Below are 72089 nucleotides of genomic sequence, written 5' to 3'. Positions count from 1 at the left end.
CTAATTGATATTAAGTTTTCGCTGGAGACATCACTAAATTTGTACGGACATGTTCACTTTTTCTTCTCTCGAAATTACAACACGCATTTTTTTTTCTTGTTATTTAGCGCATTTATCAAAGCATTTGTACACTCAGTTCTAATTGTGTCATCCTGCTAAGGCAGCTAGAGTTTTCTAGTTAGCTTCGTATACACCTTTGCATGTGGGATCCCGGCTTAAGCTCGAACCGCGCACCAAAGTGAGGCGGACCTATTCAAAAACCAGGACGTTCGCTGCTTGTCGTACAATGTTGCCAAGGGTTTCTTGCTGAATCATACGTCACTGAGTGTCGAGAAACACTCAAAAATTAATATTAAAACATACACGTGTTGTCTTTAACCGCGAAAGAGGAAACACACACACAATTAAATAAAACACCTAAACCGGTAACAAACAAAATTACAATAGAAAAAAAATCTAAAGGATCAAATCGGATATTAGAACGCATCAGAACCTTCTTCACACCCTCATTGCCGCCTGCCAGCATTTCTCCGAAACTGCATATATACCGCTACCAAGGTGAACGTCGCGCTGACGTCTTTGGGGAATATTGCATAAGGCTTAGTCCCAAGGAGCACAAGACACTTCCCACACAAAGAACACACATTTATCCCAGCAAGCCAAGGAATTCATTGCCGGGCGTCCTTGGCCGCGTCATCGTCTTTGTCTTCCACATGCCCACACGTCACAGAACTCGTCATGGCTACTCCCTTTCCTGGTTGGTCTACATATGCTCACACCAATGACGTGGCCCATAGCCATACCTTGGCAAACCTCATTTATGAGGGCCCTCACTCACATGATCTTCACAGGTGAGGTGAGTGTGAGTGAGTTTCTAATCCAAGAAAATGCATGAGTGTGCAGGTAAGTGAGGACCATGAGGTCATGAGGGGTGTGAAGGCAGTGAGGGCTGTGAGGGCTGTGAGGACCATGAGTGCATGAGGGGTACTGTGAGGGCGGTGAGTGCGTGAGGGGCGTGAGGGCTGTGAGGACCGTGAGTGCGTGAGGGCCGTGAGGGTGGTGAGCGCGTGAGGGCTGTGAAGGCCGTGAGGGCTGTAAGGGCTGTGAGGATCGTGATTGCGTGAGGGCCGTGAGGGAGGTGAGTGCGGGAGGGTGTGAGGATCGTGAGTGCGTAAGGGGTGTGAGGGCCGTGAGGGCTGTGAGCAATAATCTCTATTTTTTTTTTTTTTTTGGGGGGGGGGGAGGGGGGGGCTGGATGGCGCATCCAGCAAACAGGTATGAAGCCACCGGAAGTAAGGGGCTTGTCCCGGAAGTGAGCGCTTAGGCTTTGTAACCCTTCCGAGTGCTAGTTCGAAAAGCGTCGAGGGCGCTGGATTTTCGCTTGTCACCTTAAGAGAGCCAGCTTGTTGCGCAGTAAGAGCGCATGCAGACCCGAGACGTATCAGGAGAAGCCATTCAATGAAAACATTTTGAGGTTCTAGTTGATCAAGTGTTTATATGTCCCAAGTTCAAATGCCTCCTTCTCTTGATTTAGTTCGGAGCATGATCATTAAAATTCACTCAAAGACAGCGGAAAGTTCGGAACAAATCATTGACTAAATGCTCGAGGAAGTCCAGCGGACGCCCGACTTCCTGGACATGCATCAAACTTCCGGTGGCTGCACTTGCGCCCCGCTCGGAGAGCGGCTATGCGCAATCCAACCCCCTATAATAGAAATCAGTGGCCGTGAGGGTCCTGACTGCGTGAGGGGTCTGAGAGCCTGAGGGCCATGAGGGCGGTGAGTGCGTGAGGGGCGTGAGGGTTGTGAGGGCTGTGTTACATGCACCTGCTGACGTTAAAAACCGACAAACAGCGAGCACTGCCGAGCAGCTTTCGGTTTTTTCCCTATTAATGACCCTGGAAATGCAAATCGGTGCTGTATACTAATTCTACAAACTTGAAACGAGTCAGCTCATCTTCCTGTGCATTCTAGCACCAGCAAGGAGGACTGCCTAGGGCCACTAAATAAGCTACGCTTCAGACTAACGACACTTGCCCATATTGTGGCTTAAAATCATGGTTGCCAGTTATCTGAAGCTTTATCTAAAATCACAGGAAACTTTTTTCTGCCCTCCAGAAATACTTAAACGGCTCGCGACGGAGCAAAGTAATATTACACGAGCTTCCTAACACCAAATCTAATGCTGAGGAAGTCGCACTTTGGAATCATGACGATCGGCAATTCCGTCTGCCCCGCACGAGCACCAAAATGGCGGCGCCTACAAGAATGTCGGGGAACAGAATGTCGATACTCTAAGCGCAACTCATTTAGTGGCTCTAGACTACCCTATTGTAGGTAGGCTACATATAAAACACGGTGTAAGATAATAAAGGTGAGGACAGCGCGCTCCTCGCGCAGTGCAGATAAAGTTCGCTTTTCAATCTCTCTTTCTCTCTCTCACTATGGTTTCAAGCGGCGCTGGCAGATGACTCGTCGACCCGTGGACACGGCCACGGTGGAAGAAATACATTTAGGTGATGACTCTCTGTCTCGCGCGGCGGCCACATTATGTTCGGCGCACCGAGCGCGCTTCGCTCGCACGGGGATAGATGGCGCCCCCGTATAAAGGGGCTTGTGAAGGCTTGTTTATAGGGCTTGTGAAGGAAATTATGCATTCTTTACTCGGTCCCTGTGTACTGTGTAGTGAAATGATGGATTTATGTTGGCGCACTGGCACTGATTGTCTTTTTCCCCGTGCGGTTCCTGCTTTTTTTTTAAACGAGAACATTCCGATGATGACTCAACGTGACAGAAATACTCGTATAAATATATAACTTCTCCGCATAATCTACTGGGCCTTCAATATTTTGATCAGTGGTTCTCAACCGCTGATATTTCGCGGACTCCTTGTAGATCGGCGGAGATGATGGAAGACCCCGTTCGTGGTGAGAGGAGAGGAAAGTTATAGGTAAAATACAAGAATGATTTAATAAATGGATATAACTAAGGGCTAGTGTGAAGTAGACATCTCTTATTGACATATACACGAGGAAACTCACCCCAAAATTAAAACGTCTATTCTCATTCTTTAAAAAAGACAACTTTTATTGCCGGGAGGCAGGTTTTCGCGGACCCTTCGCGGACCCCAAAAGGTCCGCGGACCTCAATTTGAAAACCACTGATTCAGCCGGGTCGTGCTCGCATGTTTTGTCAAACATCATGTTTGGTAACAGTTCCGTAAATTGTTTGCACACATTGCGTGACTTTATATGAGGTAGGGTGATTTTTCCACCCTGCTCCCGCCTTAGTGAAAAAAATAAATTCTAATAATGTTACATAGTGGGGCCTAAATAATTCTTTACATGCGCATAACGGTGTTAGCATTACAAATGGTTTATACATACAATGTCAACTTGTACTGTGGAGAATACAAAACTTGTGAGCAGAAAAAATTCCTATTTATAATGACTTAACGACTGAAACGATCACACAGTATGATGCCATACTGACTGACATGATGACGCAGTGACTGAAAGTAAAAAAATAGTAGCGGTTATAAGACATAAATCACTTTTCATTTATGCTCGCACAATATGGTGTCACCCCGTCTTACATGTAAAAAGAATACCTGACAAATAATTTTGCTTTAAAATGTACATAAAAGCTGAATTCACTGCATACTACCAAAGAACGCCATCTCCTACATCCTGTGTTTCTCGCTCAAGCCCTTAAACTAAGACGAGCGCTACTTTGCTGATTTCTTTATCTCTTGAGCTTGTTTGTTCCTACTCATCGTAATATGCTTACAGTGTTGTCGCATTCGCATGCTGAAGTAGTAGTGGAGCAACTGGGCGATTGTTTCTTTTTTGTGTTCAGCGCATGGAAACGTTATTGTGCATGTGTCAAGAACACTGTCGATTGTGTCCCAGTAGAGTCTTGTGGCTTTTATTTTGCAGAAAGAACTGTTCCGCTTTCTTCAGTAGCTGGAAAAGGTTCTTGTTGAGGTGTATAGAGCCTCCTCTGTTCTTAACGTTTGTCAGTGCTGCTTCAGTAGAAGTGTTCTTGTCGATGCTGAAAGCGGATCGGCATGCAGGGCAGCGTGTAGCTTTTTTTTTTTTTTTTTTTCACGCCCAAAAACTCAGTTACATAATATAGCATGCAGTCCACAGCCTTGGTTTCATGAGCCTTTTTTGTCCAGACATCTTCGCATTCCCAGTCTTCGACAGAAATTAGACTGTCAAGCTCGGTCTTCACTTGGTCAACGAGATGAGGAGACTAGGTAGTAACTTGCGATCGGCCCTCGGGATTGCACGACGCCACTGCTCCAGGCGAGCGTCATTCGACGGAGCTTTAAACAAGGACACTCGCTCTGCGCAGTTCCAGTACCCCGAATTGCAGTTGGGAACGAAGCACGACTTTCCCATCTTTATAGCATAACTTCTTCTTCGGGTTAATGCTCATCTTCGTGCACGATGGTAACACCGGTGATTGACACAGCACCAAAGCAAAACATGAGGCCATGGCCATTGACCGCTCACCACCACCACACAGCGAAAAAGGCGAGCAAGCTACGCCCCCGACTCCGTGGCCGCCGAGGGGAGACCTCATACTCACGATGGATGGATGGATGAATACGGCTGAGCCCTTTGGATCGGGCGGTAGCTTACGCCACCTAGCCATTTTGTTTTACCATTTAAGCTTAGAATATTTAAATGTGAAATCTATATTCACTCCGCAGTGCAAAGAAAGTGAGGCTATGAAACCCCCTTGCCATCAGTGAATAAGAAAATACCTGGTCATCTCTCGATTTCTGCCACCATTCACTTAATCTTTGCTTGGTAATCTCTACAATCTTGAAATCCACTCTCCCTTCGCTGTCTCTAAAACCCAATGACTTTATTAAATCTATGTTGTCTTCGGTAGGCATAGGGTGAAGCCCTTTACAGTGCTCACACCTCAGCGCCCTCTGCGGCGGCACGGAACAACTACACTTCGTTTCACCCTATGTTGTACCGCAGCGAATGCTAGAAGCGCGAGCTCATAGCGTTGGCAGCTGCTCTTAAGTCACGAGAGCTTGTGCCGCCGGGATGTGCCCCAGAGCAAGCAGCTCGCGCTTGTAGCCTTTCCTGCGGTACATCATAAGGTGAAACAGAGTATACTCCTTGTTCAAGGCTAGCTCCGAACACGATCTGGTCGCTCGCTCCACGCGGGAAGAGCGGCCAGAGTCACCACCTAAATGTATTTCTTCCACCGTGGACACGGCAAAGACGGCTCGTGCCGGCTCGTGCTCCACACGCGCAGAGCTCCAGTGAGGTTGTGGCTCGTGCAGAAAGCATACTTGGGTAGTAATTCAATTACAGTAATTGAAATACTCTAATTTAATTACTTTTTGTGGTAATTTGTAATTGTAATTCCGGCTAAAAGAAATTGTACTTGTAATTAAATTACTTTCTAGCGTCAGTAATTGCAAAATTTCAGACATATTACAATTACCTTTGCAAGACTCGGTGCTCGCACAAATTGTCTAGCGCTCGGTGACACACTCGCACACATAGACACGCACGGATACGCATGCATAACAAAAATAGCTTTGCGTTGTTTGTTTTTCGTTGCTGCGGGCTAATAGACAATCATCTTTGGAGCCTACCTCAACGGCACCGTGTAGCGCCGTCTGTAATGCGAGCAGAAAACAAACAAAAAAAGTAAACATGCCAAAATATTGAAAGAAAAAAAAATTGAGTTTCAGCTTTCAGCCGAGGTTGGAATGTTTAATTGTCTATGAAGTTATTCTTCTATTTTTGCCAGTTTTGTACGTCCCTCTTCAAGCGCTATCGCATATTTGTATCTTAGTATTATTTTCAAGTTTATTACCTCTTCGAATATTATTTTCATAGCCTTTTGGAGACTGACCTCGCACCTGTGAATATTGCCACCAATAATTCGGGAGCCCCGATTTGGTTCTTATATATTTCTGAGTCATTATAATTTCAACCCAATGTAAATAATTTACAATGATGTGATATCTGTATGTGAAGGTGGTCGTATTAGAGCGCGTGGACTTTAGTTCTATATTAACACTTGTAAAATATTCATTTATGACTAATTGCCGCATTTTTTATTCGCATGGCTGACAAAGGTCTGCCAACTCAATTTTCTCGTTAGCGATCTGGCGTCTTCCAGCAAATAAACAAATGTATTATTATTTATTAAAAATATAAGAACGTAGTACTTCATAAATGTAACGAAATTCACAAAAGGTAAGTATAATACGTGACATTTATGCAGCAATGCTTAAGCTTCCTCAAATATTGGAGCAAGGAATGAACAAATGTGTTACATTCTATTGAACTCATTTAAGGTTCTATGGCCCAAATCGGGGGGTCGCTCTCAGAAATAAGTAATTGTAAAGTAATTGCGTTACTTTTAAAAAGTAATTTGTAATTGTAATTAATCACTTTTTTGCGGAGTTGTAATTGTAATTGTAGTTGAACTACATTTGAAACGAAGCAATGGTATTTGTAATTAAATTACATTTTGGAAGTAATTTACCCATGTATGGCAGAAAGACCACGGTGTACCGGGGTGTCATGGCAACGAGATAATTTTTTTCGCTCTCACACAGTTTCGCCGTTTTGCCGCCGGCGACACTGTCAGCCGCGGGCACACTGGCCGCAGAATAATGCAGCCTTTCGAATGCCCGTCGAACGAACACGATCTGATTCCTCGCGCCGCGCGTTCAGCCCCGCCGTGTCCTCACCTAAAGAGTGTATCTTACACCGTGATATAAAATAACAATTTCCCACGGGAGTATTCGTCTCACGTGCGAAGCGCATGTACCCTCTTTGTGATCGTAACAGTTTTTGCTGTGGGCGGTGATGATGATGGCTTGCGGCTACTCTAACTGGATTGGAATGGATTGATTTGTAACGAGCTTGAATTGATCAAACCTTTTTTTTTTATTTTAGTCGTAAATGGAAGTACGAGAAAGCGCGACTCTCAAGCGTGGAGCGGCTGCGTCCGACGGACCGGTGGCCATTCACCGGCTTCGTCCGACGTTTCTTTAGACTTTGGGGACTCAGATACGTCCGACGTATCTTTAGACACGGCGTAATCTAATTGTAACGTGCCATAAAAAGGGTACATAAAATAGAACCTTTTCGAACGTCCACCGAGCAGCATTGGCAGTCGCCCTATTGGGCAGGAGATCGAACTATAGGGGGCGCTTTATCGAGGCTGTTGTTAGGGTGCCTAGATGTCTGTCTGTCTCAGGGTGAAGACATCCATTGTTGTCCGGAATGTGCCAGCGCGTGACGCTCTCGCGCACTCGGTGCGTGACTTGGGCGGTAAGATGGCGTCTATGCATCAGCCAGAGCTACGCGCTCGAGCTGAGTGACACCGGATTGCGCGCACTTCAAAATGAATAAAAAAACGATTGGGCGGAAAAATGGCTGAGATGTCACCACTCAAGCAAAAGCGCGCGTGTGTATGAAGGCACTCTAGCTGTTGTCCCCACAGCCCGGTGTTTACTAACACAGCATAACAAAGAAATTGAACCTCGCCATGCACGGCCTGGACACGAGCGCTTCGCTCTGACCAATGCTTTGGTCGCACGAGGAGCGGCCTTCGAATCGTCATTATCGCTGATCAAAAACAAACAAGAAAATTCGGTTTGTTGCCCCCACAGCTGAAGCGTGCCGCTAGAGGCGTGACTGTTCGATCTCCTCCCCAAATAGCTTGGGCACGAGGCGCGTGATTGGATCCGAGTCCTCGCCGAATGCTGACGTGACACTCGTTTTTAATACGAGCTGAGCCGAGTTCAGGCCTAACGCTGACGCAGGCTTCGTGTCCAATACATCCTTGGAGAATGTGAGCAAGCAAAGGCGGACAGGCGTTGGCGCGGACTTTTGAAAAGGGTCTATTCTACATAAATTACCTCGTGCGAGAAATATTGTATGGAGGAAAAACGTTCTAGAAGCTTGATTATCCTTACGTTGCCTCAGATGTACAATATGTTACAACATGAGAACTGCGAAAGAGGCTCCAGCCGGGAATTCCCAAATAAACAGCGTGTCCCCGAAATATGTTTACATTGTTCATTCGTTTTCTTTATTGCAAAAATAAGTTACGCATTACCGAACGCTCAGTCTCCCTCCCAAATGCAGCACTAGTGGTCCTTTGGCGGGCCTCGCCGGGAGCTATTTTTTAGAGCGCAGCTTAGGCGCCCATTTCCAGCTTGAGCGGCGTCGCCGTCGGCATAACCGCGCGTTGCATTATGGGACGCTTCCCATAATGACGTCACACGTTACATCACGTGTGACGTCACGAGGGTTTCGAGTGACGTCACGAGGGTCAAGAGGGTCACTAGTGACGTCACAAGGATCACAATGGTCAGGCGTGACGTCACGCGACGTCACACGTGACGCCACTCAACCCGAGAAACTTTTTCCGCTAAATTTTACCCTCGTGACGTCACACTTGACATTACGTGTGACGTTACGTGTGCCGCTAAATTCCCGCTAGATTTACGTCAGCGTCGGAGTCGGCGTAAATTTAGCGGGGGAATTTAGCGGGAACATTGTCCCATAATGCAACGCGCGGCCACGCCCGGTTGCATTATCATAATGCACCGCCCGCGGTTACGCCGACGCCGACGGCGTATGCTTCCGAAGACGCGCGTTGCAGGAGGGGAGGAGGAGGAAAGGAGGAGAAGGGGAGGAGTGAGGAGGAAGGGAGGAAGGGACTATTCCTAAATCACAGGGAGCTACGTAGGAAAACGTGGTGTACTGGTCAGTCAAGTGGCCATCTACATAGGTACGGGTCTGTGCTGTACCGATCGATCTCTGTGGCACGTGAGACGAAGTTGGTTAGTTGTGTACCGCCAAGGTCGACAACGGCTTGCTCGTGGTAGCTCTGCATCTCTCGCCTACCGCACTCACCAAATATTCCGTGCAGGACAAAGAAGAACTTCATAGCAGTCATGCAGGAAAACATCCCATTGACGCCGAGGGGCGTGCACTCGCTGTTCTGCTGTGCCATCTCGGGGGAGCACGCTTAAGTCTAATGCTGAGGAAATCAAAAGCGCCGAGCAGTCTTCGACAGAGCCGAGAGCAAGTAGGATGAGATCGAGAGAATTACGTGCTTCGTCATAGTGTCGACTCTAACGCTGTCTCGTTCTCCCCCCTTGCTTCTGCTATCCTGTTTCCTGGCACCGGCAGAACTTAGACAGAGTGGAGCTTCCATATCTGAGACCTATATTTCCTTAGCAGTACTTAATCCAATGAATCAAATGATCAAAGTTTTACGAACCCTCCGAAAGCCAAAATAAACGGCGGATTCAGAATTTGAATTGTGACGAGGCAAACAGTGGGAGGATTTCTGGAGCACAACGAGCACGTACCACGTGACAGCCAGCAACACCTCTAATTGGATACATTTCGTTTCTTGTGCATTAGTAAGACAGATAAGAAGCGTCAGAAAGCCAAGGTGGAGTGGTGGACTGGGATTCCATTTTGAAACGCACAAGCGAGCGGACATGAGCACCCGTGGAGCGGTTTCAACCAGTGGCTCTAGTTTGAACGGCCCAGCAGGGCCGCGGTAACCGGAACTCGGTACCGATTACCCTGGAATATCAAGTCGTTCTGCCACTGCTGCCAACAAGTACAACTGTTTTGCATATGATTTTTTTTTTTTTTTTTTTTTTTTTTTGCATAGAGAGGCACGGGCTAGGCCGTATCGTCTCGAGCATTTTCGTGACGCGCTGGTACGCCTCGCACCTTTCTCCGATCTGGTCGCCTTCGCGGCGTATCAGTACGACCATGTGTGGGCCTTGACCTTTCAGAGTTAAGATGGCAGGAAGAAGATCCTCGCTGCCGGTGACCTCACATTCAAGGACAGCCGTTATGTAGTGATCGACCCGTGCAACCACGTCTTAAGCTGCACTGGGTGCTCCACTTCGTCCACGACGACGAAGTACGCGCAGCTTTAGCGCCTTACGGCAAGGTGATGGAAATCACCCGAGACAAGTGGCGTGTCCAAGGATGCCAGGAAAAGATGTCGACCACGCATATGGTGACACTCAGGCTGAGGGCGGGTGGCACGGCAAGCGACTTGCCACATCAGCTGCTCGCCGGAAACCTTGCTCTCGTCGTGGTTCCAGGGACGGCGCCGCTCTGCTTTCGGTGCAGCCGCACGAGGGATATAATTCGAGAATGTAGAGTGCGTCATGCGGTCGCTTCGGCCATGACGAAGGCCATTGGGTTAAGACATACTCGAGTGTCGCTGAGACTGTGAGAGGTGACGACCGTCGGAACATCTCATGGACGCGGCTGACGCCGAGGAAGCCGCCGGAGGTGGGGCGGACGAACCACCAAGTGAGGTGACGCCCACCTTGACCGACCTTGCTGATGGCGATGGACGCAGCAACAGCAGTGAAGAGCAGAACCCTGCACTCAAGGTGTCACCAGCTAGCAGTGCCAACGTGTCCCAAGCCGTTGACACGGCAGACGATGCGCCGGCAAGGACAGAGCCCGGAGAAGGGATGGACGCCACAGGCGCAGTCACCAAGCGACCCCGCGAGGACAAAGCGGAAGGGGAGCAGAACACCGGTGAGACCAGTTCCGAGGAGCCGCCACCAAAAGCGGTTCAAATATCCGACGGATGATCTTAAAGCCAAAGTCCAACGTACTGGAAAACAGGAGCCCACATGCAGCACCGCCCTCGTAAGGATAAGGGACCGAGCTCAGAACGGCGCTTCCAGAGAGGAGGACGGCGCGAATTCAAGGGATCAAGGCAGAGCAACCAACCGACGAAGCCGTCCAAAGTGTCCGGGGACGGTGGGTGTGCAGTCTTCAATCTGAGCACGCTAGGGGCTAAGCCTGATTTAGATGGTTTGGCAGTCACTCTCGTGCTGTTCGCATAGCCACGCTAAACGTGGGTGGCCTCGCAGCCCGGAGGAGACAGTATTTACTTAGCCGACTCCTACTAGAAAATGATATTGATCTCATTACTGTACAGGAAACAAAAGTCGAGAGCGTTGAGCAGACGAACCGAATGGTACAGCCGTTTAGAGCCAGGTTCAACGTTTGTGTTTGTCATTGTATTGGTTACTCTGGGGGCTGCGCTCTTTTGCTTCATAATACTACTGGAATTGTGGAGGAAACAGTAATTGTAGACGAAATGGGTCGCCTGGTGATTTGTGATTTTTCTTTCTCCGGTAGACAGTGGCGTGTGATATGCGTATACGCGCCAAACAAAGAAAGCGATCGCAGAGTGTTTTTTGAGCGGGTCGTTTGTTTTTCTAATTGCCAACGTTTAGTTTTTTTGCTAGGCGACTTCAACTGTGTGTGTGTGCAGCCGTGGACAGAGATCAGAATGTGTCGGTCAGAGATCAAAGCGCTTTGTTTCTAAATAATATGGTGCAAGAACTAAATTTTCCCCGGCTTACGCACTTCCATTGCCAAAGCGATTCGAGACTAGATAAAGCATATGTTTCAGCGAGGCGTGTGCCACTCTGTAGAGACTACGACGTCGGGCATGTGTCTTTTAGTGACCATAGTATAGTTATGTTAACAAATGGGGTAAAACAAGCAAAGTCGCGCTTTATCGAGAAACTTTGGACATCTGACGATAAACCTATTAAAAACAAAACTTTCAGGAGCGACGTAAGAGATGGTTTAGAAAAATTGCTAAAAGCTGAAGCAAACTATGTGGGAATGTGGGAACAGTTTAAAAACAAAGTTAAAGTTAACGCGATTGAAAGATCTTGCATAACACGTTATAACGAAAAGCAAAAGGAGAAAGCGATGCAAAATCGACTCGATTCTTTGTTAAGTGTTGAGAGCGCACAACCTGGCAGCATTACCATAGAAATAAGCGAAGTGAAAAGCCAGTTAGAGTTCATCGACACTGAAAAATATAAAGGAGCCCTGATAAGGGCGCGCGCGGAACGACTGTAGCGGGTGAGACGCAAACCAAGCCTTCACTCGGGGACGAAAAAACAATAGGCAGCAAAAAATGAAATACATGAACATTACGGAAGCAAGATCACCCGCGATAAAGCCTTGATTGAGAACGCCTTTGTTTAGCATTATCAAAACCTTTTAGAAGTTGAAAGAGATATTGCAGGCAGATTCAAAACAAGATTTTTGCCACTCATGCCAAAGTTGGACGAGGAAGTTAAAGCAGGCCTGGGAGTACCGAGATTAGTGCGCGTGAAATAGACAAAGCAGTCGACGAACTGCAGCTCGATAAGTCACCCCGGACCTGACGGTTTGAGCGCTTCTTTTTATAAGGCTTTCAAGGGCGAAGTGTCAGAAGTGCTGTATCGCGTGTTAACCGTATCGTACAAGAAAAAACAGTTCCCTTTTTTTTTCAAATAACGCATATTGTTTTGATTTTAAGAGGCGATGATCCAGTTAAATTGTTGTTTGTGGGGTCCAATGATTCATATCCTCCCATCAGCTTAGCGAACGTCGACTATAAGATTTCTATGAAGGTCTTAGCAAGTAGACTGCAAAACGTAATAAACGTAATTCTAGGGCCGCACCAAACTTGCGGCATTAGGGGCCAAACCCTCACCACCAATATTCAAGTGGCAAGCAGCATTTTAGAATGTTGTGACGCAACAGGGGACCGAGTTGCAATGTTGTACCTTGATATAAAAATAGCTTTTGATCGCGTTGTGCATAAAGTTCTCTTCAGCATTTTAGAACATATCGACGTTGGCGCTGTAATATTTTATGGGGTTAAAATGGCGCATAAAAAGTGTTTTGCGAACATAATTGCTAATAAGAACCTTTGTGAATGCTTCCAGGTACATCCTCCGTAAGGCAAGTGTGTCCGTTGTCGCCCTTGTTCGCCATTTATTTAGCGCCTTTTTGTTTAAAGCTTCTTAATTATATGAAAATTAATGGATTTAGGCTATTGGCAAACTAAGTCAAAGTTCTCTCGTACGCGGGCGACGTAGCAGTTTTTTGTCACGACGCGGAGAGTGTCAGTGAAGTTGCCGAGGAGGTTTTCTCGTACTGTAAGTTATCGGGCAGTGCTGTAAACTGGGGCAGATGTCTGGGTTTCTGGCACGGAAGTTGGGAAAACGTACTACCTGCTATTTTTGAAAATATCCAGTGGACTCGCTCTCTAGTTAAGTACCTCGGGTTGTCACTAGAGCACTACCGAGAAACCACGGATTACTGAAAGGAAAATATCGAACAGGCCGGAGCAAAAACATTAAAGTGAGGGGTTTTTTTTTTGGCCGTTCAACAGTTTGTATGCTTATTGCCGCAAACATTTGGTACGTCCTCCAGGTGATGTCGATGTCGAGGGCCAGCATCCAGCATAGAGTGTTTGCGATCTTTATATGGGGCTTGGGTTGGGAACGCATGAGCCGTACAAACTTGTTTCGTGCCGTCCAAAGTGGTGGACTTGGTTTACCCCACTTGTTTCTCCGCCAGGTGGTATCCAGATTGGTTTTTCTTGGGGATCAGAAGGAACCTTTTGTGCGAACTGCACTTCCAGTTGGACTGCAAAACGCACTGCCTGATTTTTTTTTTTTTTTTTTGTATCTTTTGTTGAATTAAAGTTTTCGAGAGTTCGTGGTTTTCTGTATGAAGTGGTGCAAGCCTTCCGGTTTTTGAAAGTGCGATTCTCGATGGAATACTTAAGTGAGGTTCCAAGAAGGCGTTTGTATAAAGATTTAACAGATGTAGTGTTTCCGATACCCTTGTATCGCTCTCTGCTTGCTGTAGACACGGGAAAAGACTTTTTAAAAAGAGTCAAGAAGATAACGGTGCGACCTTCTATCAAATCATTCTTTTTTCAACTCCACAGTGATGCACTCCCTGTGAAAATCTGGATGCAAGAAAGAGACATTTTTTGTGTCCTGGTCAATTGATTGCCTATCATGTAAAAAGCCAGAAACTATTGATCATATATTTCTAGACTGCTGGGACGCAGTATTTCGTTGGGATAATCTACAGTGTACTTAAAAAAAAAAAAAAAAAAACGTTTGCCAACAACAGCTCTCGGCATACGTTTCCTCACAACAGTTAACGAGGAGGGCGTGCCCTACGATATGCTTATGGTGCTGAGTGTCCACAGTGGTGGAAGTCCAGGATGGCTGTTCGACATGCCGATGTGGACGCGCGACCGATCAGCGTGTGTTATTTACGAGAAGGTATAAAGTCGCAGAGTGAACTGCCAAGATGGCTGTCTGTGCTAGACAAACTTGTTGATTTGAAACTATTTTAGGGCCTGATGTACTGGCAAATGGTGAATGCTCTGGGTAAGAGAGAAGTGCAGTGTCTGAGTGCATCTGTGTCGTGTACCCAACAGGAAATTCAAAAAAAAAAAAGTGGAGTGGTGTAGTAGTCAGCCATGGGAAAGCACACCCCACCGGACTTTAGGAAGCCCAGAATTTAAATCCTGGCTCTACCGTTTATTTTGGCTTTTGGCGGTTTCGTAAAACTTTGATTATTGGATTTATTGGATTAAGTACGGTTCATTCATCTGCATATGTTCGTTTGTTCCCTCTTTGAATACCACGTACGATGAAGAAAAGTGCCCACGATGGCATGATGTGTGAATATATATATATGTATATATATATATATATATGTAGAGAGAGAGAGAAGTTCTTTATAATGGAGTATATATATATATTGTTAGGAAGAAGACGAAGCGCCCCCGGCTGGAGAGTTCGTGCTGGGTGCTCGAGGAAAGGCAGTTGACGGAGACAGGTGACCTAACGCATGAGCGAATTTCGTGTTGCACAACCTTTTATATTGATTGCACATACGTATCTTGGGGGGCAACGTCGACACAGGGTTGTAAGTGAGCCAGGTAAGGCCGCAGTTCATCACGGATAATGTTCCGAATCATTGTTTTAATGTCCGTGTTCAATGCAGATGCGAGGCATATTTCAGGGAGCCGCTCAAATGGTTGCTTGTTGACGCGGGCACTTTGGAGTTCCTCGTATTTCTTGCATTCGTCGATGAGGTGTTGGGCCGTTGGAGGAAATCTGAGAGCGACGATGGTAAAAAGTTTCTGCGAAAGGCCCTTAAATACATAGGTTGCACTGACGTCACGTCGCATATTTTTGGCCTCCATGTAAGAGGAGGAGAGGGAAGCTGCTTTTGTAAGAATTTTGAGTGACGGGCTAATCTTCTATAATCTTCTGGGGGGAGAATAGCGACGACTGGGCAAATCCGGGAGGCACAAAAGGGGGCCCTGATAAGAGCGGAGCTTCTTCTCGCCCTTCTCTCTGGTGGTCATCGGAGCGCACTTTGAATGACGTCACGTGCAAGCCATGTATAGGTATCGGATGCAGTCCTCCTCTGGTATGTGAGCATCAACGCGGCGACACAGCCGGAGAACATCTTCAATGTACGCAAGGGACGATTTGGTGTTAACCTGGTAGCGGCAAGCCAATGTTTCCTTCGCCTACTGTCGGCGCTGTTCCGGCTTAAAAAAGGCGTTGGCAAAGTGTGCCATGCATGTCGACGATCACCACACCAACTGGGACGCCATCATTCCATGCATCACTTACGCGTACAACACTGCGCATCAAGCAACTACAGGATTCTTGCCTTACTATCCCATTATACGCTCGTGAGCCTCTTACGCCTCTGGACACGATCCTTCCCTCCCTAAATGACCAGCCGTTGAGCCCCTCTGCCACCGACATCGTTGGCCGAGCGTAGGACGCCCGTCGCCTTGCCCGTCTGCACACCCTACGGTCACAACAAGAGCAGCAACTTCGCTATTCGGAAACCCATGGTCTTGCCTCCTAGGTAGGGTGACCACCTTCCTGCTAGCGAAATGCGGGACACGCGACGCAGGGGGAGGGGGGGGGTAAAGGAAATTTATTAGCACGGACACAGCGACCAGAGGCTCTGTTCACACATTTATTATCCTGTACTGTTTATACACCTGATAATTTTATTGAAGCAATTAAGCTAAAATAATTTCCATTCCCCATGACCCCGTGAAAATAATTTCCATTCCCAGTGGGCTTGGCGACAGCACAACCGGCAGCATACTCAGCAACCCATTTTGTTTGCTGGTACAGGTCGTTTACGTCAGTTCTACTCGGACAACAAACGACATCGTATGGCTGCTTTCAAGCGACAAGTCCCGATAGGAACGACGGGCTTGGCTCCGAATCTTCTTTGGCCTTTAAATTTGACTTACTGCAAGACGTCGAGGATTTCACGAGAATCCAAGGAAACTCTGCATCTATACTTGACCTTGTTTTAGTAAGCGGTACAATATCGTCTAAATCTAGATGTAAATAATCTCTGGTATTTCTGATCACAAAGCAGTATTGTTAACCTTAGAAGATGTTGTTGTAAATAGAAAAACCAAGTCCAAGCATTATCCAAATTTTTCTCATGCAGATGATGTTTCTATTATAGACATGCTTTCATTTAATTTCGACGATTTCGTAAACAGTACTGCTGATGTAAATGATCGTTGGAATGTGTTTAAAGTTATTGTAAGTAATTGTATTGACCGTTTTGTGCCAGTAATTGGAAAAAAGCAGAATAAAAAGAACCTCTGGATTTCTAGAAAAGCCTTACAATTAAAAGACATTTGAAACGATTGAAAAAGAAAATGAGAACAAGCGCCTACTCGTGTGAACTGACTGAAAAAAATGCTTGATTTTTCTTTGCAACTTAAAACCCAAGTTACAGTTGATAAAAGTCGGTATTTCGGCGAATCTTTGCCAAACTTCATGTCTACTTCACCGGAGAAATTTTGGCGATTAATATCTCCAGATTCCAGGCATTGTGATGTTTTCGAAATTGGTGGTAACTTAACCCATGACGAAAAAATAATTTCAAACGCATTTTATAAACATTTTAAATCGGTGTTTACTCAAGACGATGATGTGTTACCAATTTTTGACGCTGACTATCCGCCTATGCCTGATATTGTAATTAGTGAATGTGGTATATTGAATATGCTTTTGGAAATTGGATGTAAAAAAAAATCCCCTGGGCCTGATGGTATCCCCAATGCATTTTTATCCAGGTATGCTGAATGGGTCTCAAAATATTTGTTTGATTTGTTTTCACGATCGCTGTCCGAAGGTTAGGTTCCAGACGACTGGAGAACGGCCAGAGTCAAACCACTTCATAAGAACGGAAACAAGCACTGCATTCAAAATTACCGTTCAATTTCATTGACTTCAACTGCCTGTAAACTTCTTGAACATATAATATATAATCATTTATCAAAATTCCTAGACGAACAAAACATCTCGACTAAAAATCAGCATGGATTTCGAGAAGGTTTTTCCACATGTACTCAATTAATTGACTGTTCACGTTTGCTCCTGGGCAATAAACAATGAAAAACAAATTGGTGCTATTTTTATTAATTTTTCTAAAGCATTCGATAAGGTCTCTCACAAAAAGTTACTATACAAATTGGAAAAAATTTGTAAGAACACACAATTAGTTAAATGGATTTCAGCATACCTTCCAAATCGTTGACAATTTGTAGTTTATGGTGAATATCGCTCTGAACGACTTTCTGTTGACTCTGCGTTCCCCTGGGCCCTGTGCTCGGACCTCTCCTTTTCTCGTTGTTTATTAATGATATATTATATGTTCCTGTAAAAATCAGGTTAATCGCTGATGATTCTATAATTTACTCAGAAATAGCTAGTACTTCCGGTCAGCTTTTGTTAAATAGAGCTTTTAAAAAAATCACGGATTGGTGTACGAAGTGGCAAATGACTATTAACTTTGAAAAAAACGGTTTTTATGAGAATTACTTACAGAAGAAATATTTTAAAACTTGTTTACAATACTAATAATATTCTTCTATAAGAAGTAACACAATATAAATACCTTGGACTATGGATAACTTATAATCTTACTTGGACAAAACAGATTGATTACGTAACATCAAATGCTCTCCGAAAGTTATTCTTTCTTAGAAGGACGCTAAGACTTTCTACCCCTACCTTGCGTCTTCTAACATATAAAGCCATACTCTTGCCAACATTAGATTACGCGGCTATCATTTGGGATCCCTTCACCAAGCTAAACATTAACAAGCTCGATCGTGTGCAGAAAAAGGCAGCTCGCTACGTTTACAATAGCTTTGGACGTAGCTCTAAACCGAACTTTTAACCAGAGCTAACTTAAAGTCATTATCTCTCAGAAATCAGCATTCTCGACTAAAATGTTTGTATCAATTAATAAATGGACCATTATAGCATAGATCTGTTTCACATAATAAACTTCTCATCAGGCTACGCTATTCGACAGAGGCATCTATGCGAAGCAATAACTCCTTTTCGATCGCATAATAATTGCTTCAAGTACTCTTTTTTTCCGCGAACGGTGACTGATTGGAATAGCCTTTCTGAAAGTGTTATGTTGTGCAACCATCATTGTCTTTATTTGAATCCCTTCTAAATTAGTTTTGCCCTTCTGAAAAATATTTGTTTTTTTGTTTTTGCGACTTGTTTGCTATTTTGTATGCCTGCATGTCTTGTGAATCAAGTGTATACCCACCTGCTAAAATCCCTTTCAGGGATTGCAGTATCAATAAATAAATAAATAAATATAGTTGTGAATGCCAAACATGTTATTAATCATGTCAAAGTTGAGAACATAAAAATCGACTGTAGCAGACAGAACTCAATGCATAAAATGAAAATAAGAAACAGTAAATCTGTTTTCGGTTTATTGTTTTTTTTCCAACACTTACTTTTATCAACATGGTCCTACACAAAATTTTAACATTATGTTCTTTTTCCACCGTTGCAAATAATGCTGTCTTCAATAAAAAAAAAATTCCAACGCAACCTTTGCACATTGACAGAGCAACTAGAAAATAATTACAATGTTTTATATTTAAACTTTTGGCGAGCAATTTTTCTTACAGTATTTCGCGCAAACACACGCATACAACGGCGCATGCGCGTCTTCTCTCCTGCAAGAACGACGGTCGCTTACCGCAATGCTTGGATAGAAAATGGCGTACCATTTCGATTCAAACGATTACCAGCGACCTCCGCGCTTCCCCGTGCCCCGTTGTTCGGCAGCACCATGAGCTCCCGAATGAATTTTACGACAGTGTGAAATGCGGAACATTTTGAAGATTTTTGAATTTCTCTCGGGACGCGGGACACGAACCCTCAATGCGGGACAGCCCCGCGAGTCGCGGGACGGGTGGTCACCCTACTCCTAGGAAGTTGGAGACAGGGTTCTTTCAGCCACACCTCTACGCCAGCCTGGAAAGTCAGAAAAACTCCTTCAGAAATACGTCGGACCCTATGTTGTTCTGCGTCGCCTTTCGCCCACAAATTATCAAGTTTCACCACTATCACCCCTTGCCCCCTGAGATCATCGATCTAAGTTCACCGACATCGTTCACGTTGCAAGGATGAAACCCTTCCATAGTCCCGATGACGCTACATCAAACTGACTGACACCCAGCCTTACACCCGACCGGCGGGAGATGTTAGGAAGAAGACGAAGCGCCCCTGGCTGGAGAGTTCGTGCTGAGTGCTCGAGGACAAGGCAGTTGGCGATCGAACCGTTCTGTAGAGCAGTCTGCTACCAACCTACTTCTAAATTTTCGTTTTCTTTAATTCTCCCCGTGTAAACCGTCCCCTCCAGGCCGTCGCACCATCCTTATCTTAATAAAGTGTAACAACCAAAAAAATTGGGTTGTGTCTGTGTTTATACAGCCTAGAACTTGGTCTGCCTCACAGGGGCGACGAGTCTCCCAGCTGTAGATGAGCAATTTCGCCAGTGCGGCACAGCCGCTAGCCTGGGGTCTTTAACGTGCATCACGCAGTAGTGATACACGACCGCACGCCGGTACGATGCTCATCCAGATCGAAACGGGCAGGGGTGGGGCTCGAACCCAGGATCCCTGGGTTCTGTAACAACCAAATTATATATACAGGGTGTTTTTTTTTTTTTTAAGCTTAACATATTTGTTTAAAAAAGCCGTGAAAGTTACACCTATGCCGCTTGTGGAGGTGAGTTATACGGCCAGGGGGACATATTATAGGGGGCTAATCGTAACGATCAGTCGGCTAATTAATTAAAATTCGTTAATGAACTTTTTAATTAATGAAAATAGACATATGGTTTCAATTAGAAACTTGTCCAGCGTCATCGAAAACCACTAAACTAGTAATTTTCAGATAGACTTTGAGCGCGTGAGAAGCGTAGTAGTGCACTAAAGTTACCACTCGTGGAGCAGGTACAAAGCTAGCTGTTCCGATAAGGCGCCCCGCGCGATTTTTCCGTCTCTTATCTAGCCCCAGCCTTGTACCTGCTCCACGAGTGGTAACTTTAGTACAATACTGCGCTTCTCACGCGCCGAAAGTCTTTCTGAAAATGAGTGATTTAGTGGTTTTCGATGACGCTGAGCAAGTTTCTAATTGGAACCATATCTCTATTCTCATTATTTAAAAAGTTAATTAGCGAATTTTAATTAATTAGACGACTGGTCATTACGATTAGCCCCCTATAATATGTCCCCCTGGCCGTATAATTCACCTCCACAAGCGGCATACGTGTAACTTCCACGGCTTTTTTTTAAACAAATCTGTTAAGGTTAAAAAAAAACACCCTGTATATATATATATACAGGGTGTTTATATATATATATATATATATATATATATATATATATATATATATATATATATATATATATATATATATATATATATGGAAGGAGGAGAAAGTACTGAGGAGGGGGAGGGGCATACCCTTCTCTCCGTAACCTTCCCTCCTACTCCTTAAGAGCTGCACTCTAATTCGGCATCACAGGGAATTGTAAAAGTCTTTCTTTTCTTTTTTTCAGTGGATTTTTACGAATTGTTTTTCTAACTTCTGGACCAAATAACGCGAGCTATTGAACTTTGGGGCCTGGTACCGCTAACGCTGTAATATATGGGTAAAGACTGAGCGCTCGGCGATGTGCAATTTATTTTCGCGCTGAAATAGAAAAAAACACTGTATACATATTTTTGGGGGCACTCTGTGTATATGGAGTCTCTACACCTCTCAGTACGATCACGCATCGTTTTGATGGCAAGCACGGAAGGAATGGAGCATTTGTCAGTTCAATGCAATTCCGGCAGTTATTATGGTGTAACTAACTATGGAGACAAAGGGGGTCGGTAGCCGAGTGTGTTAAAGGGGTGGTGCAACGATATTCAATTGGAATGTTTTTTTCATTTTACATGAGCTTACTGGTATACTAGTGGTACTCAACAATTAGCCCCGAGAAGTTCGCGTGGCGCCCCCTTACGGCGAACCGGGGTGACGTCACGGCGAGGAGAGAATTTTTCCCCGACTCGGCCCGCTCGCCCTGTGGAGGCTGTGACGACGCTAGCTGTCGGCGCGCTCGTTTCTATTCAATTTTTTTTTTTTTTGGCGTGTTTTTCGTAGGAAGTGTAAATTTTTATATGAACCTTTATTGAGGTATGGCCTGTAGCGACAGGCGAAACTTCAACCAACATTTTAAGCATGGTTGACAGGGCAGGCAACAGATGAATCACAGCTGGTATATGAAAATAAAGAGATATGGCCACAATTGCAGGAGCATCACTATAGATTTACATCTCGCACAATAAATGCTGCTGATGGTCTGAATGAATTGGCAGGTTATATGTATACTATTTTTTTGTATCTCTGTTTTTAAACAAGATCGCCGAAGCAGAAAAGCTGCATGCTGCTCGAGCAACATGTTAAATACAGTCTGGGCCACCAAGAAAGAATCGCAAGTAAGACAGCCCAAGTGCAGGGGAAAAGTAAAAAAAAACAAAAACAAGGAACATTTATTACATACATTGCTCGCATTTGACCTTTGCTGGATTCGGATAGTATTTCAATCGACTACACGGGTGGTATCTGTGGACTTGTTTATATCAACCCTCAAGTCATGTATAACAAACGTAAGCGAAGGTGCCTAGCTCGTTATTAGCCCCGTTAAGCCCCAAAATTGAGATTTTGCTTAAAGACCGACGACCAGTTCGCGCTTTCCACTTTTCTCCCGCTTCCTCCTCTCCCTCCTACCCTTTCCACCCACGCCCGCCCCTCTTGGTCCCTTCTTTCCATCCTTCGCTTCCCTCGCCCGAAGGCGGGGAGAGGAGGGTCTTCTGCCTTGCAGGATCCCGAGTCTGGTCGTCGGCCTTTAAATCGAATTGTCCTGAAGATAAAATATTAGAAGCTTTTCTCACGCAGACTGTCGCCCTTCACAGGTTCTAAATTTTCTGCTGCTAGTGCTGCAACTACCACTGGACAGACGTTCGAATGCTTGCTTTTACTCCTGTTTTCCTCTGATGTCAGAGAGTCCAGCTGTAGGGAGTTTGGAGGCTGAGGAAGCTTTTGGGGACTTGCAGCAGTGTCTCTTTTGGTTGGAAATGACAATTCAGACTAAACGGTGTATTTTCAGAATCGGCTGGAATAAAGAATGTCAGGAAAAAGTATAAATATTGCAAATTACGGTACTACTCCCGCGCATATTTTGGGCAGTTCAATACATATCATACAGACAACTGGGGGCAATTCGGCCGTTTTTGCTGCTACCATACAAACTAATTTCCAGTAATTGTGCAGCTTCTAAGAAATATGCCTGCACACGTGTATAAACTATATAATTAATTTGCGAAGAAGCTATATTTATGTAAAACAACCCTGTTCCACGAGCACTTTCAAGATCATCAGACGCACGACCTTTAAAACATCTGCGAACCAGTGCATGCAGAGTGGCAGCGCAGAGTCAGGGTCGCGAGCTAATTTGCCGACCACCCAAAGGCCCATGATATAAATGCCACTTCAAATGCCTTGAAAGCGGGATCTAATATTGTCTTAAATCATGAACGCGCAAGGAACAGAATTCCAGCGTCTGAAACGCTTGCGCCATCGCTTCACCGACCCCTCGCAAGACTGCCTCGTGTCGTGTGGACGGACGGGGAGGTTCACCGGCGGAATTGCCTCCGCCGAAAGCTTTCGGGATTTGTAACCCAATTTTAAAGGTAAAAGGGACAAGCAGGCTTATAAAATGTACGGAAGCACGCCAATACCGGCCTAACTCAACGTCTTGCACACCAGGTAAACGAAGTCCAGCTCCTCGAAGAGCTTGCGGCACACAACGCCAAACCAGGAAACCGGTGCTGGAAGGCGAACCGATGCGAGATCGCGGAGCGGAGTCATCTCCCTGACGTCACAGTACACCTCACCCAATCCGGGCGCGGCGACCGCAGCGACGCTTGTGCTCGCTCTCGGGGCTAATATTCACACGCAACGCCACTGGCCAAGAAACGCCTTTGTTGGGCTGTAATTTCAAGGACAAAAGCGAGCGTTTTGATTCAATCTCTCCTTCGAAAAACTTGATGACGTAGCTGGGCGGTCGCAGTACCGCCCAGTGACGATATTTGAATGCGGCTCATAGATTGGACCCGAGCATTGCGTGGGCACTCGATTTGGGCTCGTGATAATCGATAGCTCGAGAAGCATTCGGGTAGTGGCCCATGTCCAATCGCTACAATGGCGACAATAGCCGACCCATAACAATGCGTGGAACTTAGCGCGTGTCCTGTGCCTTGCCAACCCCAGCACGTGTCTATGATCAACATTGGAGGCATAAATTCGGCCCTAGAACACGTGGCCGCATCTTCTGGCTGTAAATTGAGGGGGTGAACGCTGCTCGTTCTCCTTTAATATTTCCTGCGACTTTGATTGCGTGTGGTGAAAAACGAACGGGTATTTCACACGTCATTAACGTCAGGGATTTGTTTTAAGCGGTATTTGCGCAAAATACAAAAATCGTTGCATCGCCCCTTTAACGTATGCCGCAGCTCAGAGCGCGTGGAGAGAAGTCCCGCGCTGCAGAACCCATGGGATCCTGGGTTCAATCAACGAGCTTGAGTAAACTTAAAGCGGTAAACTAGCGGCCAAAAATGGCACCCCCCCCCCCCCCGGTTGCCACCATCTGACCGCTTGCCACGTTAGTGATCACGTGACTTTAAGATGGCTGCGTCCATAGGTGTGCCAGATCAGATTGGTCAGTTTACGGTAAGCAAGGCGGCGGTCCAAAATTGACCTGATCTGACTCTACGGTAAATGTTCTGTACCTTGGCGTTCGAAAACCTACCCGAGTCCAGTTGCTCTATCAGTCTTGTCACGTGACATGACCTACCAGAGTAACGCGGATCCATTTGAATAAGATTGGAACGTATCTCCAGAGGGCCCCTCTGCTTACCGTGATCTGGCCAATCTGACCTGGCCCACCTCTGGGCGCAGCCATCTTGACGTCACGTGATCACTATACTCCGTTTCAAACATCGCGTGCAACGCTGGGAAAGCTACTGAAGTAGTGCGCATGAAAAAACACACAAAATTGTGCTACTCCGCGAGATTTCGTGGACGAGCGGTACAAGGCGCTGCTCTTGCGATTCCGACATCTCGGTGGCGGTGGTTCGAATCCACTTAGGGCGCAAAGTTTTTTTGTTTTTGTTTTTTTTTGTTTTTTTTTTCTCGACCGATTTTTTGTGCAAGATTGTGCGTATTGCGGAAGTGCATATTTCAATTCCTCTTTTCTTGTTGATTTTATTTATAAGAAGGTAGACTAGGGGCTGGTGTTCCGCTCGAACTTGCGCCGGCCTCGTCAAAACGGAAGAACGGTCGAGATCCAGGGCGTCTCTATTTAAAGCCGTTTATTTGCATGGTAGCGTGAAAATCAGAGAGTACCTTGAGAGTGTGGTGGACGGTCCTTTATATAACGAATATTGTGATTAGGGGACCGCACTGCCATTGTTCAGACGGCTTGGCATTCCCTCACGTGATGTGACTTCATGGAAGTTTCCTTCAGAGTCAGAATACTCGCCGGTGTATGGAAGAAGTCATCCAGACGGCAGTATCTCGGTGCTGTGGTGCCGGCGCCCCCATGAACCGGGAGTGATTCACAATAGACGCGTACACAACACACGGCACTCGAGATCAGGATCGAGTGTTGTTTCCTTTTCGAGGAAAGCAGGGGCCTCGGAATACAGACACGGGCATGTGCGTCGTTTACTTAGCCGACCAAGGTTAAGGTGCCTCAGGCAGACGGAGCCGACCATGGTTACGGTCCCGCAGGCAGAAGAACCCAGACGCTTCGGAATGCAATCACGGGCACCGCCTGCTGTAAGGTCCCGCAAGCAGACGGAGCCGTAGGCACGATTCATCACCGACACAGTTCCTTCTTGACGCTTGTTTCACTTTGAAGCCATAAGGCCGATTTCAACACCAGAAACAACAGGTGGCAGTTCACAATACTGTCCGCGTGCTCGGAACTTTCACGTTGCGAGGTCTTCGCTTCGGGGACGCCACCTTGCCAGACACTCCGGTGTCGTTACTGACCGTCTCCAGGACATCACGGACCGACGTCTCCGGGAAACACGTTCTTGAACTCGCGTACACGTTGGCGATCACCTGCTTGCACTTTTGCGAGATCTTCACACAACGAATCTTCGAAAATATCCGAGCAGGAAAAGAAAGCTTCCCGCGTAAGACACCATCTTCACGAAACCGGCGAGGCAGGGGCAGCCGCACAACCCGAAAACCCGAAGCGAGTGCGAGTGCCGCAGGAACGAAAACGGAAAATAATTTGGAGTAGTTGACATTATCTTTTCCTTTTTATTGAAAAAGAATCGGTGTTCCCTCGAAATCATAACGCCACTATTAGTTACTAGCTACAAAGATGTACATTTTTCGCCTTTTTTTTGTTTTCAGGGGCCGCACTATTTTGTGGAGCGAACGTAGTCGCGGTCGGCTGTGCAAACCGGCGCGCTAGCTTTGACTACGTTGCACGCTATGTTTGAAACGGAGTATAATGTGGCAAACGGGCAAGATGGCGGCAACCGGGGGGGGGGGGGGGGGGGGGGTTGTTATTTCCTCGGCAGGTCCTGGGTTGCGGTTTACGGCTCTAAGTAATACTCAAGCTCGTTGGGTTCAATCCACACCCCTGCCCGTTTCGATCTGGATGAGAATCGTACCGACGTGCGTTCGTGTATCACTACAGACGCTTTCAGGCAACTTTGCATAGGCACCTCCATCTTGGCATCACGTCACCTCTCCGCCATTACCGGCCTTTACTTTTCCACTGCTGCACTATGTAAAGACCCTTTTTATGACAAACGCCACCTGGTGCTCTAGTCTTTCACGTCCCAGAGAACTTCCGGTCTATAAAAATAAGGCCCACACTAACACTGCTGCTCGAAATGTAGATGAAACCTCTAGCCACCAATTCTCCAGGTGAACGCCAAAAGAAGGAAGGAGTGCGAGATCTGTTAAAATGTTTCGAGTATTCCTTCAAATCCGCTTGCCTCCTCTAAGACGTAATATTGTACAGCCGAAGGCCTTCGTTAAATCTCCAACTTTGTTGTCCGTGTAGCATGGATGCTTTCTAGCACTTTGACATAAGCAAGCTCAACAGGCTTGCGCAGACGGTGCGACCAGAAATCGCTTGGGACGCAAGCGGCAGTTCGTGTTTGTAAAAAGCAAAAGGGCCTATAGCACTGCGTACTGCGCTTCGCCAGTCAACGCTTAGGTTTTAGGCGTATTGCACTGGCTAAATTTCTTATCTACAGCATAGACACTAGACCCCTATTGGGGTTGAACAACCTCACGCTCTCTAAACATACAAACAACAACATATTTACTTTTACTTGTTTACTATGGGAACCAGACCAGAAGTAATCCGAAGAAAATGTGGACGTTATGCAACTGCTGGATTGTCGCAGAAGGGGTATTGGCTGTTGGTGGTGAGGTACTGCCGGCCAATTCCGGGGGCGAGGGGACTCCAGTATCCCATCTCGCCTTCGGCGCCCAAGTCGCATTCTGGATCCAGTTCATCTTCGCACGGTCTAGAGACGAACTTGCATCGACTTCGCAACCTCAAGGATTCTAGGAAGTACACCGGGGCTCGGGCGTGAGCGCAGGAGAGACCTTAAAAAAAAAAAAGCAAATCGATAAATATATATTTTGTATTGTTTCAGTAAATGCGAGACGTTTCATTAGTCAAAGCAATCTGCAATTAAGTAATTCTTAAACTTGCCGGATTTAAGTTTGCTAGGACCGGAGTGATTGGAGTGCGGTGCACGCGTACGATGAAAATATTCCCGTGAGACTACTAGAGATTTCTAGTGGAGAACAAATTCCTGGGCTCATTTCTGGAGTTAATCACACTGCAGTCTCAGCAAAAAACATAATAAAAAGTTTGATTCTTTCTATAAAATAAAAAAATGTTAATGATTAATTTTCATATTTTAGAAGACACTCATTGATTTATTAGGTCACAAATTGTGGCTTCTGAATCCGCATTCTCCTGGAGTCGGCCTGTCGACTTCTCAAACAAAGAAAACTCTAATATCGCGCAGACCATAAATTAAAACATCTTAACTAGGAAAAAGACAAAAGCAACAGGACAGCAATGTGGCAAAAACTTAAAAATGATTACAACGGGGCATCGATAAGAGTACCGGGAGTGTAAATACCCACTGAAGAGTTCGCATCCAGGCTGTCTGTGCTCGTGGTTCGGGTAGAAGTCGACATGCCCGACGGCCTTCTCCATCCCCAGGTCTCCGTTCAGGACGTTCCACCCGTAACTGGTATGGATGACGTCCACGAAATGGGCGTCGGTTCGAGCCACGTGCACATCGGTGTCCTCAAATAATGGACCAGCCGCGTCCAAAGCTGCACGGAGGAGATATTTAGTTGATCTAGGTTGAATATAGAAACACTCAAGCTTGAGTTGTGAACGAGACCAATTATTCTGACGATACTTGTTTGCGGTGTCGCATTCATTGTGGTTTCAACTCCCACTTGATTGTAAATGCTTTGCTATTAGAAACATTCGTACAGCTATCCACCTCCCTGGATTCTCCTTACAAGCTTCACTGCTGTAGATTCTGGGACACGAAATCTCTCAAACTTCACCGAATGCAGGTTTCGCGTAAGAGCACTACTTTGGAGGGAGCTCAATGTAAACCTTAAAAGGTCAAGAAATGTTCAATAGCAGAAATTAACCAACTTTACTTCCAATGTGTCCTTTTTTTTTCCTTTTTTTTTTACTGTTGTAGTATTACTGTTATTAGAGCCCCATATTGGAAACTCCTCGAGGAATATTTGCGACCATTGATAAGATCAGCGGCACCTTGACTCATGAGCTGCTGCCTTATTGCAGAGCGAAGACGCTGGTCCCCATAAGGCGCGTGCAACAGGTCGCGGCGAAAAGTTTCGGTGTCGCCATCTAGCGAAAGCCCGGCACAACCCAAAGTGAGGACTCTGCCGATGCTCCTGACATTGCCGCCGCTTCTCAGCGCTGAATGGGTTTTCGTTCAGCCTCGCTGTCTCACTAGTAACTTTTCATTTTGTGTGTGTTAATTTTTTTCCTATAACACCTTTTTGCATTCTTCACGGACGATTACGAATTCTGCGTCTGGCAGGTGTCCAATGCTGCTAACTGGAGTGTTCTTTTTTTTTTTTTTTTTTCATCCTGAGAAAGCATGGTGAAGACGCTCTTTATTTAGCCCACTAATGTTTAATATTACATATCTTGTTCAGACTTTAACTGTCAGTTTTAAACAAATGGCACCTTAGCAGTCCTTGTTTCCTCCCTTGAGATAAACTTACTAGTTCTCTTTCCCGATTGTTGCATCTTTATAAAATCAGGGGCAGTCCTGCACCCAGCTGCCTTTACACACATCCTGGACTTTACTAAGCTTCATAAAATCACCAGCGCCACTACGTGTAATATATTGAAAATTACAGTGAAGAAGTGCATGCTCCTAACATGCAAAAAATGGATGACTGTAAATTTTAAGAGATTTAATGAAGAAATAATGTTTTTTTGCATTCTGAAGAAACACAGTAGAAAAGCCTAACTTGAAGTAAAAAAGAAACGAAAACAAACCATTGTACACAATTAAAATTAGGGAAAAAAATAAAGAAAACATAGGTTAGCTTCTAGGGGAAATCTTTTTTTTTTTTTTTTGTAAATTATTTTGATGAACGAGTTATTTTGTTAAGATCGTGAATTTAAACTAACCAATCATTTGGTCTATATCTTAGGCTAATCGCAGCCATATGAGACATCGATCGGATTTAGATGTTATGTAATGACCGTTATGACAATATAAAAATAAAAATAGGATATGCGGGTTTTTCTTTGTGTGTTTTGACCTGTGAGTAGAGAAAGCACTTGTGTGGTTCAGTTATAACTAATCTCGATAAAACGCAACAAACCCTAAAATCATAGCCAGAGTTTTTGGGTGTTGCATGCTATTTTGCTTTGCTGGCCACAAGCCGTCTAAAATAATTAACCCTCGTAGTATTGAGCATAAACGTTGAGCAAAGCACGTTTTATTGCATGAAAAAGAATCCCAATGGCGTCTGCATGTAGGCGAAAAAGGGAAACGTCCAGCATATTTTTTTTCTCTTAATGGCAACTTGGCGCCGCAGCTACTGCACTGTAAGAAAGGCAAGAGTTGCTTGAATGTGGGTTCCTCGGGACCCGATTTGTTGAACAGACACAGGAGCCTTCTTTCGTTTTGGTAAACACACATAAGTCAATTTATTATTTCAACTTTAAGCGCAACATTTGCCACAAAAAAAATAAGGTGCAAAAAAAAAAAAAAGGCAAAGTATTAGATTGTTCTTGGCGTTGAGACCCGCCATTGAAATTCGTACGGAGGACGAAACAGACACTCGCTTAGAAAAGAAAATCTTGATACATAATACAACACGGTTCCTTGTGAAAGCATCTGTAAGTGGTTCGAGCACACCATCGCGCTCGCACACAGCTTTCTCCACTGTTTGAACCTCTTCTCTTCTTTCCCAGTTGCTGTTCTCTTAGATATAGATGGAAACTTGCACCTTTTCAATCTCGTATGTTGTGCCACCGGTAGCAGAACAATAACGAACTACCGCGCCGCGTCCGAAAGCGAGCGACCACGCCGTACCGCAATGGCGTGCGCGATATAAACAAACCCGGCATCCTCACATTCCGGGTATCCCCTGACCACCTGACATTCACGGGCTGCTCAGTGGCGCCTCCTGGCGTGGTTCTCACCGCGAATGGAGGAGCTGCATTTTGAGGGACTTCGTCGTCCGCCGTGATCTCAAGACATCGCTCCATGCGATTAAGGCATTTTTAGACAGCTAAAAAAACATTTCTCGAAAATCTCGATTTCTTCCTGTTCAGTAAAGTAACACACAAAAAAAGGTTGATCAGTGTTTGGACGCGTGGTAAGACCAATCTTTGTTTTGGATATTTTTTTATGCTTGTGATAGACTCAAGTATATGTAATGAACACAATTAAAATTGTGTCGACATTTTATACACTTTCATTACACTTGTTTGGTACAGACAATAAAAACAACGACATATATTTGACTTTTCCTCGCAGTACCTTCGATCAGACTACCCGGAGCCCAAGTAACAATAGCAAGTCGTATTACGGATGGGCAACAGGGGATAGCACTGCAACTAGATTTCTTATAATTGCAGAAGAGTCTTTAACTGATTTTTGTTGTATTTCACCCGAGCGGAAAGCTGGCATATACTAAGCATGACATAAATACCTGTGATCCTACTCAAACGAGTTCCGGTGCTGTTTTCGAAGTGTCTTCCGCAGAAACCGGTGACCTGCGCCCCGAGGCTGAAGCCAATCACGTGAATCCTGTCCGGATGTACGGCGACAGAGAACTGGTCAATGAGCATCTGCAGCATAATGGAAATCTGCCTTCCCACGAGGGCGCTGTTGCCGCACGCCTGAAGGTAACGGGGCATCTGGCAGCCCCTTGGCCAATCCACCACCACCACGTTGCTGTCCGTCTGAAGAAAAGTCGGAAAGTCCCAGATATATGTTTTTCAAAATCTTGACTTCTTTACAAAACGTATTCGACATAAATGGCACGGAGGACAGGAAAAGACACTAACAAGACGGGACTACGATGGAAGAGAGAGAAAGATGTCTGAACGGCGCTGCCTCGCCATGGAACAATTGTGCGCCGAAGGTTTGCTCGCATTTCTGAGAAGCTCCATGAGGTGGAAGTATGCCTAGGGCAGTAAGCAAGCCTACAAGGGTCACACAAGAAATCGCCCTTATTCGGGCAGACCTTTACGAAGCCCCTACGCGCCGCGCCGTGCGCGTGGCCCCCCTAAACCGACAGTGCCCCTGCCGGGCGGCGCGCGAAGCCCCACCAAACTTTTGCCGCCTTGGCTGGCCTTGTTCAGACACCTCTTTCTTCTTCCACCGTGGACGAGACTATCGCTTCTACAAGCGATCACTACAAAGAAGAAGAGGAAACATGGACCGTTGAAACTGGGCGAAAGAGAGAATAAACATCTTTATTATGAGAAAGCGATGGGGAGGAGTCCTTAGTCCAAGACGCCTTGAGCCTTCCCTGCTTCCACAGCCCTCGACACGAGCATGTTTCAGCTCTTTCGCTCGCCTGAAGTTTCCCATGGTTCATTGGCGTGCGCCTGGGCTACAGACTTCACAGTTGGTTCTCACATATACAGCCGATGCATTAACAGACAGAAGGCCGCATGACGCTGTCACTACTGTCAAGACTAAACAAACCCTGCTTGAATTCTTTACTCTACATACGTCAGCCCACCACGACGGGTCCGAATCCGAAGCCGAGAGTCCGAGGACACAGTCAATGATTATACCCGAATTTCAACCAAGACTGGAGCAGCACTTGTGCCCTACCTGCGCCCGCACTCGATCACAATGCACGGGGTGCTGAGAAATTTCGAATGCGCATGTATGGTATTGTCGCGGTGGTGTCTGACACTGATCGAACCATCCGTAATTGCCTTGTTTTCGTAAGCGGGCTCGCCAGGTTCCTCTACAATCGGGTGAGACATCAGGTCACTTGACACGACCCTGATGATCGGACGTGTCTCGAATGCTGCGCTACAGTTGTAAACATAACATAAATATAATCCAAATGGAAGCTTTACAATGTACCTCTTGGAATCAAAGCCGCGGTTACACTGCTAATAGATAATACAAAAAGTCTGCAGACAGCGTGTTCCTTCCTTGTATGACAGTTCTGTCCAATTGGTCATAGAAAAACTGTCTAGGCGATTCCGAGGCTTCTACAGACGGCTGTCGTGTACACCTGAGGAGTGGTAGGCGCTTGTCAACTCCCGGGCTTCGATAAAGCCCTGTTCCTAACGCCCGCTCTTCGGTGCTACACCCCTGCCATCAACCCAGTGACTACGCTCCGCACCACAAACACCATCCTGTCTTGTCACCATCGACACCCAACCTTCATCCTACAACCAAACCGGCGTTCCAAATCTGGTTTTCCAACCTAAGATCAGTGAAAAGTAAACTGCCTGACTGTGGGGTCCTATCGAATCACAACCGGACACTATATTCGCGGCATGCGAAACATGGTTGGACAGCTCGATCAAAAAAACAGATACCTACGATCTCCTGCAGACCTCACTTTCTACCTTTCTGCACTTTAATAAACGGAGCGTAAATATATGTGTCACAGGGGGCTGCAATGCACATCTCAACTGGTCAGACCCCATCACGCCAGTACGTACCGACTTGCAAGATGACGACCTTTTAAGCAAAATCGAACCATTCGGGTTAACACAATTGTGTTACGAACCAAGCAACGCATCGAAGAGAAAGCATGACTCATTTTTTGCATCGAATTACGCATTCATAGCGAAATGCTTCAAAGAAACCAGCCCAGCCGAATCTGATCGTAGGGCTAATGTAACAGAGACGTATATAAACTTTCCAAAACCGGGCGCCCATAGTAGACAGCCGAAACGTTTCGCGAAACTCGATTTTGAACACCTACATTCGCTCCTTCACTTCGCTTTTTAAGGAATGGTGTTTCAGGAAGACAAAATTGAAATCGCCTACAACCTTTGGCTTGACCTATGCACGCCATCGAAACGGAGTACGTTCCGACACCCCAAGGCGGAAACAAAAAACGTGCCTTTTGGATCACGAAAGTAATCCTACACTAAACTCGCTAAAAACGTCAGTTGTTTGTGAGAGCCAAAAGGAACAACTGTGTTACCATGCTAAGTATTGTCCTCACTGTACAAAAAGATCCCAGGAAGATAGTGCGGAAGTCCCACCAGGATTATGTCCTGTCGCAATACGTGCAATCAAAGAATCGAAGGTGCTTACAAAAGACGACATAAATGAAACAGACGTGCTCTAGACATATGTCAAAATGTCAAAGCTCTCAACGACACTGAGGATGCGGAACCTTTCAGTATCCAATTTACCTCAGTTCGGACAATCCGTCTTTCAGATCACCAGCTACAACTTTTTCAAACCTCAGGTGAGTCAGCTCAGGCAGTCCACTCCTCTTTATACGACATCAATATCAGCGTAACGGCCGTCCAGGAAACCCTAACTCGGGTGAACCCATCGCAGTCGCCTGATCCCGACGGCATCCACCCCGCTCTCCTGAAGGCGAGTGTCCACTCGAGAAAACTCTGGACACCAGAAAAATTTCGGGCACATGCAAATTGGCGTATATCATTCCAGTCTACAAGGGAAAGGGAGCACCAGCTCAAAAATTAGAATCGTATCTGCCCATCTCCACCACCTCAGTGGTCTGCCGAACAATGGAACGTGTAATGAACAGGGAGATACACGAACTCCTTGACACCTTGACACCCATGCCCTGCTGTCGCCAGCCTCCCGTCCTGTCAGAAGATGGAAGACTTCCTTCCTCACCGTCGTGCGTAGGATTAGTGACAGCCTCGACAGTGCTGTAGCATGCGAACTTATACAGCTAGCCTTTACAAAACCATTTAACAAGGTTGACCACTCCATTTTACAGAGAAAAAACGTAAGCATGCCGGTTTCCGGGACCGAATCTTAGTCCATGGCTAACCGACTTCATTTTCAGCAGACAACAGTGTGTATACTTGAAAGGTTCTCCGTCAAAACCCCGATATGCTAGATCGGGAATACCACGAGGGTATAGTGTTCTTGACCCCACATTCTTCTTCATCTTCATCAATGAACTCGTTCTGCATATGCGCTCAACTCCCGTGCCATATACAGACGACCTCACCCTTGTCTGACCTATCAAGTCGCTCAAAGACTATGACGACCTTCAGCATGATCTTGAAAGGGTACACATTTGAACCACATTCAACAAATTAGCCCTCAGTGCTTACTTCGCAACATACTCCCCAACCCGAACGAAGATGTCATATAACCGCTTTCACTCCTGAGAATGAAAGACCAAGCTATCAACCACAGCGACAACATCGAGATACTCGGAGTGACTTTGGACAATAGATTAACCTTCTCAAAACATGTACATTAAATTTCAACACGGTCCCGGCGTTTGCTGGGGATCATACAAAACTTCAGCGAGGGCCTAAGACCCATCGTGATGATGAAACTCAACACCGCCCTTGTTTTGCCCATCCTTGAATGCTGATCGCTGATCTGGTCCCCTCGGTCCACACCAAAGCAGGACATTTTGTAGCGGATGCAAAGAAAAGCTGCACTCGTGATATATGCCCGAAGCTCTCCATCCTCTCGCCTCAGGCCAAAGGACATCTCGACGAGGCCACTCCCATATAGCAGCAAGATAAACAAACCTTGCCACCAGACGAGACATGGCCACCCTGCGACTTATGCTAACAATCATTGAACCAGGGGTACTCCACGATGATTGTTAGAACGACGATCGTTAGTGTTAGCGGGGGAGGGGGAGACTCGGGTCCCCACCACCTCCATGAAATTTTACCAATTAAAATCATTAATTTAGTGGAAATTCCAAACGTTACTATCCTGCTCTCTTTAGGCGCGTTGTGCATTATATTTTGACAAAAATGTCAAATCTTTGGGTACAGGAGACGTAATACAGCAATTACGAGAGTCGTTCGATCTAGCTGCACCTTCTGCACCGGTGCAGGAAAGTGTAGGGCCGTGTACTTCCGGTCGTATCTCAATACACGTACCGGGAGTACACCGCCCTACACTTTTCAGCACCGGTGCAGGAGGGGCCGGTAAATCGAATGAGCATATTGTTAGTAAACGCCGTCTAACGGCGCCCCCTGGTGCCATGCTACAGGGCGCAAAAGAGGGACGTGTCACGATCTATGATTAGATTTCGAATTGGAAAATCGGTCGCCCATGTATGTATTCGTTTACTATGCTTAGAGCCCGTATATAGATTGAGTTATCCCCCTAAACAGGCAATCTCAGAATCTACTTCAGCGCCCCAGGGGATCAGCCGATTTGGCGAAACGTGCGGTAATTCAATGGCTGTCGTCTGCGAGCTGTCGGTTGGCAAACATCGCGACGCAATATTTTGTCGAGCGTTACCTGCTGCAGTAGCGCTGCTTTGGCGTCCTGGACCCAGCTGGCGAACCTGTCCTGCGTGAACCCGTGTACCAGGACAGTGAGGTCCTTGGGCGAATCGAGTTGCCCTTCCCTGATTCCTGCGAAGTTGGGACGCGTCAGCGACAGCGGGTTCACGGGGTTGTGCTGCGTGTAGAGCAGGAAGTCGGTCCCGATGTCTCGGGGATCCTGTGGCAGTGCCTTGGGGTGTGTCATGCGGTCGCTGTGATGTCTCGAGAAGCAGCCCACGCTCGGGTAACAAACTTCGTCCGCTTTTTCGATGGTTTTTGGCATTTGCTGAAAGACAACAGTCAAATGAGGGGGCGGGGGGGGGGGGGGGTGCACGTGCTAAATTAACGAAGAGCATATGGCACACTGCACGACCCAGCGAAAGAAAAGATCAATTTCGACCACATGGGGACTTTTTGATGCGCACTTGAAAGCTTAAATTGCTGAAAGACGTGACCCTGGGCTGCCAGCAGGAGGAGTGTCGGGATGCATAGTGTTTCAATCACAAGTCATAATTCAGTTTCATTATGCAACCTTTAATTGAAGCCAACGTAATAGGGCGAATTCGGAACTACAAACGTTTTAATTTAGTATTGCGTAAAACCATCCAAATATGTATACGTTTGAAAAGCTTTTTGTCACTGTATTTATTGATGAAAGCGTTATACAAATGCGATGTGTAACTTTGTAGAAGACATGTAAAGCGTGCCGCCCCCCCCCCCCCCCCCCCCCCATTTCTTACCCTAAAGAAATTATTAAAAAAATTTTTTTTGTATTGGTTTAATTGGGAAAATAGTCTATGTATCACCGAACCTCATGGTCCGCCAAAATGTAGCGCCAGAGGTTCGAACCAGATGCCAAAGTTTCAGCACGAACCGTTATCTTACTCAAAAGTTATAAGTGATTTTCAAAAATTTTCGATGGAAAATGGGGCCCGTTTTAGCACGTGTTCGGCAGCTGCATGGAACCATAGAGTTCCATGTATTTGAGAGGTCGATCGGCCGCCATTTTCCAATCGAAAATTTCAAGAATTACTTATAGATTTCGAATAAGATAACGGTTAGTGCTGAAACATCGGCACCTGGTTCGGACCTCTAGCGCTGCATTAGGACGGAGAATGAGCGATTGGCAAAACATTATTTTTTTGTGAAGAAAACAAACAAAAAAACTTGTACACTTTCTTTGGCAGAGGGGGGGGGGGGGGGGGGGCATCTTGTAGAAGCATGCAAACATGAAAAAAATTGCAAATGAACTTCCCTGACACATACTTTTAAAAAATGACTGTCTCTTCACTTTCCCCCAGGACCCGGAGGCAGCGTATCACAGTGTACAATGTAAGGATCCCAGTGAATGAGGAAGCTCAGAATACGATTACGTATCTGAATGTGATGTGAGCAGAGAAAATGATCATCGGAAACATCTTGCTCGACGTCCCTGCAAACATCGCTTTTTTTATTTTCCCTTATCGTATTTCGAGTTTTGTCATTTGATGGAGTCGTTCTAATGTTCACCGAGATTGGCTGTTTCCGTGTTTTTTTGTTGTTTTTTTGTGTTTTTTTTTCAGAAAGGTGTACTCGCAGGTATTCCTCAGAGTGTAATGTTTCTTTGAACTTGTGCGAAAACACGCTGCGCCTGGACATAAGATCTACCAGGTCGAAATGATTTTATTTATTGTGCACTTACTTTTGCAACCTCTGTGTCATAGTCAATAGCTTCGATGGTCCTCTTGTCGTCTTCGCTTTCTCCTAACGGTATGTCGGGCTCAAAATGTGCCCGGACTTCGGTCTTGAGCACGAAAATCGTGGCTTGCGAAAACACTGAAAGGTTTCAAAAGTCAGGCACGCTTTTGCGGCCAGCCCACCTTCAGTGAGCTAACTAGACTGCTTTCAAATTCACAAAAGGCGAATTTAAAGGATCTACTTATATTCGCTTGTTATCAAAAGGGCAAACTACGAGAAGAAATCAAATAAAAAATGTCTCATGGTCGGAAGTATTACCAAAAAGCAAAAAAAAAAAACAAGAAACCTTGATAAGTTGGCTAATTTACTTACGAATGATGTAACTTGGTATCATCGTTGGTAATCTGAAGCGACTTGCTTTTTAACCTAAAAAGTAAATCTAAAAAAAAGTGATATCAGTCAAATGAATGTAGGGGCGCATAGAGCAGGTTTAGATTGAACATTGCATATAAACCCCGGGACTGCAGGCCAAAAGCGACACGAACACTAAAAGGTATCGAGACCCTTTATTGTTCGTGTCGTTATAATACCTGAAGTCTCGGGGTTTAGTTCATGTCCAGTGATACCAGTTTACGCGGAAGAAAATAGTGTAACGTTTAAAAAAGCCCTCGTCGTCTTGCTATTGGAAAGTACAAACGTACTCACAAACTCTCCTCTCCTCAGCAGCCAAGTTTGCGGATAGGGTTCACCAAATATCCAAAGTTCATGAATTTCATGCGGAGTACAGGTGCGGCATACCCTCAGGCCTTCACAGCATGAAATTGTCTTTGAAATGAATCGATGTAGAAACTAAAATGGTGGAAGGCTTAAACAGTCCTGCTGACTTTGCTGGCGGTCAGCTGCACGTATAATTTGACGTTGTTAAATGATGCCACGGGCTGCTTGCAAAGCAGCATTGGCTGTGCCCTTTTTTTGCTATCATTAGTCTCTCCCCGAGTTTTGCTTCGCTTCACTGAAGCTTTTCTTTTCACTGTTTTATTTGTTTAGGCTGCTTGAAGCTTTCACGGCGGGGAGGCATGCGGGTTCTGCCATCGCGTCTGTAGGCACTCAGTGCCGCTCTTGTAATGGCGCTTGTTTGAGTTAAGTTACCTTACTCCTTAGACGCTACTTGACTCGTGACATGCCAGATATGTTTTTTTATACTTTCTTGCATATTTATAATCTCATTTTATGTGCTGTGAGAAAAATAAAAGAGCATTTTAAGAGTATACTGTGAGCTCGCGCCATGCTTTGTTCCGAACATGCTTGTAACGCCTTTTTTAGCGCACAGAATATTCTTTCAATGTATGCCTCGTGATCATGGACAAATAAAGCTCAACAATAAAATGTTTGTAATGTTTCCTTCGTGTCATTTATGCTTCGCGTATTTAGCAATTTTTGTACCTATAACTTCTTGCCTTGGTTGCAGACTCCAATATCGGGTTGCATTACTGAAGATATCATTAGGTACGCAAAAAAATGAAAGCCGTTTACAACTCCCTGTAATGCCGAATTAGAGCGCAGCTCTTGAGGATGAGGAGGGAATGGCACTAAGGGGGTGTCACGTGACCTTGTGGGGGTCACGTGACCGTGGGGTGTCACGTGACCTGGGGGTCACGTGACGATGCCGATGCCGATGTCGTTATCAGCGACGTAACTGATGACGTCATCAGTGATGATGACAACGCCGATGCGGATGCCGGTGGCGTCATCAGTGACGTCACTGATGACGTCATCAGTGATGATAGCAATGACGATGCGGATACCGGTGACGTCATCAGTGACGTCACTGATGACGTCATCAGTAATGATGACAATGCGGATGCCGGTGACGTCACCAGTGACGTCACTGATGACGTCATCAGTGGCGAGGACGTCAACGGGGGTCACGTGGCCTCGGGGGGGGGTCACGTGACCTGGGTAACCCTTGTGAGGGTAACTCTCGTGACCCTCGTGGGGGTAACTCTCGTGACCCTCGTGAGGGTAACTCTCGTGACCCTCGTGAGGTTAACTCTCGTGACCCTCGTGAGGGTAACCCTAGTAACCCTTGTGAGGGTAACTCTCGTGACCCTCATGGGGGTAACTCGTGACCCTCGTGAGGGTAACTCTCGTGACCCTCGTGAGGGTAACTCTCATAACCCTCGTGACCCTCGTGAGGGTAACCCTTTTGAGGGTAACTAACCCTCGTAGCCCTCGTGATCCTCGTGAGGGTAACCCTCGTTAGGGGGTCCCCTTACGAGAATTACCCTCTCACGCGAGGGTTACTCGCGGTTACGCCGACGGCGACGGCGACGGCGACGCCGCTCAAGCCGGGAACGGGCGCCTAAGAGCTGCGCTCTAAAATTATATGCTTAAAAAAATGAAAGCCGTTTACAACTCCCTGTAACACCGAATTGCAGCACAGCTCTTGAGGAGGAGGAGGGAAGGGTACTAAGGGTCACCTTTTCTGGGAAGAGGGGGGGGGGGTGTCGCGTGACCTGGGGGGGGGGTCATGTGAGCTTGGGGGGTCACGTGACCCTCCCGAAAACATTTTTAGTGAGGAATTTCGCTAGATTTAGCGGAGAAATTTTTCCGCCAGATTTAGCGGGGAAATTTTTCCGCTAGATTTAGCGGGGAATTTTTCCCGCTCGATTTAGCGGGGAATTTTTTCCACTAAATCTAGTGGGGAAAATTTTTCCGCTAGATTTAGCGGGGAAATATTTCCGCTAAATCTAGCGGAGAAAGTTTCCCGCTAGATTTAACGGGGAAATTTTTCCGCTAGATTTAGCGGGGAATTTTTTCCGCTAGATTTAGCGGGAAAAAGTTTCCGCTAGATTTAGCGGGGAAATTTTTCCGCTAAACCTAGCGGGGAAATTTTTCCGCTAGATTTAGCGGGGAAATTTTTCCGCTAGATTTAGCGGAAAATATTTCCCGCTAAATCTAGCGGGGAAATTTTTCCGCTAGATTTAGCGGGGAATATTTTCCGCTGATTTAGTGGGGAAGTTTTTCCGCTAGATTGAGCGGGGAAATTTACCCATAATGCACTGCGCGGTTACGCCGACGGCGACGCCGACGCCGACGCCGCTCAAGCCGGAAACGGGCCCCTAAGAGCTGCGCTCTAAAATATAAGTTTTACGCTGGACGTATACGGACCTAATACTGGGGTCCTCGTACTTTAATTTTGAGAACTCAACGAATAAACATTCAGTGACACACTAGGTCCTGACACAACGCAGTTTGTTCATACAATGATAGCGTCTCGCAGCATTCCTCGCCACCCAAATAAGGTCTGTGCACAAGCGCATTCTACCGCAATTATAGATACAATGACAAACTTGAGGACGTGCACAAGGCGTGAAAAAATTAAGAATTGCATCTTCTAGCCAACTGTGTCGTATTCTGCGAACGTAATTATTAGGGAGTTTTAGTAGATCGTTTTCAAAGGCCCGCTACCGCTACGAGCGCGCGCTTCAGAGCACGCATCGAAGTGGCAGCGCGAGCTCCCGCTACGATATTAGCGTGGCCTGAAAACACGATCTACTAAAACTCTTTATTATCTATCCTGTTAAGGCACCTAACCAGATCTGCCCCTCAATTTATTTTCAGCTTATCTTTTGAAAAATGGGAACGTTTTTACCTGAACCCAAGGAGTTCACTTGTACTTTGGATAAACTTTTAGGAACTGACAAGAAATAGGGAATAATTTCCGGGGTCATTCTTCGTTGTAATTTTTTAATTTCTCCTTTTTTTCTCACTTTTTCAGTTTTTAAGACAAGCGCATGAGAAACTCTTAATTTTTTATTATTATATCCAAGTCTAATGCTACTGGTCAGGTTTGCGCAAACGAAGTTTAACTCCTGCGAACCTTCGACAGTAGAGTATACACAGCCGTGGGTTTTATTCGTGAATTCGGTTTTGTCTTTAAACCATCGCTGTTTATATTTAAATGTGCTTGTTACAAACAACAGGGAACCAAGTGATTCTTCGCTTCTCCTTACTCTTAACTATCAATTTATAAAACCACTAAGATATTCTCGACCTTGTTTACTCTAAGAAGTGCCTGTGCGTCCACTTACCCGCAAAACACTAAAAGAGAGAATTTATTAGATCTACGGAATCAGCTCAGCGAATGAGGAGGCGGAACATCCGTTCAGACCTAAAAATGAAGTCTGCGCTGTCTACGCAATGCAAAGCGTCATGCTTGCATTGCGTAATACTACAGCGCGGACTTCATTTTGAGGTCTGAACGGATGTTCCGCCTCGTCATTCGCTGAGCTGATTTCGCAGATCGCAGAAATTGGCTCTTTGAGTATTTTTGTGGGAAAGTAGACGCACAGGCATTTCTTAGAGTGTAAGCGAGCGAGCCAACGAAACTGCGAACTGGTGAGGAAGCAATCAAGTAACACACGACTCAAGGTGAGGCAGCTTGGGCTTTGTGTTTTATTATAAAGTTGAATTCATCAATGGTTCACATATGACTGAAAAAAAAGGCACCGCTTCATACGCTGTAGGAGATAAATACGTTTCTATCAAAGTACAGCTGCGATAATGGCAGGTTTAACGTGCATCAGCCAGGACGATGATCGTGAAGAGATTGCGATCTTAGATCTCAAAATGGAGTCGACGATTTTTTTCTTTTTTTTAGAAACAACGAGCTCTTTTCAAGACCCTATCGAGTAGCACTGGCGGTTGCCATTTCTTGGTGTCGCAACCTACCGCTCCTTACAAAGGGTACAGCTATTAGCGTCCATCCATCCATTCATTGGACACGTGGTGAATGTGTCATGTGACGTGGGCGGGGTTGCTGTTTTCTTTGTTTTGTTTCCTTGTGATTAAATTTCAGTTGAGAGTCAGCGCTTGTCCTGTCTGCACTTCCTCTTGTCCCCGTTTTCTGCGCGCTGTTTGCCTTTTCGTCAGAAGAAAACAAAACTGAAGGGAAGAAGTAAAAAAATGATTGCAAAAGAGAGAAAAAAAAACTCCTTTTTTTAGCAGACAAGGAATAGTCGGTATGAGGTGACGGAGTGATTGATGAAGGGGTGGTGACGATGAAGTTGCATGCGGATGAACAAAAAATACAAAATGTATGTTGCATTCTCTTTTTTTTTCTTTTTTTTTTTTTTTTCGTGATGAGCCTTGCCGTGAAATTTGCTTTCTGCATTGGGTGCAGGCGTAAAAATACACGCGCCTATCCTGATGAAGGTGAATATGTACAAATCGACAACTTAGAAGACGCAGTCATGTTGTTCATACATAATTAGTGCAAAATACGGGGTGTTCGCTGCAGGCACGACGACAGAATTATCTCTGCTTGAAGCATGTTCGAAGGCTTCACACGTATGCATGCTTCGAACATGCCTGGAAACAACTTTTTGTCCGACAAATCTGACAGGGCCGTCGTACGCAGAAAGGAACGCTCCTCAGACTGCGTCTGGAGACTGCCTGTTGTACGATGTACAGTCTACGGCGATATGAAAGACCCACTGGGAGCGCGTGGCCGAGGCGGTGGCTGGCGGGGGCGCTGCGAGCGCTCCGGGCAGTTCCGTTCTGCTTCGAGGGGAGGACGCTCACTCGGGGCTCAGCTAAAGCGCGCGCAGTTTGTGCTGAGCCCCGAGTGAGCGTCCTCCCCTCAAAGCAGAATGGAATTGCCCGGAGCGCTCGTAGCGCCCCCGCCAGCCACCGCCTCGGCCACGCGCTCCCAGTGGGTCTTTCATATCGCCGGAGACTGTACATTAGCAGTGTGAACGCGGATCTAAGTGACGAGGGACGGACGTCTCGGCTGTCTTTAGAGCGTCCTCGTCGTCCTAACTCAAGCAGAACGGACAGTCGTCGTTGGTCCACAGGTACTGCTCTCCCCTTCCTTTGGCGTCCGGGCTGTGGTAGCCCATCTCGCCAAGGTCGTCCCCGGAGTCGCTGCAGTTTCGCTTGAGGAAAGCGTCCAGACCTTCCGGACACTTGTGCGCCCGGAACCGGCAACTCTTGGCCGACTGGATGGATTCCATGAAGTACTCCACGGCACGGCGATGGTGGCACGCTATATCTGCGCCCGCAAGAAAAAAGAATTTTAAAAAACACACACACAATCGAGTTTAGTGATTTCGTGAGAATATTTCGATACAGTCTTCAATGACGCGCGATCAGGACTCCGGTTGACCGATTCCGACAAGGTAACCGATTCTGCCGAGAGTGTTAACTGAGCGTACATTCCATCCGGTGGCAAGGTATACTCGCTGATGCGATCAAAAGAATGCTACGACACCAATCGTAACTATATGACCTTTGAAAATGTAAAAAGCACACTGACCATTGTACGATCTTTATTCGAAACTTATCGTTCTTGAGTCTACTCCGTATTCGATGCATCTAGTGCGGAGAGTCGAAGTCTGTAACGTTTCCAAGTTGAACGTTCCTTGAGTTCAGACTCTAGTTTAGCTAGATTTGAGAGTGGTTCCAACTGCTCTATCTAGGTATCGCGCTTTACGGCCCACGTCTGCAACACAATGCCCGTAAGGAAGTGCCAAAAACGAGGAGTGTCACCAAACTTTGCTCACCCCCTCCGCCTGCTATGCTAACCTCCTCGCCGCGGGGAAACGCACGCATGCGTGCGTGTTGCACGCAGTATCATTATTATTATTATTATTATTTCCTGTCTTTGTTATCCTTCCTATCTTTGTTACCCTTCTGCATTTGTTGGGTCTTGTATAAAATTGTTTTTTGTGTCTTTGTTAATTTGAAGTTATAAGTGTGCCAGCACCCAAACCGCGAGGTTGTTTCTGGACACTCTAATAAAATTGATTGATTGATTGATTGATTGATTGATTGATTGATTGATTGATTTGCTTCGTAAAATGGTTCTTAAAATGAAGGTTCGTATTTACCTCAAAAACCATAATAAAAAGGTTTCTTCTGGGGGTCATAACTGATTTACTCTTTTATGTGATGAATGAAGATACATGTGGGTGAATTTTAGATTAACTTTCTGTTATTTTGTCAAGACGTAGTCGTTTCCAACGCCAAAAGCATGGTTTCTTCCTCCAACAACCAAATCGTGTAAGAAGTACACTTCGTGCAGCGCATGGTCATGAGCAAAACTTACTTTGTTTATGTAACAACGGGTATAGTAGTTTCCAAGTACACGATGAAGGAGCAGGAACAGTACGGTCAAGTCCGCTCAAGAGTTTTAATTACAACATTAGCTTGTCGCGCCTCCTTCCATGCAATCTAAGTGGTGGTTCCTAAAATATGGTAAATCCAACAATAATATTTAAAAAAAAACTGTTTTAGCGAATTGTCACTGTGCCTCACCGAAGAACCAGCAGCCGGGTTGGGACCTCCCTCCGTTGGGGTAGAAGTTGGCGTCGCCGAAGGGCTTCTCCATGCCCAGGCTGCCCTTGAGCAGGTCGTTGCCCGCGCTCGTGTGGATGGCGTCCACGAACCTGGCGTCTTCCTTGCACACGTGGAAGTTGTAGCTCTCGAACAACGGACCCGCCGCATCGAGAGCTGTGGCATACAAAAACAGAAGAAAAAAATATCGTCCATCATTACTTTTTTTGTAAACTCAACTAACCCTGTAATATTTTTTTTCTTTTAATAGAACAAAAATACTGTTTTAACCAATCGCCACAGTTTTTCTTTTTTTTTCTTTCTAAGAAGGGTGGGAGAGTGTGGCCATGTATTTAACGATATGTGAATACACTGATGTCTCGTTAGTATGGACACCTCCGTTCCCCCCAAAAAAATGTCCATAATGTGAGTTGTCCTTAATAGCGAGACAAAATTGTGTGAATTTTCACAGTTTGTACCCGAAAATGGTGTCCATATGGCGGGCTATCTATATTAAAGGGGTTTATATATTAACGAGACATAACTGTATATTGTTTTATGCCTGAAAAAATTGTGATTTTTAGTGGGTTTTTTTTTTTTTTCACTTCATTTACATGTTGCATAAATAAACCTTGTTTTTTCTTTCCTTTCTAACGGTTGCAGGATTAGAATTCTCGCTTTTTAGGGTTCCAACTGCTTGAAATAGCCCCTCTTCTCTTTGACGAATTTCTTCGACGGTTGCAAGAAATTAATTCTCGCTTTTTAGAGTTCCGACTGCTTGACATAGCCGCCTCTTCCCGCGAAGTACTTTACCTGTCTCGAATTTATGCCTAAAACATACCACTCAGTTGTCCTAGGGAGCGTTTTGTGTTGGTCCCTGTTGATGCTTCCCTTTACATATATATATGTGTGTGTATACCAAAAGAAAAAAAGAGTTCTTGAGTTCGCACCGCACACACAAAATCATCATTAGGTTTTAGTCGAACACTAATTAGACGCAAATGTCTGAAATCGTACCAGAGATCCGTCCAATCTTCGTCTCGGTTGTCCTGCCGAAGTGCCTTCCCGCGAAGCCCGCCACCTGGGCTCCGAGACTGAATCCGACCACGTGCACCCGAGCCGGAACCACGGTTCTCGGGTGCCTTTCGGTCAGGAGTTGAAGCAGCCGCGAGATCTGCCTGCCCACAAGCGCCGTGTTGGCGGCGGCAGTGATGTACATGGGCTGTAGGCAGCCCTCCTCCCAGTCTACGGCCACGACGTTCACATCTTCCTGCGCGAACGATTCCGCGAGAGATTTTAATACACGGGTCATTCGGACGGAGCTAACTCACTTCTACAGTTCCGTGAATTCGATGACGCAACAACTCCTACGGAGCGCTCTCCTTGCCGTGCCCGATGTCCATATGGTGTCAGAAAGGTACGAACGCATCGTAGAACACATTTCGAAACAACGAATTAAAGACTAATCGTTGTAGACACTGGTCATGCATTCTTAAAACAGAAGCACGGTCTCCATGATGGCAGTGTGACTGTGGCTTTGATGAAAAAGGCATGCAGACAACTCGTTAATTCATCTTAAAACTGAATTCAAATGAGATCGTAAGCTGAAAGGTATGTGCGCCCTTGTATGCCTTCTCTCGTTTCATATGCTAGCCAGCACGCTTCGTCTCTCCTTCTGGGCTTGATATAGATATAGATCTCTTCTCTCACAAAATAATAAATTTTATTATTACATCTATATACTCACAACTATATCCTGTCCCTCCTGTCAGACAAGAACCTCGAGTACCATACGATTAACTTTTTATTCGAGGCGCTTGAGATATAACCGACGTCACTAAATATGGCACCTGAAACACAATGATCTTCATAGCGACTAGCTGATGCTTTGATCGTTATACCGTCATTTGTCGTTTCAGCATACAACAATTGTATTTCGTACAAATCGAGTAGAGTCTTTAAAATGGACAACTGCTAAAAGGGGTGTTCAAAATGCATTCTTCAGAACGCGTGAAGCGACACTTGTCCGCCATATATGAAGTACAACTTGAAGTCTGCCAGTCCGTCTTCTGTTTGGGCATCCAGCCACCAGGCAAACATCACGGCTTTCCTCCTCGCCACTTCTGTTTTTCTGTAATATCGGTGCTCGTCCAACAGCTCCTAGATAACAATGCCGCATGGCTAATAGACATCGTCATCAGCGAAGTCCAAGACTGGTCACAGATTGGACACGATGACGTCCGGTTCAAACTTAACTCGGAGCCGAGCGCCGACGCAGCACTCCTTTCCAATCTGTGTCCAGCGTCGGCACTCGCTGGTGACGCAGAAATGTCGGCCCTACGGCCTTGTCATCTAGGCGGTGTTGGCTCGTCAGAGCTGACGTCACACGCCACCTGCCAACGGTGTCCCTGCTGCCTGTAGATCTGGTCGGTCGCGCCTTCTTATCCTTCTCGTTCCCGTCTTCGGGAAAGAGAAGAATGTGGCAGTAACGACTTTTTTTCTGTTTTATTCAAATTTGGTGATCATTTACGCATTTTATCAGCGTCTATTTCAACATTCGACTTTACGGGTTAGGAATAGACAGTCCAAAATCAAAGAACTGGAACAAATGTGGCCGTGGCAACCCGAAACCCAATTCGACGTGGATATTTTCACTCGCTCGCGTCATTTTACCTTCGGATAATTCGGCACAATATTTAATTAAAATACGCGCTCCAATTTTGGAGTTGTAACGGTAACTCGGTTTAAGATTGGGGACGAAAAGGGAAAGCGAGCTTTCGTTCCTGTTTTGAAGGGGCGTGGCGTAATGCACTGCTTCTCACCATGTCAAGAAAGGCGTCCTTCATCTGCAGTATCCAGGAACTGTTGCCGCTCTCACCGAAGCCGTGCACCAGGAAGACCAGGTCCTTGGTCCCGTTGAACTTGTCCACGTCCAAAGTCGAGTTGTCCAGGTAGTCCAGGTAGACCGGGTTCGCCCTCTGCTGGCGGTCGTAGAGCGCGAACTTGGTCTTCACCTCCTCGGGGCTGGAAGGGAGCGTGATGGAATGCGAGCAGTCGTCCAGCTGGCTGAAGCATCCCAGGCCGTCGTAGCAGACTTCTTCGTCGCTGTAGAACGCCGTCTTGGGTAGTCTCTGGGAAGAGTCGGTTGGAAACCTTCCGTTATAATCATAACTGTACAGTCGCCGTCAGTTAAAGAAACGCAGGGCGGGGCCTATTTGATAATCGAGCTTCTTGCTTCCTGATTGGTTCTTCGGAGCTCTTATTCGGCGAACGCTGTAATCTCAATGGCTGCGGAGCGATAATGAGATGCTCGTGTTTTGCCACGCCCTTTCGTTTCTTAGGCTGGGCGTGGCGATGTGTCTTAAAGTTTAAAGACAATGTAATTAAAAACATGGATACAATATCATTTAATGTCTAAAGACAATCATTAGTAATTGGTAGCGGAAAGGCGATCGTCTATGTGCCTTAGTATTAATCAATAATGAATGATCGTCTTCACAGAGTTGTTGAAATTATATTTGGCGCACATTTATCGTTTCGTGTTTGTGTTTTAAGAACAAAATAATATGTACTGCATTGCGTGACTTTTTTTTTCACTCAGAATTATTACTTTTATGGTAAACTTGATTTGTGTTTTTTCGTAAGATGACCAATGAAACGCCAATGACGTTAAGAATAGCTCGGGTTCCTCCACTCATTAAAGGGGCGATGCAACAATTTTTGGACTTTGCAAAAATGCCGCTTAAAACGAATCCCTGGCGTTAATGACCTATAAAACACCCGTTCGTTTACACCGCAAGCAATAGAAGTTCCGGAAAAAAATTAAAGAAAAACGAGCACAGTTCACCCCCTCAACTCGCAGCCAGAACAAGCGGCCACCTGTTGTGGAGCCGATTATATGCCGCCAATGTTGATCATAGCCACGCGCTGGGGTTGGCAAAGCACAGGACAGGCGCTGAGTTCCAGACATTGTTATGGCTCGGCTATTCTCGGCGTTGCAGCGATTGGACACGGGCAACTACCCGAATGCTTCTCGAGCTAGTAATTATGACGAGCCCAAATCGAGTGCCCACGCAATGCTTGGGTCCAATCTATGAACCGCATTCAAAATCGTCACTTGGGAGTACTTCAATCCCCACGTTACGTCATCAAATTTTGCAGAGGAGAGATTCAATGAAAATGATCGCTTTTGTCCTTGAAATTACACCGCAACAAAGGAGTTTCTTGGACAGTGGCGTTGCGTGTGAGTATCCTTAAGTCCCAGGTGTGCCAGTAAGCTCGTGTAAAGTAAAAAACATTCCAATCGAATATCGTTTACCCCTCCTTTAAACAGGTTCTGTCAACAACAATAACAGGATAAAAGGTGCAAGCGAGCTGGACGAGAATGTCGAAAATAGTCCCTGGAGAAGGGGAACAACAGGGACAAAGGACAAACACAAATTTCCAAACACAGCTAGATGACTGGTGCGCGACCGAACAAATCCGCCTGGTCTGGGTATCGAACCCGGAACCCTCTCCATGGAGAGGTCCCTGGTTCGATACCCGGACCAGGCGGATTTTTTCGATCGCGCACCAGTTCTCTAGCTGTGTTTGAAGATTTGTGTTCGTCCTTTGTCCCTCTTGTTCCCCTTTTCCAGGGATTATTTTCGTTGTCGACACAATACGTGTCCTTTTCCCCGGATAACAACTTACCTTCACAGTTTCGCTGGCGATGTAAACGTTCTGGACGAGTTCTTTTCCCCACTGGAGTTCCGCCTCGGTGAGCCGATGGCGACCCTGGCAGCAGTCCTTCGCGTGAGCTTTCTCGCCCAGAGCCTGCGCCACGACCTTCGAGAGTTTGCTGTCCACCCCTCGTCCCAAGGTTTGGGACACCATCAGAGCGAGCACTGCAAGAACACGACGGCGCAATGTGCACGTGTGACCGCTCGTATACTGCAGGTTCCATTTGTCACAACTAAAGCCACTAAACGAGCTGCGCTTAGAGCATCGACACCCCGTTCCCCGACTTTGTTGTAGGCGCCGCCATTTTGGTGCTTGTGCAGAGCAGACGCAACTGCCGATCGTCATGATTCAAAAGTGCGACACCCTCAGCCTAAGATTCGGTCAACGTTACTAGAACCACTCAGTTAGGAAACTGCCATAGAGCCTGCTCTGAAAAAGTTGCACCGATCCGTACTCGAGAACCGAGCTAATGGCGATCGCAACGCCGCCATTTCTCCCACAGCGGCCACTCGAGGCACTGCACGTGACTTTTATTTTGGCTTTAATCGGCCATCTTGGCGCCGAAACAGATACGGTGGAAAGCGGTTTCAGGGGTGCCACCCCTGTCTCCCAAGCGGACGCACCGTGAATTACTACCGAAGATATGATGCGCCTATAGTCGAGACGCGCTATCCGAAATCACCGCTGAGACATAATTGTATAAAAACAGCATTAACTGTGCCGCAAAACCTTTCAAACTAAAGATTTTAGAAAACATCACGCGCCCTTCGTTTTCTAAACTTTAATACATTTTACTACAAAAAGAGCTTTTTTTTCGGTTGTTTTTACGCAAAAGCATGCTTTCTATAAGCTCAAGGTGACTACAGTAAACACAAAAGATTAAAAGTGGCGCTGTCGTCGTATTTAGCTCGGTGTCGATGGACGCCAGCGGCCCATGTTTCAACGGTGAGTTCCCCAACTGAGGGTTCCAGTAACGTTAGATTCAGTTTTGGGAACTTCATGTAATATTACTTTGCTTTGTCGTAAACTCTTTAAACATTTGTAGAGAACAGAAAAGTGTTTCCTGTGATCTCAAGTGAAGCTTCAGATAACTGGCAACCATGATTTTAAGCCACAATATGGCGCAGTGTCGTTACTCTGAAGCGTAGCTTATTTAGTGGCACTAGTTTCAACCGACAGAACTCACCATTAGCCGCCGCCGCTGAAGCACACTGCTCATGTTTCGTATAAATTTCTCGCAGTAACGTCACATGGCGTACTTTCGGCCACCACGAAATAGGGAAAGACTGTCACACTGGTCATGCAGACACCGTCTGCAGAAACGTTCGAATCGTACACGCATCTCATTATCGTTGTCCCTCGGCCAATGAGATTGCGGCATGAGCCGATAAGGACGCCGAAGAACCAACCACGAAGCAAAAAGTGATGAGTTAACATAAGGGCGTGACGCCCGGCGTTTATATCGAGCTGTTGGCGACTGGATAGACCCGAATGGGTAGACTCTAAAAAAAGTCTGTGCGTCTACTTTCACGTACAACAATCGAGAGCCAATCACCGCAACTTACGGGGGAAGCTCAGCGAATGACAACTCAGGCTGCGTTTTTTTCGGTCTAAACATATGTTTCGGCGTCGTCATTCGATGAGCTGCCTCCGTAAGTTGCGGTGATTGGCTCTCCGAGTGTTGTGCGTGAAAGTAGAAGCACGAACTTTTTTAGAGTGTATAATAATATTTTGCTCTTGAGGAAACACTGGGCAACGCCTATTATGATAATCACGCTTTTCTTTTGTATCGGGATTGGTCCTTTGGCATGCTTATAGGCTGATGCCGCGATCTCATTGGCTGCGTAGCGATTATGAGATGCACGGCGACCCGCCGCCGCCACTCCCCGCGTTTTTGAGTTGTCGGTGACTGGCAGGACACGCTAAATCACCTCGGAGACTTCAGATGGTACACCCGCAGGCGATATGAAGGTGAACGGCAGACCGTCGACTGGTGCGTGCTATCAGCGCCATGACGCGGCTGCCGTGACGGCTCCCTTTCTTATCGCTCGCTTCGCCGAGATTAAGCGCTTAGATTGAGCGCTGTTCTCAGCTCTGATGCACTCCCCGCAGAAATCGTGCAAGTGGGTTTCGATTTCAGCATCGCTTTTTGTGGGCGCCGTGCCCCCGTCATTGTCGGCAAATGATTTGCACGTTGCACGTGAACTAGAGCGGACGTTCTTCGGCATGGTTTATCAGTGACTCAACCGCTTTTGTAGCGTGAGCTACACTGGCCGAGGTTGAGCAGTTTTGCGTGGCTCCTGGAGAGCCGTTCTGCGCATGCGCGAGGAGCAGTGACGTCACACGGCGCACAGCTGGCGCGCCGGAGCCGCCGCCGCCGCGCGCGCCTCGCCGGTCTGGGCATTCCAGAGGAGTGACCGACCATCAGTGAACGCTATACTTCGTTTCAGCTTAGGTCCGAGCGCGGCCTATGTTATGAGCCGCAGGGCCAATAATACAGCGCAAAAAGCGCAGCGTCATGGCGTGCTCTCTGCACTGTATAGAACTAGCCGGCAGAGGAGCACGCACGGAGAAACGGCGAATACCGGCTGGTCCTATCAACTGCAGAAAGCACGCCATGACGTTGTGCCTCTTTCGCTGTTTGATTGGCCTTTCGGCTCATAACATCGGCCGCGCTCGGACCTAAGCTGAAACGAAGTATAATAACTGCGAACGTAATAACTGTTCTTTTTTAAGAAACTGAAAGGATAAGTTACTTTTTTTATTTGTTCCGCAGCTTTCCGGTTTAGCGCATATCACAACAAAGAAAAAATTACTAAATCACATTGTCTACCGATAGTGTCTGAAAGGCTCCTGCAATCCTCGCGCTTTCTGCGGGGAGTAGCAGCAGAGCTGAGAACAGCGCTCGATCTAGGCACTTACTCTCGGTGAAGCGCGCGATAAGAAAGCGAGCCGCCATGGCAGCCGCGTCGTGGCGCTGATAGCACGGACCGGCAGACGGTCCGGCGTTCACCTTCATATCGCCTGCGGGTGTACATCTGCATTATATTTTGTGAAAACATCGAACGAAGACTCTCTCAATCAGGTAACGCACGAAAACCAAACCTTGCCTGTGCAGCAATTTGAGTGTCAACATTTTTCTTTTGTGGAAAAAAAAAGTAAGGAAAGGAACGTTGTTTGGCCATTGAGAATTTGATTTTTCGAAACCTGGACTGTAACAACTGAAAATAAGCCTGACTGCCCTTTTTTCTTTGTTGTTAATTCATTCCGTCAAAAATCCCGAAACAACTTTTTTCTTTGTTTTTTTTTTTACATCACAAATAAATACATCTGTTTCCCCTTAAAGATAAGTATTTGAATCACTTTTCTTTCTTTCTTCCTTTCTTTCTTCCTTTTTTGTATAATTGGCTAACTTTTACGTCGGTAATTCCACGAGCAAAAAGAAAATTTTCATTTGATTTACTAGATGCAAAATTGTGGTACCCAATCCAAACTGCAACTAAATTTCGAAAAAAAAAATCAAATAATCTGACAAGAAAAATTACCTGAAAAGATTAGAGAGTTTTGGTAGATCGTTCCGATGACTGCGATAACGATACCAATTACTCCGACACCGCCTTGGCCCACGCCAAGGCCGCGTCGGAGTATCGGGTATCGTTATCGCAGTCATCGGAACGATCTGCCAAAACTTTCTAACGTTTCGAACGTCAAGAAGTCACTTGACCTTGAAACCTATAGTCTATAATCTAGCTGAGCTTATATCTACTTCCTTTGTTGTCCGAGTTGCGTAGCTGCGAGAACCGCCGCAATATTAGGGAGATTATCAAATGTTTTCTTCGGTGAACACATGGCGCCAAAAGCTGAAACGCATTCACGATGAAAAAAAAAGGACACTAATTGAAAATTGCACGGAAATCTTAAAATGCAAAAACCGTTGCAGACTACTTTTATATCATTAGAGATCTTTAGTAGATCGTTCCGATACCCCCGATAACTTCGATAACGATACTATGCATGCGCAAGGGAGGCGGCGGCGGAGTATCGGGTATCGTTATCGGAGTCATGGGAACGATCTACTAAAACTCTCAATTTACTACCCACCGGCAAAATGTACGTAAAATAAAAAAAAAAACGGGAATTGGCCGCTTTGAATAAGAAAGAATTTGTTTTCATTTTTCTAAGCTCTCGGCGACTACAATTTGGAAATGAGAAGGCTTTCTTTTGTCTCGTCAATCACTTTCGTATATCGCCACGACGGACTCTCCGAGTGCTCGGCAGAAAAACAAGACGCATCTCTTAGAGACTATCATAGTCTATAGACGAGCTCTCTACAGACAAGCCCGCGTTTGGCCACACCAGGTGTGAGCAGTGCGCGTGCGCAGAAGTCAGATTCGCGTGAGAGGAAGCGTCTGCGCATGCGCAATACCTACAGCAGCGCCACCGCAGGGGAGTGACGTCAGAGCGTTGATTTGGTGCATGGCCACTAACAGCTTTAATTATCGCTCCTTTGCCAATGAAAGTGCGGCATTGGTCAATAAGAACGCCGAGGAACCAATCGCGGAGCGAGGGGCGTGTACACTATAAGCCACGCCTTGCGCTTGTTAAGTTGTCAGTGACTATTAAGTATAAGCAATGTCTGCGCTTGTCCCTTCTCGGCAGAGAACAGACTGCGTCAATCCCTGATGGCAGCTACGAAAGTTTGAGTTTGAACCATCCTTTTCGAACTTACGAAAACAAACGCTGAGGACCATGTTGCTGCGATGTGAAGCGCCAGACGTCGCCGCGGCACACCAAGAACGTCCGCGAGCTTGCTATGCTTCGTGGTGTGTGGCGCTCTCGACCGGCTGAGCTCCAATTTATTAGCCTTTCTCAGGCGAGGTGAGGCATCTGCGTCCCGCGCTAAGATAACGCGGCCCCATCATCCGAAGTCAGGTGGGTTTCTCTGGATAAAGCTCTTGGCACGCAGGTACCGTTCTCTCTCGACCATTGCGAGATGTAACGTATTCCACGAAGATAAAAGTAACAATCCCGTCCGAGGAGTCCCCAGACGCCGATAAAGGGTACTTGTCTACCTCTCGAGACTTTATCTTATAAGATTATCAATGAGATGCGTCTTTTTGCGCGGAGTACCTCCCCCCCAGAACAGCTTCCTATTGGTCAGAGACTGGCGTGTCTCTTTGCAGCGGAGATCATACGATACTGGTGTCGTGTGCAACGACCTGTTATCTTACCTTGATAGCAGTTAATACGCCATCAACGTTAAAAGGTAGTATACAATCATAAAAAAAAAAGATTCTGCCTTCCACCTCCCCTTTTTTGTTCCTACCCGAATGTTCGTTGAGTGTGTATCGTGCGGCCTATTATGTAGGCCACTCGGTGACCTCAAGGTTTGATTCTGATTATCGTTTTGCGACGAACGAATTTCTCCCCCGCGTACGCCATGCTTTATTTAGGCCACATTCTGGATAGAGACCTTTTAGCGAAAATGTCGCTTCTAATAAGAGATTAACGACCGAACTTCGGCTGTGAAAACAACGAACGTCGTGCGCGACCAAAGGCGTCGATGTAGTCTGCCTTTCACGACTGGTCAAACGCTCACTACAGTGTCTCGAGTATGATGAGTTCTACTTTCAAGGGAAATAAGAGGACTGGCAGACTGCCAACTTCGGCGGTGTTGCTTTAAGAACGCCATTACTACAAACTGCCACCGTGTATTTCTTTTTTACGCACATTATTAAAATTTTATTTGGCAATCAAAAATGTCGGTCGTGACGTCTCAAATAGAGACCGTGAGAGGGAGCCACCGAAACATCTCGCCACTATACGTAAAGAGCGATGAACATAAACATCTTTACTTGTTTATTTTGAAACTGTGCGGCGCCCACAAAGGAGCCAGAAAGTCCCACTTGAGCGACGAACAGCAACAACCGGCAACGACCAATTTCAAGCACGCGCAGCATGCACGCAAAGGTAACTTAGGCGAACTTGGAATCTCGCTGTGCTCGTGCAGTCAGCCACGAGTGGACCCGAAGATTCTAATGGCGAATTCCACTGGGCGTTTTGGAGCGCGCCGGGATCAGTTGACCAGATCCAGACTGGAGCACACGATCCGAAGTGGTCGCGCCGCCTACGAATCCCCAGAGGAACATGACCACTGCTCCGGGATCGGCGGATGCCTTCCCGTCATTCACCTGCCCGGGAATCCCCTTTCCGCGGCCGCAGTGGTCGTTTCGAAGACGTTTTTGCAATCGCGGCGCTAACACGTGTTCGACAGACGAGCGGCAGGAATGGCTCAGGCATTTCTAGCAAAGATTGCCGGAATGCCCGTAGCGCGGCAAATACCTTCTCTTCTCCTTCCTGGAAAACGAACCGGCTGTCGAGCCAAGGGGTAAGCCAGCGGCTATTACGACAATCTAGGAGCCCAGCCCGCGACGTGTTTCTTCTTCTTCTGAGGCGAGATGGGCGAGATCAGGCGAGATGCCCCACGAGAAAGGAAGTCACGTGTGTGCGCCGAGGGAGGACCTGGCTGGCTTCCGGTTGAATCCGCCGAAATCGTGGGAGCGACTTTTCTGGGATACAGATCGAGATCTGGAGCGGGAGTTCATCCAAAACGACCAGTGAAACACGTCGGTCTCGATCCCGATCGCCCAGTGAAATAGGCTCGCTCCAGAAAAGTCGATCCCGGCGCGCTCCAAAACGACCAATGGAATTCGCCATAATTTCGAACCCACGATCCGAAGATTTTGAGCCCGATGTACAACCAATGTGTCAAGGGGAAGACTTCTGAAGCGATCACTATTATGTGCCGTCCTCATCTCCTCATTTCGTTTAGGCGCGGAAAGGGGGGAGGGGGGGGGGGGGGGGGGGGGGGCACAGTTGCTGGATGCGCTTCAGCCTTTTAAATACCGCGCAAAACGAAGGAGTCGGTTGAAGAGGAGATATAGTTAAACAGAAGAGGCGACGTGCTAGGTAGTATAGGTATAACCACCTTTATTGAGCGTAGGGACATTTGATGCTTACCGGTTTGCCGCTACAGGGTTCGTCACAATTCCGATCAGCTGAACATAGTCTTTATAAAGACTAGCAATGCTATCAGATTTCGACAAAATCGGCAGCAAAGCACCGCAAAACAAAAGCCTAGTTTTCTTCTTTTTTTTTTTTTTTTTTTTTTTTTTTTTTTAAGGATATTATTGCAAAATCTGACGTACTTGTAGTTCTAGACCAGGGGCCTCCAAATTTCGGCCCGCGGGCCAAGTCCGGCCCGCGTAGGCCTTCTGACCGGCCCATACTTTTGCTGTGGTCCTTCCAATGAAGCCCAGCCCACGGCACGCTTCTAGCAAGCCCGCTATTACCCGGACAAAAATAAGTGCGTTTAAGGAAATGCAGCTATTGAGAAGATTGGGTACTGTATACCTCCAATTGTTGTCCAAACTTTTCATCTGAATTTAAGAACCTCCCAATATTCATTGTGGAGGGTCACGTAAATTATAGTATATTGTTATAGTGAACTTAGTACTGTTAGAATTGGAGTTCTATTTCTTTTCTTTTCGTTTTTTTATAGTGATGCATAGTCAATAATCATAGAAGTAAATTTCTGTTGGTTGAAAATTTTATAACATGGTCTCAGTGTGAGAATCACAAGCGGCATTGTAAACAACTCTCACTTATTTTTATTTTTTTAAGAGGGTTAATTTCATTAAGTTTGGTTTTCGTGGTTGTACCCTATACAACGCATTATAAATAATTATTTTAATAGCAATCGGAAGAGCTCAGCTGTGGTGGTACGTGAAACCGACAGCATGTTACAATTTTAATATCGAATAAATATATGAATGCGCCATGACATATTAGCAAACAAAAACTGCACCGATTTTAAAAATATTTACAATTTCTATGGGACTTGAATTGAATAATATTTCTCGGGTTGTATAAACTTGTTTATTTTTAGGACGAAATATAACGGCCTTTGTTTTATCAGTGTTAATGCTTAGTCCGTTATCCCGTGCCCATGTCCTTAACCTTAATATAGTAGAATTTACAGCATCCACAACGCCTAGAACGCCCTCTAGGGAGACCTCGAGGGCGATCTCAAGGGCGACCTCTAAGACGACCTCAAGAACGACGTCTAAGGCAACGTCGAGGATGACGTCGCCCTAGAAGTCGTCTGGGACGATCTCTCGAACCATCTCAAGGACGACTTCTAGTACGACGTCGAGCGTATGAGGACATCCTGTGAATGCGGAGGCGCCGCGAATACGCACGGCGTATTCGAGGCCAGACATCGTATCGCGAAAGCCGGGCGATAGCTAAACAATGCTATCGCATTAAGAAACCCATAAGGTGATTTCAGATAAGGTCAAACAAAAAAAAATAAAACAGGTATTTTTGTTTTCATTCGTATTTAAATGAATGTCATTGTTTAGTGGCTAGGATAAACGGATCCAGAGATAGTTTCTACCCGAAAAGAAATAATCAAACTTATAAATGTGTATATCATGAAAAAAAAACTTGAACACTAGGCAGCATTAAAGGGATACTTCAACGAAATTTGAAATATTCCCGTCGTGTTCAAAAGTAGGTTGAATATGATCCACAATATCCGTAAATGACAATCGCACGTTTGTATTTTGAGCCTGGTGGCGGTATTTTTTGTTATAAACGGCCCACTATAGCAAGCACTCAGAGAAGGCCCAGCTTAGAGCACGTTACATCCGACGCAATCGTGACGTAGGTCGTCTCAGGACGAGCACAGCTACGGCGAGGCTGACGTCGAGAGGATGGCCTAGTCAAATACCGTTGAGAATAATACAGGAAACTCCGGGCTAAAATGGGAGACGGAAGTAGAAAGCGATCCTGGCGGTGTGGAGTGGACAACTCGCCACTTTCCCCGGAAATGAATCAAGTGGGTCTGACTCACTAGAGAAATTGATAGTCTATGAAATATTCCCATTTTTTGATGGAGCATAAGCATAGGCAGCATAAGCTCGTGATATTGGACCTCTTGGTATTTTGATGTCAAAATGCAGTGTGTTGTATGGACCAGTCAGGATTTGTATAGCCGATTTCGTACAATCTAAATAATAATTAACCTTATCTGAGCTTGTTGATTTATTTGTTTTACTCCTACCGAAACATGTCTTATCAGATGCCCTTGGCTCCAAGTGACCATAATTGACAATAGGCATCAATTTTTTATGAGACCGACTTGAAATGGCTCCAAGTGACTAGAAGGGATTGTTATTGATAATTATGTGATTCTTTTGTGTGCTTACTCTTATGAACGGCTTCAAGCAGCTTTTGTCGGCTATTAGCATCTTCTTTGACCAGATTGACCTTAAATGGCTGCCAATAGCTATTGATGAGATAATTGACAATTACCCATTTCGGCGTTGGTGAATGCACATGGTTTCAACTGGCTATTATTGGCTATCAGCCTCCACTTTTATATATATTTGATAGATATGGCTACAAATATTAATGAGTAATGAAAGCTGAGCTATTTCTGTTTATAAACTGGGATGACTTCAGGTGGCTATTGTTGGCGATTAGAATATATTTCTGACCAGATTGGCTCAATGGCTACTAATGGCTGTTAGTCAGTATAATAGCAATTATCTGCTGTCTGGGCGTTTATGAATGAGAATGGCTTCAAGTGGCTATTATTGGCTATAAGCACCTATTTTCGAATAGATTGGCTGCAAATGGCTACAAACCGCTATTGGTAGATAACTATTGCTTGAGCTATTTTTTATATTTACGAAATGGAATGGGGCTTCAAGTGGATAATGTTGGCTATTTGTAATTATTTTTGACCAGATTGAATTGAAATGACTGCTGATGGGTATTGATTAGATCATTAAACAATTATGTGCTATTTCGGTACTTAAAATGAGTATGGCTTCAAGCGGCTTAATTATTGGTTTATGCATCAAATTTTAGATAAATTTGATTGAGATGGCTACAAATGGCTATTAGTGACTAGTGTTGATATTTATTGGTGTTTTAGTGTTTGCTAACTGGAATGACTTTAAGGGGCTATTGTTGGCTATTAGCATATATTTCTGACCAGATTGGCTTCAAATGGCTAGCAGTGGCTATTTGCAAGTATAATTGACAATTATGGACTATTTCAGTGTTTATGGATGAAAATGGCCACAAGTGGCTATTACTGGCTATAAACATTTATTTTTGTTGCAATGACATAATTTGGCTACAAATGGCTATTAATGATTACTGTTGATAGTTATGAGTGATTTTTGTGTTCACCAACTGGACTGGCTTTAAGTGGCTATTGTTGGCTTTTATCATCTATTTCTGACCGGATTGGCTTCAAATGGCTAGCAATGGCTATTAGTGAGTATAATTGACAATTATGTGCTATTTCAGTATTTTTGGATGAAACTGGCTACTAGTGGCTATTACTGGCTATAAGCATTTAGATTGGCTTAAAATTGCTACAAATGGCTAGCAGTGACTAGTGATATTTATCAGCAGGTTTTATGCTTACTAACTGGAATGGCTTTTAGTGGCTATTGTTGGCTATTAGCATCCATTTCTGGCCAGATTTGCCTCAAATGGCTTGCAATGGCTGTTAGTGAGTATAATTGAAAATTATGTGCTATTTCAGTGTTTTTGAATGAAACTGGCTACAAGTGGCTATTACTGGCTATAAGCATTTAGATTGGCTTAAAACTGCTACAAATGGCTTGTAGTGACTAGTGTTGATATTTTAAGCAGGTTTCACATTTACTAACTGGAATGGCTTTTATTGGCTATTGTTGGCTATTAGCATCTATTTCTGACCAGATTTGCCTCGAATGGCTTGCAATGGCTATTAGTGAGTATAATTGAAAATTATGTGCTATTTCAGTGTTTTTGGATGAAACTGGCTACAAGTGCCTATTACTGGCTATAAGCATTTAGATTGGCTTAAAATTGCTACAAATGGCTAGTAGTGACTAGTGTTTATATTTATAAGCAGGTTTTATGTTTACTAACTGGAATGGCTTTTAGTGGCTATTGTTGGCTATTAGCATCTATTTCTGGCCAGATTTGCCTCAAATGGCTTGCAATGGCTATTAGTAAGTATAATTGACAATTATGTGTTATTTCAGTGTTTTTGAATGAAACTGGCTACAAGTGGCTATTACTGGCTATAAGCATTTAGATTGGCTTAAAACTGCTAGAAATGGCTTGTAGTGACTAGTGTTGATATTTATAAGCAGGTTTTATGTTTACTAACTAGAATGGCTTTTAGTGGCTATTGTTGGCTATTAGCATCTATTTCTGGCCAGATTCGCCTCAAATGGCTTGCAATGGCTATTAGTGAGTATAATTGACAATTATGTGCTATTTCAGTAGTTTTGGATGAAACTGGCTACAAGTGGCTGTTATTGACTATAAGCATTTATTCTTTATCGAATTGGCTTGAAATAGCTACAAATAGCTATTAGTGGCTAGTCTTGATAGTTATGAGCAATTTTAGTGTTTACTAACCGGACTTGCTTTTAGTAGCTGTTGTTGTCTATTATCATTCATTTTTAACCAGATTGGCTTCAATTGGCTAGCAATGGCTATAGCAAGTATAATTGTGGATATTCATGAATAGCTATTCATAGCCATTCAATGGATATTCATAAATAGCCCTGCATAGCCATTCAATAGATATTCACGAATAGCCATTCATAGCCAGTTGAAGCCATTCTGGTAAAAAAATAGATGGTAATAGCCAAAACTAGCCACATGAAGCCATTTCAGTTTGTAGACAAAGAAATAGCTGCTAATTATAAATACTCGTCACTTTAAGCCATTTGTAGCCAATTCAAGCCACCGAGGTCAGGAACAGATGATTATAGCTAATAATAGCCAATCCAAGCAACCAAGTCAAGAATAGATGCATATAGCCAATAATATCCAGTCGAAGTCACTCAAACCTATACACACTCCAATTGCATAAATTGTAATAGTTGCTGATAGCCATGTATAGCCATTTCAAGCCAATCTAGTAAAAATAGATACTAATAGCCAATAATAGCCATTTGAAGTAATTTTCCATCATAATCACCGAAATAGCAAGAATTGTCAACTATATTCATGAATAGCCATTTGTAGCCATTTGAAGCCAGTCTGGTAAAAAATAGATGGTAATAGCCAAAACTAGCCGCATGAAGCCATTTCAGTTCGTAGACAAAGAAATAGTTGCTAATTATAAATACTAGTCACTTTAAGCCATTTGTAGCCAATTCAAGCCGCCCTGGTTAGGAACAGATGATTTTAGCCAATAATAGCCAATCCAAGCCAACCAAGTCAAGAATAGATGCCTATAGCCAATAATATCCAGTTGAAGTCATTCGAATCTAGATAGACTCCAATTGCATAAATTGTAAATAATAGTTGCTGATAGCCATGTAGAGCCATTTTAAGCCGATCTAACAAAAATACATGCTAATTGCCAATAATAGTCATTTGAAGTCATTTTCAGTCATAATCACTGAAATAGCATAGAATTGTCAACTATATCCACGGATAGCCATTCATAGCCATTTGAAGCCAGTCTGGTAAAAAAATATATGGTAATAGCCAAAACTAGCCACATGAAGCCATTTCAGTTTGTAGACAAAGAAATAGCTGCTAATTATAAATACTAGTAACTTTAAGCCGTATGTAGCCAATTCAAGCCACCCAAGTCAAGAACAGATGAATATAGCCAATAATAGCCAATCCAAGCCAACCAAGTCAAGAATAGGTGCTTACAGCCAATACTATCCAGTTGAAGTCATTCAAATCTAGACACACTCCAATTGCATAAATTGTAAACAATAGTTGCTGATAGCCATGTATAGCCATTTTAAGCCAATCTAACAAAAATACATGCTAATAGCCAATAATAGCCATTTGAAGTCATTTTCAGTCATAATCACTGAAATAGCATAGAATTGTCAACTATGTCCACGAATAGCCATTCATAGCCATTTGAGGCCAGTCCGGTAAAAAAATATATGGTAATAGCCAAAACTAGCCACATGAAGCCATTTCAGTTTGTAGACAAAGAAATAGCTGCTAATTATAAATACTAGTCACTTTAAGCCATTTGTAGCCAATTCAAGCCACCCAAGTCAGGAACAGATTAATATGGCCAATAATAGCCAATCCAAGCCAACCAAGTCAAGAATAGATGCCTATAGCCAATACTATCCAGTTGAAGTCATTCAAATCTAGACACACTCCAACTGCATAAATTGCCAATAATAGTCACTGATTGACATGTATGGCCATTTCAAGCCGATCTGGCCAAGAACTGCCCATAGCCAATAATAGTAGACATTTGAATCCGTTCATATTAAAAAAAAACATGATTACTATGTCACTAATGTCACTAATGTTCATTCTGAAGCAATTTAAGGTGATATTGCTAAGATGATGTGCAATTGCTAACAATAGCCACTTGAAGCCATTTTCATTCATGAGTAGAGAATAGCAGAATATTGCGACCAATAAGCACTAATAGCCATTTTTTGGCAATTCGAGCCAACCAGGTCAATAACAGATGCCTATAGCCAATAATAGCCATTGGAAGCCAACTCAGCCTGCATACAATCAAATAAGAGTGACTGATCATCATTGATAGTCACTAGAAGTCATTTGGACCCCAAATCCGCCATATAATTTATAAACATGATAATATAGCCAATAATAGCCATGTGAAGCTAAATCAGTCTGCTTACAACCAGGTAAGTCAAAATGACTAATAGCCATTGAAAGTCTCTACAAGTCATTTGGACCCCGAATCTGCTGTATAAATAAAAAAATATGATTGTATAGCCAACAGTAGCCATTGAAAGCCAACTAACCTGCATAAAATCAATTAAGTCGAATTAGTGACTGATAGTGATTGATAGTCACTAGAAGTCATTTGGACCCCAAGCCCACCTTATAACTTATAAACATAATCATACAGCAATAATAGCCGTATTAGGCCAACTCAGTCTGCACACAATCAGGTAAGTAGAAATAGTAACTAATAGCAATTGATAGTCACTAGAAGTTATTTGAAACACGAAGCTGCCATATAAATAAAAAAAATATTATTGTATAGCCAATAATAGCCATTGGAAGCTAACTCAGCCCGCACACAATTAAATAACTCAAAATTGTGACCAATAGTCATTAATAGTCAGTATAAGTCATTTGAACTCCGAATCTGCCATATAATTTATAAATATAATCATATAGTCAATAATAGCCATATGAAGCCAACTCAGTATTCACACAATCAAATAATTCTAAATTGGGGAGGAGATCGAACAGTCACGCCTCTAGCGGCACGCTTCAGCTGTGGGGGCAACAAACCGAATTTTCTTGTTTGTTTTTGATCAGCGATATCGAAGATGACGATTCGAAGGCCAGCATTGGCCAGAGCGAAGCGCTCGTGCCCAGGCCGTGCATGACGAGGTTCAATTTCTTTGTTATGCTGTGTTAGTAAACACCGGGCTGTGGGGACAACAACCTCGATAAAGCGCCCCCTATAGTTCGATCTCCTGCCCAATAGGGACTGATAATCATGGACAATCACTAGAAGTCTTTTGGACTCTAAATCTGCCATATAATTATAAATATGAATGTATAGCCAATAGTAGCCACTGGAAGCCAACTCAGTCTGCACACAACAAATAACTTGAAAAAGTGACCGATAGTGATTGATAGTCACGGAAGTAATTTGGACCCTAAATCTGCCATATAATTTATAAACATGGTCACGTAGCCAATAATAGCCATATGAAGCCAGCTCAGTCTGCACCACAATCAAATAACTCAAAATAGTGGCCAAAAGTCGTTAAAAGTAACTAGAAGTCATTTGAACTACATATCTATCATGTCAAATTTTGATCAAAAAGCCAAAATCAACCATAGAAAGCCAACTCAGCCTGCATAAAATCAAATAACTCAAAATAGTTACAAATATTCATTGATTGTCATTAAAAGTCATTTGGAACCGAAATCCATCATATAATTAGGAAATAAAATCAAACATTAAATAATTGTCATTCAAATCCAATCTCAGACATGACATTACAAATATCACGATGGTCACCAATGGTCATTAAAGTCTATCACAAATGGAACTACCTAATAAACAGCTGCTTGGTCTATATGCCCCGAAATAGCTTAGGATATTGGCCCAGAGCCATTAATAGCCCTTGGAAGGCAATCTAGTTTATACTCGTTCAAATAACTCAGAAATATAATCCAATAGTAATTGCAGTCATTAGAGGCTAACCAGGCCCCCAAAACGACAGGTAAAACTGAACCGGACACTATTTCTACTTCCTTATATATACTGACTCTTCCTTAAACAGCCAGTGTAGCATTTACTGGCTGTAATAACTACGTCGTGTAGCATTTCCAGACTCATTAGAAGTGAATCTCATACAATTTAAAATAATGACCCATGGAGCAATTACATATTTGAATTGTTGTGCTTTATTTCTAACTGCAAAGAGCCAGTCACTGCAGCTCCATAAACTGTCAATTTACTAGAAAGTCACTAATTGCCGGTAGGTCATTTGTACCAGCTGTAATACATAGGTCTATATAATCTAAATACTTAGTGCCAATATGAAGCGCACCTCATTATCAGAAATACCGTGTATCAGCTCTTGCTCAATTGAAATCGGCACATCGATTTGCCATATATTCACAATTCCTGATAGTGTGAAGAGAAGAAATAGTGTAGTGAATGACTGTTTTCCTTTTAATTTTGAGCTCATAGTTTACCATCCCACACCGAGAGATGGCAGCACTTCTGTGTCTCCCGACAACCCCATGTATTTTGGCTCGAGTTTCCAGTATTGGTAGTCAATGGTATTTGGCCTAGTCGTTCCAGCCACCGAAGCGGCACTTTTGTACGAATTTTGAGTGACGGGTTAATCTTCTGTAATCCTGTAGAGGGACAATAGCGACTTCTCCAACGCACAAAAGGAATCTCGGGAAGAGGTAAGTTCCTCCTTCCCCTCTTCTTTCGTAGCGGCCGGAGGCGAGACAACCTCCGTCACTAGCTGTCAAGGTTCCTAGACGAGCATTACAAGCGAGGCGTTAGCGACATCCACCAGGTGCTCTTTGCTAATCGTTTAATTCGTTTTAAAATTCATTTTCGAGATTTTTTTAACAAGATATTGGTATGTTCGCTGTGAAGCTGCTCCTTTGAACACATATAGACCAAAAACTGAGCGCCGAAATTTCCTTGTAATTCTCTCCATGCAGTTGAGCTGTATAAAGAGAATTATGCGGCGAATGACTGTCAAGGGCCACCCACACTAGCGAGAAAACGCGCCCGGCGCGCCGATAAATCGGTTAAGCGGCAAGATAAAGGGCGTGTCTCTGCACGCGCTCCTGGCGCTGACTGTGCTTCGGCGACATTTTGTTACTTGCCGCGATCGGCGTGCCACGCGCGTTTTCTCGCTAGTGTGGGTGGCCCTTCAAACTTCGCCCGACGGCACGCTCGCTTTGCGCGTGACATAGCAGCCACTGTGTTGATGCCACGCTCAGAGCAAAAGCCGACGGGCAAATTTCGTCCATATTTCGCAGCATATTCACCCCATGGAGTCCATCCTTTAAGCAACTTAGCGAAGGCAACTTCGAAGAAAGAAGCCTTTGAAGACAACGCCCCTAAGCTGAGACATACGGTGGAAGCTACCACCACGTTGGACCAGTCATAGTGCGTGAGAGAAAAAAATGCTGCAACGCCTTTTTGTTTGCAAGCTCACTGTGAACGCCTTGCTCGTCTAATAAGTTCAACATCGTGGGTAGCGTGGGTAGCATGTGTAGCCAGTAGTTTGTTCTGAGACGTGGTACTCTCCTGAAGCCGGCATTGCGCGCTCAGTACGCATTATATTTTTCCGGGTAGGTTCGCAAATTGCTGTAACTGATGATTTGTAAATCTAAGATGTGCCGTATGCATTTTAGCAAGTTTATAATTGTAATATTATTTATTTTCATGGCTTTATACTTATGGAAGAGTGGTTCAGTGTGCGAGTATAATATGAAGCATTGGCCACGACACGAATGGACTTTTCTGCAACAGACACAATTTATTAATGTGTGTACAAGGTGTAGACCTCCATACAATGTTCCATTAAGATAACCGAGAATTGAATAATGCATAATTACTAGAGTTCCATGCTTTCGGAAAAATCCGATGAAATCCGAAGAACACTCGTTGGTAATTTTTTTTTTTTTTTTCAATTCTGGTGTATCCGAAAGACTACAAATTTAAAAGTCACAAAGGCCACAAAATAAAACAAGAAGTTTTCTACAAATAAGTATGGTTAGAACACAGGTTCAGCGGTCATCAGATGACGCCTCCCGGATTCCTTCAAGATCTCGTAGTATCGACCAAAGGTTCACCGTTTATCCCATCAGGGTCCGTTCAGGACAACGGGGCAATGTAATTCTGGGTCACGCCACAAACCACTGCTCGGTTTTCAGATCGAACTTTTTAGAGAAAGGTAGAATTGTGATTTGATAATTGTGAAAGATTTGAACACTTAGGTTTCAAAGGGAGGACAGCTGAGGCTCATGACAAAATGCTGTATGAGGGGGAAGGGGAGAGGAGGTCCCAGCAAAATGAAAGATTTGGGGGGGGGGGGGGGGGGTGGCATGCCCTCCTTCCCCCCTCCCCCTGGCTGCGTGCCTAAGTAAAACTCTGTATTTAATACATACCACGAATACCGGATTCCGGCTAATACACAAAAGAGGGTTTAAGTACGATTTGCCGATTCTATATAAACATGAAATAACAAAAACAGTTCATTTATTTATTTAGATATTTACATATCTATATTTATTATCTTTTCAAGATTGTTATTGTTCGGTAACCGATTTCACGATCAAGGACAACTACCTGGCTTCGACTTGATAATGCACATCGTTCGATGTTGCACCTAGAGTTGCACCCACTTGGTGCATTGTAGGCATTTTTCTTACCAAGTTGCTGATAAATCCAAACCCCCGAAATATTGGTTTTGCATCAGCCGAACTGATAATGTTGCTGGACAAGGAGAGCGAACGAATGCAAAATGTCGGCATAGTCGTTAGTTTTTTTCTTTCTTTTTTTTGCAACACGTGCAAAAAAAAACTTATATAACAAAAAAAAAAAAGAAAAGTCCGGCGCTTTATTTTGGACATTTGGTGAAAATGTCGGCGAGAAATCAGGCGGCTATGATTGATGAAAATAATCCCTGGAGAAGGGGAACAAGGGGGACAAAGGACAAACACAAATCTGGACAGTCCTTGTCCAGCTCGCTTGCACTTTTGCAATTAATTGCATTCTAATTATGGCTATGATTGTCCGGCGCCAAGGTCAAGTGCGGCGTTGTCCAATCGCGGCCGCCTGATTTCTCGCCGACTATTTCGCCCGGACAGATACAACACTTGCGCCACTCTGACTCTGACAAACAGAAAAACAAAACAGCGTAAGTACAATGTGTACTTTCGACAAAGCCACACCACGTCAATGGAGAGTTACGACTCTTGCGTGAAAGGATGTTTGTCGTTGTGATGTGAGCACAAAGTAGATGTGATGGAACGCAACGCCATGCCGCTAAATCTATATATGCCGGCGTACTTCGAAGTACGCCGGCATATATGATTTAGCGGCAGCGCGTGACAGTAGATCTACTGTCACGCTCTCATGCCAAAACGAAGCCCGTGGGAGTCCAAACATCCACGAATTGAGAAAACAAAACCACTATCGCATGATTAAACACAAGAAACGGAGAAAGCAAAATTCTTTCGTGAGAGAAAAAAATAGAGCTTTGCTCACAAGAGATATCGACGGAAAAGTTGTCTCAGACTTCTTTTGCCCCCATATATCCTTGTGAGAGCCGAAAAGAACTCTGTTTTCACAAAACAAAAACTGCGACAGCAAGGTTTTCTCACAGTTTCTTTGCTTCCATTGTCCTCATGAGAACCAAGAAAACTTTTGTCTCACATAGAACTGCGATAGTAACGCTCTCTCTGTAATTTTGCTCTCATAGCCTCGTGACAGCCAAGACATCTCGCAACAAAACTAAGAGAGTAAGCTTCTCTCTTAAAAATTTTGGTTCCAAAGATTTCGTGTGATCCAGGAGAAATTTCCTTTCACAAAAACTACGAGAGAAAGGTTTTCCTTCAGTTCTTTTACTCCCATAGTCCTCTTGAAATCCAAGTAAATGTTTCTCTCGCCAGGAACTGCGAACGTGATTGTCTTTCACAAGGTTCTTTCGCGCTTCTTTTACTCCCTTAGTTCTTGTGAGGGTGAAGAGATCTTTTCTCTCACAAGAAACTCTGAAAGCAAAGTGATTTTACAGTTCTTCATCGCCACCAGACGTGGAAGGCGTTTTCTGCCAAGCAGGAAATGATTCTTGCGAGTCGGCCTTTTTAATCGAGTACACGATGTAGCCTGGGCCGGCAATCTCATTGCTAGAAAGACCGTGAACAGTCAGGAGTTCATTGTGAGACGATGGACGCTTACATAAAAAGCAACGCACATTTTTATACTCACGCTACATTGTCCCACTAAATAAACTAATAAGTACCGCTCGCAGACACATGTGCACATATGCACGTAATCATGAACAGAACGTGAGGGCGCAAGTGAGCTGGTGTATATCAAACATTTTAGTGAAAACCCGAGACTGAAAGGTATTGAAGACGATGACAAGGAAGAGAAGGATAACGTATGAAAAACGTTCTCATTCTCTTCCTTGTCGTCGTCTGTCAATACCTCAGTCTCAGGTTTTCACTATAATGGCGAATTCCACTGGGCGTTTTGGAGCGCGCCGGGATCAGTTGACCAGATCCGGATTGGAGCACAAGATCCGAACGGGGTCGCGCCGCCTACGGATCCTCAGTGGAACATGACCACTGCTCCGGGATCGGCGAATGCCTTCCCGTCATTCAACTGCCCGGGAATCCCCTTTTCGCGGCCGCCGCGGTCGTTTCGAAGACGTTTTCGCTACGCGGAGCTAGCACGTGTTCGACGCACGAGTGGCAGGAATGGCTCAGGCGCTTCTAGCAACGATTGCCGAAATGCCCGTAGCGCCGGCAAATACCTTCTCTTCTCCTTCCTGGAAAACGAACCGGCTGTCGAGCCAATGGGTAAGCAAGCGGTCATTAGGAATTCTTCTGATGTCGAGACAATCTAGGAGCCCAGCCCGTGACGTGCCTCTTCTTCTTCTGAGGCGAGATGGGCGAGATCAGGCGAGGTGCTCCACGAGAAAGGAAGTCACGTGTGTGCGCCGAGGGCTCCGAAATCGTGGGAGCGACTTTTCTCGTGGCGAATTCCACGGGTCGTTTTGGAGCGCGCCAGGATCGATTTTCCCGGAGCGAGCCTATTTGGGCGATCGGGATCGAGACGAACTTGTTCCACTGGTCGTTTTGGATTAGCTCCCGCTCCAGATCTCGATCTGGATCCGAGAAAAGTCGCTCCCCCGATTTCGGCGGATTCAACCGGAAGCCAGCCGGGTCAACCCTCGGCGCACACACGTGACTTCCTTTCTCGCGGGCATCTCGCCTGATCTCCCCTCAGAAGAAATGGTAATGGCCGCTTGCTTACCCCTTGGCTCGACAGCCGGTTCGTTTTCCAGGAAGGAGAAAAGAAGAGAAGGGTTTTGCCGCGCTACGGGCATTGCGGCAATCTTTGCTAGACGCTCCTGAGCCATTCCTGCCGCTCGTGCGTCGAACACGTGTTAGCGCCGCGATCTCGTAGACGTTGATGCTTGGAACTTGGAACCAGCCGCTACCAGACACCTGATTTGTTTAAAAAAAAACCAGGACGTTTTGGGGGAAGGAATCGATCACATAGCAGGCGGTAGACAAGTAGACAGCGTTGAAAACTATTTATTCCACCGATTGTTATGAAGGCCGATGGTGCCGGTGTCGCAGTTTTGAAGCACTGTCAGTTCAGCTCAACACCACGTTACAAAAGACGGTTTGGGGTACTGCCGGTGCTAACGCAATTTCACAGTAGAAATAGGAATTGCATGAAAGAACCGGACAGAAACACTTCATGCGGTGGCGTAAATGCCGAACATATATCAGCGATGTCACTTTCCTCGGTTAGGGCTATCTGCTTTGTCAGCGAATGAAGAACATCATATAAAATAAAGAGCGGAAAATACTCCCCGTGTCAAGTTTTGTAATTACAGCCACTGGTTGATGTCGTACCGTAGTAATTCCCGGCCCTTCGGACGCACTATCGCTTTGTAGAGTCACATTTCCAGCGATTCCGCGCCGCACACGAACGAAGGTAAACAATCAAGATGGCGGAGTGTTCCCCGTGTTGTCCTCGCCGCCAGCACGGTGTGACAGGGTTGTCGGACAACAAATCGGGCAACACTCTTGCCGGGCGGCAACAACATGTTGCCCGACTGTTGTTGAACACGTGTTAGCACCGCGATGGCGAAAACGTCTTCAAAACGACCGCGGCGGCCACGGAAAGGGGATTCCCCGGCAGTCGAATGGCATGAAGGCAAATGCCGATCCCGGAGCAGTGGTCATGTTCCACATGGGGATCCATCGCCGGCGCGACCCCGTTCGGATTGTGAGCTCCATTCCGGATCTGCTGAACTGATCCCGGCGCGCTCCAAAACGCCCAGTGGATTTCGCCATCGGATCCAGATCAAAATCTGGAGCGGGAGCTAATCCAAAACGACCAGTGAAACATGTCGGTCTCAATCCCGATCGCCCAGTGAAATAGGCTCGCTCCAGAAAAGTCGATCCCGGCGCGCTCCAAAACGACCAGTGGAATTCGCCATAAAATGTGTGTCACATAATCGGGGGGATCGGTAGCCGAGTGGGCTAAAACGCACACCCAGCTCGACGCGCGTGGAGCGAAAGCTCGCGCTGTGGAACCCAGGGATCCTAGGTTCGAGCCCCACCCCTGCCCGTTTCGATCTGGATGAGCATCGTACCGGCGTGCGGTCGTGTATCACTACTGCGTGGTGCACGTTAAAGACCCCAGGCTGGCGGTTGTACCGCACTGGCTAAATTGCTCATCTACCGTGGGTAACAATGTCGCCATGTTCTGGCAGACTAAACTCCTGCTGTATAAACAACTAACGACTAATCTGTTTGTTTTTGGCACATAATCACTTCTTGTACGCTTCTTGCTTCGTGATTTGTTCTTCGGCCTTCGTACCGTCTAATGCCGCGCTCTCATTGGCTGCGGAGAGATAATTAGATGCTCGAGACCATGCCACGCCCCGCGTTTCTTGAGCTGTCGGTGAATGTAGATGACAAAAATGAGCTTGTACGCGTGGGACTCCCTGCTTAGAACGGACACCGTTATAGAGACGCTTTGCAGCAGCTGTGCATGGACGCCGCCATAACTGACCTTCAGTTTTTGTTTTCTCTTATTACGTTTATTTCACTTCATCACTACCATAGCAGGCCAGGTATTGCCACATTAGATTCAACTGTGTCCTTTTCTAAAGCATCGGCCTTCGTAGAGGATCATCAACTACCGTTTCAGTTGCTCGGCATCCCGGTAAGACAAGAGAAGGTCAGCAATGGTGGCTGTAATTTGGCGCGTGTGTAAAGCGTCTATATTCCGATGTAAGATGACAGGCGAGCCTCAGAGACCAGTATTGACGGTACCGCGTTTCAGGTAACGGCGTCACTAGCTGTAGCGCGTTATTTTTTTTTTCGGTAACGCAATAATGTACTCGTTACTTTTTTTTTTTAACGGTAACGAATAACGTATTTACGTTACTTATTTCGAGTAACGGGTAGCGTGGTTACGTTAGTCGTTACTTTTTTGCTTCCCAAAACTTTTAAAAAAGTTACACTTCAATTTTTTCGTGATTAAAGGTACCAATTGTCATATTAATTCTTCCACATATATCATATGCCTTCAACATGTCTCTGTTTTCTCCAAGCAAACGCTCTCACATTAAAAAAAAAAAAACTTTTTTTTTTTTTTTTTTTTAGCGTCGACAAACG

General features: G+C 45.3%; 2 protein-coding genes across 3 annotated transcripts; both read right to left on the bottom strand.

Annotated features, from left to right (window-relative positions):
* Positions 1 to 26720: 26720 nt before the first annotated feature.
* Positions 26721 to 37443, bottom strand: LOC115319506 (phospholipase A1-like). The gene is made up of 6 exons (XM_040210849.2): positions 37422 to 37443; positions 37054 to 37187; positions 35347 to 35658; positions 30587 to 30839; positions 27503 to 27697; positions 26721 to 26950 (listed from the first exon to the last, which is right to left on the bottom strand). The coding sequence occupies exons 1-6, from the start codon at positions 37441 to 37443 to the stop codon at positions 26721 to 26723; spliced, it is 1146 nt and encodes a 381-aa protein (XP_040066783.2).
* A 4041-nt stretch (positions 37444 to 41484) lies between these two features.
* On the bottom strand, positions 41485 to 54179 carry LOC8040451 (phospholipase A1). Of its 2 annotated transcripts, XR_005798238.2 has the most exons (7): positions 53839 to 54003; positions 49080 to 49273; positions 47210 to 47518; positions 45405 to 45657; positions 44370 to 44564; positions 42805 to 43104; positions 41485 to 42525 (listed from the first exon to the last, which is right to left on the bottom strand). XR_005798238.2 is itself a non-coding variant. In XM_040501086.2 (6 exons), the coding sequence occupies exons 1-6, from the start codon at positions 53858 to 53860 to the stop codon at positions 42869 to 42871; spliced, it is 1209 nt and encodes a 402-aa protein (XP_040357020.2). In that variant the 5' UTR covers positions 53861 to 54179; the 3' UTR covers positions 42788 to 42868. The 2 variants fall into 2 exon arrangements, 1 of the variants encoding a protein (XP_040357020.2); XM_040501086.2 differs by lacking the exon at positions 41485 to 42525 and having other exon boundaries at positions 42788 to 43104; positions 53839 to 54179.
* Positions 54180 to 72089: the final 17910 nt, after the last annotated feature.

This window comes from Ixodes scapularis, unplaced genomic scaffold (genome assembly GCF_016920785.2).
Source record: "Ixodes scapularis isolate PalLabHiFi unplaced genomic scaffold, ASM1692078v2 PGA_scaffold3__209_contigs__length_174095766, whole genome shotgun sequence".
Taxonomy (NCBI): Eukaryota; Metazoa; Arthropoda; class Arachnida; order Ixodida; family Ixodidae; genus Ixodes; species Ixodes scapularis.
This window is presented reverse-complemented; position numbering and strand designations above follow the sequence as displayed.

Excerpts from the sequence above, each read along its gene's own strand:
- LOC115319506 (XM_040210849.2), bottom strand. The coding sequence starts at position 37,443 with ATGATACCAAGTTACATCATTC. Across the intron at positions 37,188-37,421 it reads GATACCAAGTTACATCATTC|TGTTTTCGCAAGCCACGATT; the intron begins GTAAGTAAATTA and ends GAAACCTTTCAG. Across the intron at positions 30,840-35,346 it reads AAGCAGCGCTACTGCAGCAG|ACGGACAGCAACGTGGTGGT; the intron begins GTAACGCTCGAC and ends ACTTTTCTTCAG.
- LOC8040451 (XM_040501086.2), bottom strand. The coding sequence starts at position 53,860 with ATGGTCCTCAGCGTTTGTTTTC. Across the intron at positions 49,274-53,838 it reads GGTCCTCAGCGTTTGTTTTC|TGCTCGCTCTGATGGTGTCC; the intron begins GTAAGTTCGAAA and ends GTGTTCTTGCAG. Across the intron at positions 44,565-45,404 it reads GAAGATTGGACGGATCTCTG|CTCTCGATGCGGCGGGTCCG; the intron begins GTACGATTTCAG and ends TGTATGCCACAG.